This window comes from Citrus clementina, unplaced genomic scaffold, assembly GCF_000493195.1.
Source record: "Citrus clementina cultivar Clemenules unplaced genomic scaffold, Citrus_clementina_v1.0 scaffold_1, whole genome shotgun sequence".
NCBI lineage: Eukaryota > Viridiplantae > Streptophyta > Magnoliopsida > Sapindales > Rutaceae > Citrus > Citrus x clementina.
This window is the reverse complement of record NW_006263303.1, coordinates 28,415,211-28,484,468: the sequence shown is the minus strand read 5'-3', so window position 1 is coordinate 28,484,468 and position 69,258 is coordinate 28,415,211. Positions and strand designations below refer to the sequence as shown.

Here is a 69,258-nt window from a genome sequence, read left to right as displayed (position 1 = left end):
AACTGTGGGTCCTACAATTGGGTTGTTGAGTTCTAGCATGAATTATTAAAAAAAATGGGGAAAAAATTTCTTACACATGTAAATTGGAGTGGTTGGTCTGGTCTGGTCTGTAATCTCTATTTTCCCACTGATTCATGACAGCTCAGTTACAAATTCAGATTTTTTATTTTTTATAAGATTAATGATAATGACTTTGCAAGGAATTTATTCAAACTATTGATACAATATTAACTCTTTCTGTTGAGAAGGATATTAACCATAATTTACAAAAAGTAAATTTTTTTTAGGCACAATGTTCTTGAACCGTTTGATTATTTCTCAACATATTAGATCAATTTGCGAAAAAAATCAAAATAAAAGGATAAAAGCACTTTAATTGTCTAGTTGGGGAGAAAGTCTTAGGTGCCTTAAGTTATAGTTTCTAATTCTTTAATTTTATTATGTGTACATCTCAATTAAAGCTACAACAGTATATACATATGTTGGATCTCTAGAATCTGACAGGGTAATTTTTAAATTACCTAAAATTATAATGGGTTTAAAAATTAATTTCGACTATGATTAAAAAAAAAATTGTAGTGCATCCGTATACTTATATTTTGTGCCAACAGATAAATCTAATTCTGTCAAGTAATGTCATGGTACTGCATTACGACACGACACCAACAGACCTTCAATCAATAAGATTGCCTAAAAACTATGGCAAAATTCATTCGACTTGTCTTTTATAGATAATCAATCAAATAGATCATATTTTATACTAATTAGTCATCACCGCAATTTGCGATTCCAGGATGTTATAAATTTCTTCTTTTGAAAAAAAAAAAATTAATAAAGATCGATCAAACTTTAATTTCCCTTTATGTATATCTCTTAGTTTGAAAAGTTGACACCCTCACACACCCGCAAACTTGTATATTAAGTGCTTCCGAGCGCAATTAAAGAGCAGCAATATTTATCAACTCTCTTTCGATATGGCACCCAAAATCCTGCCTGTTTTGCTTTCTTTCACCCTCCTTCTCCTCCAGCTACACTCCTCTGCCGGGCAAAATGCTGTCAAAGCAGCTTACTGGTTCTCCGGCTCCAATTTTCCCGTGGCCGACATCGATTCCATCCTTTTCACTCACCTTTTCTGTGCTTTTGCTGATCTCGATTCTCAAAACTTCCAGGTAACCGTTTCATCCGAAAACCAAGCCATATTCTCATCCTTCACAAGAACCGTCCAGCAGAAAAACCCTGCAGTCAAAGCCCTCTTGTCAATCGGCGGCGGAAATGCAAGTAAAGAATCGTTTGCAGCAATGGCCAGCCAGGCAGCTTCCCGCAAGTCATTCATCGACTCTTCTATCAACCTCGCCAGGTCTCTAAATTTCCACGGTCTCGACATTGACTGGGAGTACCCGGACAACGCACAGATGTCAGACTTCGGAACCCTTCTCACTGAATGGCGTTCAGCCGTGGCCGCCGAGGCAAGATCCTCCGGGAAGCCAGCGTTGCTCCTCACCGCCGCGGTTTCTTACTCGGCAAACTATTTTGGCGCGATTAACCCTACTAGCGCAATATCAAACAGCTTGGATTGGACCAACGTGATGGCTTACGACTTCTTTTATAATGATGACCGAACCGGTTCAAGAATCACCGGACCGCCGGCTGCGTTATTCAGTCCTGACAGGAGCCAAGTTAGTGGAGATTCAGGAATCAGAGCCTGGATCCAGTCTGGCTTGTCTCCCAAGAAAATAGTGCTGGGGTTTCCATTTTTTGGCCATTCGTTGCAGCTTGCAAATGCTAATAATCACGGCTTTTGGGCTCCAACGAGTGGACTTGTGAATGGTGGGGTGATGTCATATAAGGAGATCAGGCAGTTTATAATGTCAACGAATGCAACGAAAGTATTCAATGCCACTGTTGTTTCGGATTATTGCTACAAGGGGACTACTTGGATCGGATATGATGATACGCAGAGTGTTAACACTAAGGTTAAATATGCCAAAGACAACGGACTTCTTGGTTATTTTGCTTGGCAAATTTCCCAAGATGATAATTGGATACTTTCTCGGGAAGGTTTGTATAAATTTGCATCATTTACATCATTTGTTTTGTTTTTCAAATTGAAAAATTACTATGTAATTTTTAATAATAGAAAACACATTCTCTCTTGCAGATATTTAAGCTTCTCAAGTGAAGTAGATTTACGAGGCTAATCAAAATATTGTCGTTTAGCCATACTTTTTTACTATAAATTGACGTCTGCTTTAGGAATAGTACACTATCCCGATTGTCATTATATGAAACAAAAATGAGTTGCCTGATATTTTAATAAGTGAAATTTCATTTGGATTTTAGAGTTTATATAAATGTTTTTCATTTTAATGGTGTTTGATTTTTGGCGTGGCAGCTTCGCGTACATGGGGGAGCATAGGGACTATCTTTACAGAATAGAGAAGAATAAAGATCACGACGGCTCTAGATATGGCTCGTGGTTGAGGCAAATAAGCAAGCTTACGTCTTGCTCTTTCTGTAGTTTAATTTATCTGAAATATTAATTTCCGAAATTTAAACACATTCCCGTTGTCGGATATTTTATCACTCTCACTCTCATCTCTTTGGCAACATCATCCGTATGTGGAAATTAACTTGGCCTGCGTGTGAATCGATAATTGGCCTTAATTTTTTATCGAAAATTTTCAAAACGATGAACGTCTCGCATCTTCGATCTAATAGATTTTGATCACATTCAGTTCTGAGAGAAAATTTAACAGAAATAATAATTTAATGGCCCCATGCATTTAAATTTGAAATTGTCTCGACCAAGGACTTTCTCTTCTCCAATTTATAAGACAAGAAGATTTTTCAATGCTGACTGTGACTAAACATCATGCTAACACGGTACATGCTTGTACCAGGAACAGAACCTTTGTCTCATACGACACACGTTAGACTTGGGAGCTTATCCAACCGCATGTCCAATCTGGCGTCGCAGAAACATTTAATGAGGTCCATGTGACAGTTATTTGAAATTTCTTACAAGATGTTGTTCGGGTCAAACTTTTAATTGGCTAGACTAATCTAACATCGGACGCAACACGTTAGCTTTTTGAATTAGTAATTCATATTTTCGAAAATATGTCATTTGGACAATAAAGAATGATATAAATGATTCAGTCATTCACAATTAATGTGTATATTTTCGCTTATTAAGTCAATGTTCTAAATCAAAATTTCAAAGGTATTTATTCGAGGCTGCACCTACGTTTGTCCCGTACCCCAGATTTTATCTAGGGATGGCAAAAGTTTCTACGGGAACGGGTATTTTTGGAGATTTTTTCCATTCGGAAAGGATATGGGGATAATTTCATACCTAATTTTTTATTCAGAGAGGGGACCGGGATGAGGTGGAATCCCCATCCCCTACCCATTTCTCCATTTTAATTTTTTAAAATTACTAGTAAATAAATAATAAAATTTAAATTATAAAATTATAAATATTGGTAAAAATAAAAAATATCAAAATATTTATATTATTAAACTTTTAGGCCTAATTAACTAATTAAAGTCCTAAATTTTTATTTAAGACATTAAAAAGACCGAGTAGATTCTAATAGCCAAACATTTTTTTTAATTTTAATATTCTTTAAATATTTTAAACTTAAATCTATTTTTTATTTATTTATAGATGTTATAATTACCCACAACGAATCACAATTTTAATATCTAATCTAATCTAATCTAATATTTGCTTTTGATTTGCTCCGATTTAACTATTGTGTTGTAAAGGGAATAGTCCACATTTATAAAGTGTCCACGCCACCATTGAAAAAGTTAATTTTGAATCTAAATTCGATTTTATTTGTAACAATTTTGTATTAAACTATTAATTTATTCATGATAGTTTGTAAAAGAAGTTTGTATCCCTTGCATGTTGCGTTACTTACTAATTTAATGTATGTGACTTTTGTAATAGATATTAATGTAAGATATATTTTGAACTTTACTTTTATTTGAATTTTTTATTTTAATATGATTAACTCAAAATCGAAAAAAAAATGTATTAGTTATTCGGGGATCGGGGATCGGGGACCCTCGGGGATCCCCTGTTATTATTTGGGGAGGAGATGGGGATTCTCTCAAGTAATTCTGACGGGGACGGGAAGGGGACGGGGACATACACAAAATATCGGGGATGGGTACGGATAGATCGGTCCCCTCCCCTCCCCTCCCCATTGCCATCCCTAATTTTATCCATCTTTTTCTTTGTATAATCGTTGGATTTGTTGGAGCGAAATCAACGGCCGATATATTGTTTATTCATTACTCCTGGTGGGCTTTACGTAGTGGGATGCTTTATTCAAAATTGCTACCAAGTGGATTGGTGATATGGGACAAAGAATTGTCAATTGTGAAGTGTTATTAAAATGACATAATTATGAAGCATCCAAAAAAAAAAAAAAACAACAACTACGTTTAAGTATATATCTGACCCTAGATTGTGGCAAAGATATATATTAACAATATGCCGCAATTGCATGCCCTTTAATGCCATGAAATTACTTAGCAATTTAATCCGGTTCGTAGAGAAAAGCTAATACTGCCAATCCTATGTGTCAAGAGTTTCGTTGAATAATAATTGGAAATACATACATACATACATACATACAATAGATATACTTATCAATAAGTATATCTATAATAATTGGAAATACATACATACATACAAATGCATACTACAATCTTCCATTAACTTATAAATCTTTGTATTATAAAACTATTAAAAAGTGGCTCCCAAAAAAAAATAATAATAAAAGAGTGACTAGATTCTTGTCACTTACATGCGATTATTAGAAATACGTGCGGTCAGTGATTTAACAATTTCAGAAACTGTGGCTAGGTTAATGTAAGCTCTCAAGAAGCATGAGTCAAATAAAATATAAAATATAATAAGGCCAAAGAAGATGTTAGTTTTTATTATCTACTCTCAACCATTGTGTTTTAGGGAGCGGTTTCTCCATTTTAGATATAAATTCTGCTCTCACAAGATATGTTGAGCTTGCTGCTTGATTTATAAATGTGGACGAGCAAAGATGATATTGACCTACTGGTTACAATTTTTTGGGTGACGTGGAATGCAAGAAACAACCGCTTGTTTAAAGGAAAAAGAGAGAGTCCTCAGCTGCTAGTAGCCAAGGCTGAAGCTACGATTGAGGCTTATAAAAAAACTTAATTATCAGCACCAGCATCCGTTGGCAACCAGCAAGCAGTGATTCGAAAGGCCTGGACACCCCCCCACCAAATGGTTACTTTAAAGTTAATGTTAATGCTGCCACTAATTCAGAAAAGCACATTTCAAGGCTAGGGGCTGTCATTAGATATGAGTCCGGGAATGTGATTGCAGCAACAATTAAGACCTCTAAATTCCATGGTGAAGTATCGTTTGCAGAGGTAGAAGCAATGGAAGGTGGATTTCAGATTGCAGAACATGCTCGGTTAAGGTTCTTGGTAGTGGAATCAGACTCTCAAGAGGTAGTTAAACTGGTGAACAACAGGCATGGCTGCAGATCCGAGATCTTCTGGGTTATATCAGAAGTATAGAACTTAAAGAAGAATTTTGAACATGTTTCTATTCATTATGCTCATAGATCTTGTATTGCTTTAGCCCATTCTTTAGCTAAGTTAGCTTTAGAGAGATGCGAAATTGTTGTATGGATGGATTCATACCCATCACAATTATTTTATATGTTTTCCTCTTTGCAATGAAGATACTTTCCATTAAAAAAAAAGATATAAATTCTGCTCTCTGTACTCAACTTATTGTTGCATTTGCAGTAAGCAATCCTTTAATTATAATTTTATTTCTATAACTATAGTATTTATATAAATGCATTATAATATTTATTTCTTAAACTTTTTTTCTTATAAAATGATAGATACGCCAAAGGTAATTAAGGAACTAAGAATTTCTAATTCACGCAAATTAATTCACATAATATAATAAGCCTGTAATTCAGCCCGGTGGCCTGATGGCGGAAAGGAATAAGATTTTGGACCAAAATATAATGCACCACAGAAGTCACACGCTTATACTCAATGAGTCAAAGCAAGTAATTAACTTAAGAATTTATGGACTAATTGAAAAAAAAAATTACATATAAAGGAAAAGAAAACACTTGGTTACCAACAACTAGCTCGACATAAAGGACAATAAAACTTGGTGGACAACAACTGATAAATGCAATTTTCATGGAAGACAGCAGAGCAGCAAGCAGTCTTTGCAAGTTCCACGCCACCAGAGATCTCCTTAAGACAGATTGAACATGACCAACCCCCAGAACCAGAGAATTGAAATAAATTTAGTATTGGCTTAGGTTTCACTTCAAATAGGCCCACAGGTTCCCAGAGCCAAATCGGGTAAGTTGGAATTCTCTTGCACACTCCTAAATACCTTCTTAAACTTTCTGTCAGGTCAGGATTTTCCCAAGACTTAATATTCTCAAGCAGAAATTTCTCGCCCCTTTCCGAGACAAAAACATCGTAATCCAAAATTCTACTTCCATCATCCTCAATATCATTAGGATCGGTGTTGTGAAAATTTTAATATACTCGCAAGCGCACGAATCTAGAAATAGAATAGTGGTAACAAGGTCGATCCCACAGGGATTGTTATAAATTAAAAAGTCTAATTTAAATTTAAAATTAATATTAATTCTAACCTAGTTGACTAAATTGAGTTTTAAGAGAAATTAAACTAATTAAACTAAGAAAACAATTAAAGCAAATGAGAATTCAATGAGATAAAAATTACCAAGGTTTCGGAATTCACCACTATTCAACTAGTAATTATCTAATTATTAATTAATCCCCAATTTTAGAGTGACAACTCGAAATCAATCTATGTCATCTCATGGATATAACAATTAAGCCCAAGTAATTAAATCTAATGTAGGTTCTTTTTCTGCTTAATAATATGACATCTAAGAATCTCATGTAAACATATTGAATAACAAAGAGTCAAAGTTTCCTAAGCACTCCATGTAAACAATTTAATGAAAGACATAAAATCAAAGATAATCATGTATAAACTTTATAGATCCAAGCATAGAATTAATCGAATATTAATCCTAACAATCAATAATGCATGACAGAATTGATGAAATTTTTTTATTAACATCCAATTAATCATGTGAAATAAAAACCATAATCATCAAAGAACATATATAGGAAATTAATTAAATAAAAAGAGATAATTATTTCATTGAATAGAGTTTCATCTTTACCCTCAGTATAAGAAAATTAGCTAAACATACTTGAATTGTGAGCAACACAAGAAATAAAATCAGCCATGGAAGCCGAAATATTGATACCGCCGATTGCTCTCTTCCAGTCCTTTTGTTTCTGTCCTCTGGCGGCTCCTCTCCCCCAACTTATAAAGCCCACTCACCAAGCCCTTTTAAAATTATTTCCTTACTAAACTTTGAAAGCAAAGCACATGTTAGACCACAAAAGCAAAACACCAATTAATGACTTCTTCTTTTAATGCCCAGCACATTGTCACGGGCTCTTGCTGCGCAAAACTATCACCCCGTGACAACATGCACTCCAAATTGCCAAATCTTTGCTTTCCAAATGCATGCCCACCGTTCATCTTTTGATGGGATTGACTTCCAATTTTAGTATTATTGACTTCCAAATTTGAACTTTCTCATGCCCTTTTTATCCTTAATCTTCAATTAATTCCCTATGCAATAAAATAATTCAATTAATTAAAAATAATAAATAAACATAACTAGCAATTATATTATTAAGGGTAAAATATGTATATAAACTATGCTCATCAATCGGCAAATAAATCCGCCTCATATTCCGATGTTGAAGCAAGCTCAACAATTCGGGCTCTATAAACATCTACAACTATAACAGTCATGGGAGGCCTCTTGAACGACTCTGACTCTGGTGGAAATCGATAATTCCAAGAAAGGTATTTAGATATCTGAGTTGCTAAAGAATCAACAGATTCTGGAAGAATGTAACCTGTGTTTAACAGTAAATCCTGAAGCATTGGTCGAAATGAATCCCGAGACTCTAAGTAATGGATATGAAAAGGGATGAATTTAAGAGGCCACGAAGGTTGCTCGATCCGATCGGATTTTCCCGGAACCTTTAAGCAGAAGTGGTTTTGGAAAGTGAAAGCTAAAACACCCATGCAGTCTGCAAATGCCCGCCGCGGTAGCTTTTCGTTCCATCTGAGAAATTGGATATTTGATGTGCGTACTTCTTCTCGGATAGTCACCATCGATATCTTCTCAGAATTACTATTGCTTGCTTGATGATCACAAGTTGATACGTTTAATTTTCTACATGTATACATACATATATATATTGTGGGTTCCGAGATTTAAATTTGCGTGGAACTAGAAAACCAATTCGAACTAGGAAAACCAATCCGTGATATGCAAGAACTTGTAGATGATCAAATTTGATTCAAAGTCAGCTAATAAATTTAAAGGAGAAAAAAAAAGTGACAAAAAGTGCATTAATTAAAACAATTCATCCAGAAAAAAATATACATCTGATTTTGTAGGAACCATCTAGTCGCCTTGAAAAATTGCATTAAACATTATACCAAGGTTGGGGAAAATTGCAGAAAACAGAAAAGAAGAAGATTACAAGCTTTCATCAGTTTGGAAAAATTGCAGCAACAGGCTGTTCATTCTCTTCGCGTACTGGCTGCACATTCCTCGCTTCAGGGACTGCCTCATCCACTGCTGGTGCTACTTCCGGAACCTTAAATGCGGGCAAATAGACTGCAGAGAAGAGAGAAAATAAATATTTTCCAATTGCTTTAATTTCTTTTGTACTAGATAAGAAGAAAATCAACTAACTCTAGTATGACAAATAAAAACACAGAATAAATGGAAACATAGATTTGGTATAAACACATTCAATGAATTATGGAATATCTACCAAAAAATAGTGGCAATGTTAATTGACTTCCATATGTTTACATATCTCATAAATTAAGGGAATATCGAGCAAAACTAGTGATAACGTTGCTCATTTGTTAAAAGACCAAAACTGCCTTTATAACATTAATAACAAAAAAGAAAGAAATAAAAAAATAAAAAAAATAAAAGAGCAAGAACAAGAACAAAGAACAAGATCAAGAAGCTGAGTTCCATTGGTTACCTGCTCGAGGAGGATGAATGATGCAGAGGGCAAGAACTGGGTCAGCAGCATTTGCACGAGGAGCATCCATCACGTACTCCTTCATTTGCATATTACATCTGAACCCCTCATCCCCACTGAATTTCAGATGACGACGTATCACGCCATTTTCAAAAGAGGAGGTTTTATACAACCCTCTATAAGTGTGAACCATAGCCCAGGAGCCGTTGCGAGCTTTTCGATCAAAATTGACGTTACCACTGCCAAGGCGTTTCAAGGGAGTAAAGAAGTAGAGGACTTGATCCGACCTGGTGTTGTAAGCCAACCTCGGTAAGACTCGTTCGGATGATACTCGTAGATATTAAGCTCTCGTATGGTGTTTGGCGGCACCGGGAAGTTCAAGAACTTGTTAGTCAGATACAGAGAGACTAACTCACGTTCCGTCGGCACAAAACGCACGCCAGCGGGAGCAATTGCCACCCATGGCGCTGCCGCTGGTGGTTGCATGTCGCCTTGACGTTCGTTCTCCAAATTGAAGTTGTTTGTGTTAATTTTTAGAACCAATTCCCAGAAAAAGATCCAAGCAAAAACGGATCAAGAATCAAAGAAAGAAAATACACCAGCCGATGAGCTTAACCAAAACGACACTGTTTGAAGGAAAAAACTCACACGCTTCTATTACTCAAACTGATTACACACGATCACACATCCAAAAAGAGATTACAAGCTTTCAGTTAAAGCAAGAATTACAGAAATTGGATGAGAAAACAAAGAGAAATCACTCTCACACCAGAGGCTGTTCATCAGCCCCTTTTACACTGAGGTTTCTGGAAATTTTCCAGAAACGCTCTTAACAACCATAACAGACTTTGCCACATCAGCAGAGTATTTGCAAATCGACCCCTATACTGAATGCAATCTGCACTATGGCCCGGTAACTCTCTTTCGTTTACAGTTTAGTCCCCAGATTTATAACACAATTCTTCACATTGTGATTAACGAGAAACTAAGGGAAAATCTAATAACATCAGAGAAAATATTTTGCAAAACAATTCATCAGTCTTTTTCAATTGAATTAAGAGTATACATGAGTTTATTACTAGTATTCAGAACATTCTGGATTTGTTAATACACGTGCAAAGAATGAGCAAAGATTACAAATGATTAGTAAGCGTTTCTAATGAAATAGCAGATTCTAAAACTAATTATAACAACCTCGTTGACTCAGCTGCCACATCAGCAGAGGTAGTTACTTAACTAACGTTATTATTCAACATCCCCTCTCAAGCTTAAGGTCGTGGAAAGACATTAAGCTTGCTGCGTAAGTAAGCAAATTGATCAAAGCACAATGGCTTGGTAAGAATATCTGCCACATGTTCTGAGCTAGAGACATGGGTAATGGAAAGCTGCTTCTGTGCAACATGCTCTCTGATAAAATGAACATCAAGTTTAGCATGCTTAGTCCGAGAGTGATAGTTGGGATTACTTGCTAGAGCCTCAGCACTCTTGTTATCACAAAACAGAAGAGGTACTTGGTCAACAGAGTGAAGTATCTTTCTTATTTTTGTAAGTATACATGAAAGTGCCATGTTGATGAATGAAAATGAGGTCAACAGAATGGATATCTTTAGCAGTAAGATTCCTAGTGCATTACAAACCTCGCAGATAGAAGCCTTTTACGAAATATCTGCTGCCCTCCACACGAAAATGGGCGTCCACCGACAATGCTGAGTTTCAAAGTAGGAAAGTCCAGATGCCGATAAGCTACATGCTCCTCTCCAATGTTTTAAATCAAAATTTCAAGGTATTTATTCAAGGCTGCACTTGCGTTTGTCACGTACCCCGGGTTTTATCCGTCTTTTTCTTTGTATAATCGTTGGATTTGTTGGAGCGAAATCAACGGCCGATATATTGTTTATTCACTACTCCTGGTGGGCTTTACGTAGTGGGATGCTTTATTCAAAATTGTTACCAAGTGGATTGGTGATATAGGACAAAGAATTGTCAATTGTGAAGTGTTATTAAATGACATAATTATGAAGCTTCCAAAAAAAAAAAAACCTACGTTTAAGTATATATCTGACCCTAGATTGTGGCAAATATATAAATTAACAATATGCCCCAATTGCATGCCCTTTAATGCCATGAAATTACTTAGCAATTTAATCCGGTTAGTAGAGAAAAGCTACTACTGCCAATCCTGTGTCAAGAGTTTCGTTGAATAATAATATGCTAAGTGCCAGTTTATTATCAATAAGTATATGCATAATAATTGGAAATACATACATACATACATATAAATGCATACTGCAATCTTCCATTAGCCTATAAATCTATTAAAAAGTGGCCCCCCAAAAAAAATAATAATAAAAGAGTGACTAGATTCTTGTCACTTACATGCGATTATTAGAAATACGTTCAGTCAGTGATTTAACAATTTCAGAAGCTGTGGCTAGGTTAATGTAAGCTCTCAAGAAGCATGAGTCAAATAAAATATAAAACATAATAAGGCCAAAGAAGATGTTAGTGTTTATTATCTACTCTCAACCATTGTGTTTCACAGAGCGGTTTCTCCATTTTAGATATAAATTATGCTCTCACAAGATATGTTGAGCTTGCTGCTTGATTTATATATGTGGAGGAGTAAAGATGATATTGAACTACTGGTTACAATTTTTTGGGTGACGTATGATTGAGGCTTATAAAAGAACTCAATTATCAGCACCAGCATCCGTTGGCAACCAGCAAGCAATGATTCGAAAGGCCTGGAACCCCCCCCCCCCCCCCCCCACCAAATGGTTACTTTAAAGTTAATGTTAATGCTACCACTAATTCAGAAAAGCACCTTTCAAGGCTAGGGGCTGTCATTAGAGATGAGTCCGGGAATGTGATTGCATCAACAATTAAGACCTCTAAATTCCATGGTGAAGTATTGTTTGCAGAGGCAGAAGCAATGGAATGGGGATTCCAGATTGCAGAACATGCTCGGTTAAGGTTCTTGGTGGTGGAATCAGACTCTCAAGAGGTAGTTAAACTGGTGAACAACAAGCATGGCTGCAGATCCGAAATCTTCTGGGTTATATCAGAAGTATAGAACTTAAAGAAGAATTTTGAACATGTTTCTATTCATTATGCTCATAGATCTTGTATTGCTTTAGCCCACTCTTTAGCTAAGTTAGCTTTAGAGAGATGCGAAACTGTTGTATGGATGGATTCATACCCATCACAATTATTTTATATGTTTTCCTCTTTGCAATGAAGATACTTTCCATTAAAAAAAAAGATATAAATTCTGCTCTCTGTACTCAACTTAGTGTTGCATTTGCAGTAAGCAATCCTTTAATTATAATATACGTTTAACTTACCAAACATGTTTAAATAAATATTATAAGCGACAAAATTTAGATTTGGTCACTAAAAGTATACATGATGAAAGTACACGTTTAGCTAACCAAACTTATTTAGGTTTAATGCTTGCACTCAAAGCAGGACTAGAGGTAATCAATCATTGATTACCTATACCCGCACTCACAATAGATGAGCCCATATTGCAAACTGCAGAGTCTAGAGTTTATAGCATAAAGGAATCAACATTGTAAAGTGGAACTCAAGTCTCCGTGGCCGCCAAAAATGAGGGAGGCACCATTATATTGTGTTATATTTCTCCGGCAGTTGCAATTCTAGAGACTCAGTTCTCTTATGCAGCGTTTATATTATGCCAGCAGCCCTTTGAACTGGATATATTCGGCTGATGTTTCTTTCTATTAGTATCGCTCGAATTTGAGTCAGTTTTTCGGCATCGGTCTAGACATTCCCATCAACGGTTTCATTTAAAAGAGCCCTTAAAGATGAAGCACTCTTCACAACTTTAAAGAAGTTAGTATAATCTATTTCGGTGTTGTTCGGAAAAAACTCTTGAATTCGCAATCGTCTCGGCATGATTTATGGTAGCTTACACAGGCAATGCATCGACTACGTTGCTGCTTTGGTATGGTGTTCTTGTGGGAAATGGAAAGAGTAACTGACAAATGGTTTTGCCAAACTTTAAATCACGGTCCGAGAGTGCAACGTATAACACGCTAATGTAGGACTTATGATAGCTTGAACGAGCAATGTACAACACCCTAACCCGAACAACAAAGTATATAGGTTAAAAGTATACGTTTAACTTACTAAACCTGTTTAAATCATGCCGCGACGATTGCGAATTCAAGAGTTTTTTCCGAACGACACTGAAATAGATTATACTAACGTTTTTAAAGTTGTAAAGAGTGCTTCATCTTTAAGGGCTCTTTTAAATGAAACCGTTGATGAGAGGGTCTAGACCGATGCAGAAAAGCTGACTCAAATTCGAGCGATACTAATAGAATGAAACATCAACCGAAAGTATCCAATTCAAAGGGCTGCTGGCATAATATAAACACTGCATAAGTGAATTAAGTCTATAGAATTGTAACTGCCAGAGAAATGTAGAACAAGCATAATGACGCCTCCCTCATTTTCGGCGGCCACGGTGACTCGAGATCTACTTTACAATGTTGATTCCTTTATGCTATAAACTCTAAACTCTGCGGTTTGCAATATGGGCTCATCTATTGTGGGTGTGGGTAGAGGTAATCAAGAATTGATTATCTCTAGTCCTGCTTTGAGTGCAAGCATTAAACCTAAACAAGTTTGGTTAGCTAAACGTGTACTTTCAATAGGTATACTTTTAATGATCAAATCTAAATTTTGTCGCTTATAATATTTATTTAAACAGGTTTGGTAAGTTAAACGTATACTTTTAGCCTATATACTTTATTGCCCGTTCAAGCTATCATAAATCCTACATTAGCGTGTTACATGTTGCACTCTCGGACCGTGATTTAAAGTTTGGCAAAGCCATTTGTCAGTCACCCTTTCTATTTCCCGCAAGAACACCATACTCAAGCAGCAACGTAGTCAATGCATTGCATGTGTAAGCTACCATAAATCATGTCGCGACGATTGCGAATTGAAGAGTTTTTTTCCGAACGACACCAAAATAGATTATACTAACTTCTTTAAAGTTGTGAAGAGTGCTTCATTTTTAAGGATTCTTTTAAATGAAACCGTTGATGGGAGGGTCTAGACCGATGCCTAAAAGCTGACTCAAATTCGAGCGATATTAATAGAAGGAAACATCAGCCGAAAATATCCAGTTCAAAGGGCTGCTAGCATAATATCAACGCTGCATAAAAGAATTGAGTCTCTAGAATTACAACTGCCGGAGAAATGTAGAACAAGCAGACATTACTCTTGTTGCCTTTGAACACAAGTTTGCATATGGGGTGTATATGGGCTCATCTATTGTGGGTGTGGGTAGAGGTAATCAAGGATTGATTATCTCTGGTCATGTTTTGAGTGCAAGCATTAAACCTAAACAAGTTTAGTTAACTAAACGTGTACTTTCAGCATGTATACTTTTAGTGGCCAAATCTAAATTTTGTCGCTTATAATATTTATTTAAACATGTTTGGTAAGTTAAACGTATACTTTTAGCCTATATACTTTGTTGTTGGATCGATAATTTTTTATCAGCCAAGGCTAATTAATAAATTTATTTTTAATATTTATATGAATGTCAGTGCATATAAAGAAGTGAAAAATCACATATATCAAGCAACAAAACATCAAAACTCTTAACAAAATACGTATATCTAATAAAAGATTAACAATGAAGCAACAAATAAACTCATAATATAAATTATTAAAATTGTACCTAAAAATTTTATTTTTGAAATCCTTTTAGTTTAATGATAGAGAATATGAAATGTTTTAATAATTTGATATAATTGAAAGAAAATGACAAAATTTGGTTATGAATGACATAACCATGAAAATATGAAAATTACTGGTAATTATTACTATATGTGATTTTTGCAAGTGCTTTTAATAATAGTGATGATGTTATAATATATTAACATATTTTTTTCAATTAGAATATTTTTTTAAAATAAGTTAAAGCCATAATAACAATTTAGCTCCCTAATGATTATAGCTTATTCAATAAACATATAATTTAATCATTTTATAAACTAGTCACTAATTTCAATTGAAAAATAAAATAAAATTGAGTTAAGGACATATTTGAAAACAAAATGGAAATTATGTTAGTTTGGCCATTGGGGTCAGCTAGGGTTGAGTAAGGTCAAATAAGTGAGTTGTAATTTTTTTTGGGAAAAGGACACAGAGACCCCCAACATTTGAATAAGGGACACAAAACTCCTTAATATTTCAAAAAAAACACTCAGACCCCCTTTGGTTAACAGAAACCGTTTCGTTAAATCATTACAAGGTTAATACCGTAATTACAGATTAATAACAAGTGAATTGACTAAAAACCCACACACACATGACACGCACAAACAAACCACACACACTGCTTCCAGACAAATCCTTTAACACACACACTCACGGTTTGCCTTACCGAAAACTGCTGGGGCTGCCGGAAGTTGTTGGAACTGCTCGCGCTACCAGAAGCTGTTGGAACTTTTGCTCGTGCGTTGATCGAGACCGCGTCTGGTTGTCGAAACTGCTCACGATCGAGGAAGCTGCTGGAACTTCTGCTCGTGCGTCGATCGAGACCGCGTCTGGTTGCCGGAATTGCTCGCGATCGAGGAAGCTTCTGGAACTGCTCGCGTTTGGCTACCGCTTGTGCTCGCGTTTGGCTGCTGCTTGTGCTCGCGTTTGGCTGCTGCTTGTGCTCGCGTTTGGTTGCTGCTCTTGCTTGTGGAATCTCGCGTGTGGCTGCTGCTTGTGCTCGCGTTTGGTTGCTGCTCTTGCTTGTGGAATCTCGCGTTTGGCTGTTGCTTGTGCTTGCATTTGGTTGCTACTCTTGCTTGTGGAATCCATGGTTCAATTCTCTTAAAACCTATTTTTTCTCTTTAATTTTCATTTTTTTTTACTAAATTAACTTCTCTAGCATGTTTGATGCATATGTGATTTATGTGCAAGAATATAAATAAATGATTACGAGATTTTTTTTTTTTGTTGTTTATGGTTGTTTGATGAACAGAGTTCTTAATTTGTCCGGTTTATTGGAGATTTTATTAATAATATAGGGATAAATTGGATAATGAACAATTATTTTTTAATATGTCATAAGGGTATAATGGTAATTGCACTTTAAAATTATAATTTCTATTAAAAGAAACGGTTTCTGTTAACCAATGGGGGACTGTGTGTCTTTTTTGAAACATTAGGGGATTTTGTGTCCCTTATTCAAATGTTGGGGGTCTCTGTGTCATTTTCCCTTTTTTTTTAATGAAGCTATTTGAACCCACAAATTTTCTCTTTACACCCACTTTTAATTTAAGCATTTTATTATCTAAACAATTTTTTGAAAAAATTACTTAAATGACCCTTTCTTTTTTTTTCTCTTCTTAATTTTACAAATTCCCATCAATTCATCTAGATATTTTTTTAGTTGCAAATAATTAAGAGGAACAAAATTCACCATTTAGAAATGAACATCAACAAATTTTTATTAGCCATAAAAGTTATTGAATATTAAAAAAATAAATTTTAATCATACAAAAGAGCTAATAAATATCAAGATAAAAATTTTTTATGTATAGAAAGTATCAAATATATGTCAAGGTGTACTAAGAAAAACCAAAAAATGAATTCAAAAGAAAGTGAAATTAAGTGTTTAGTTTGTAGAATGTAAGAATAAGGAGAAAATTTTCAATTACAAGGTAGAGAGAGAAAGTGATTGATGGAGGGTAATTTTGAGATTTTAAATTTCAAAATTTTAATGATTAATTAATTTTTTAAAATAAGTGCGAAGAGGAATTTAATGGATTCAAAATAGCTACATATATATTTTTTTGGTTGAATCACAATAAATCAGAGAAATTTTATTGAAATAAATTAAAGACAGATAACAAATCATATGATATTTTTATTGTAAGGCTATCTTAATACTTGCCTAACCCATTAAAGATATCACGTTACAACTGACTGAAAAAAAAATAATAATAATCTCAAAGGATATCAATATAATTTGCAAATTTTTTATTTCAACTTGCTCATTCCTCCGTCAGAGTGTTTGATTATTTGCAATGTTCTTTATACAAACTTTAAAAATAATTTTATGTAAATTGTAATTTTTCGGTTATTATTATTATCACTGGAAAAGCGATCTAAAAATGGTTTCTCAAAAGTCAAAATCGAGGATGTAACGTTTTTGAAGGACTCTTATCTCGGATTATTACGCAGGTAATATGGCATAAGGATTACTTATTTGTCTCAAATTCCTTTTCCCTATTCAACGCAAACATCTTTCAATTCTATGTATGCGCACAAGTTGAAAGCTTGATATTTAATTTTGCAACAATGGTGAGTTTCAAGGACGAGAAAGCAAGGGCCACAAGCACACGAGTCTTCAGGTGGAACGAAAAGATGCTTACGAGGTCAAAGCACTTGCTCCGTCTCGGACTTCTTACTCTAACAACTGAGAATTTCATCACCAAAAGATTCCCTGGAAAATCCGATGTTGTTGAAGAACCCCCGTGGGTTCGTAGAGTCATCCCTTTCCATCTTCATCACTTAGATTTCCGAGACTCCTTTCAGCCAATGCTTAAGGATTTGCTTCTATCAACTGATCAGTTTCCTCCAGAATCCGCTCATTTTTTATCGGGTCAAATATCTGGTTACCTCTTTTTTGTCACTACCGCTTTCCTTGTCGCTCAAAATCCCCGGACCCGGATATTGAAAGGCCCCCACTGAGTCCTCTGACAGTAACAGCCGTCCACGTTCAGAGAACAAGGCTTGTCGAGTTTGCTCCAGCTGATCATTATAATATCAACAATGTTAATGATTGTTTGATTCTTTATCCTGAGCCATTATCATCATCTGATGAATGTTACAGTGATTGTGAACCTGATATCTGGAAAGGGAAGACTGATACGAAATTGAATTACAGTCCTGACCTGATAGCTCTGGTAGATCTTATGAAACGCTATCTAGGTGTTCGGAACAAAATCCCAACACAACCGATTGTGATCGATGAACCTGTTGGTTTGGTTGAAGTGAAACCCGAACCTGGACTGGAGATGTTTGTGTTTCGGGGAGATGAAATGTTGGAGAATAAATCCTGTCAGATTTGTCTCCAGGGGATTTCGGATGGCATGGAGGCTGTGAGAGCCGCTTGCAAGCATATCTTTCATGGAATTTGTGTTTCTCAGTGGCTGTCAAAGGAGGATTCTTGTCCCGTGTGTAGATTTCTTTTGCTCAAGCTTGCTTAGTTTTCTTTTGAAGATTAGGGTTTTGATTTGGTGGGCGTAGTCCTATGTGTGTTCCGTAGAGTTGTGTGTTCCCGTTATACAGTTCGTCTAGTGAGAGCACTAATGCCTATCGAATTAATCAAACTTAATTTCGATTTGTTTCTTGATTCTCTCATGATGTTCTATTCTCATCATTCCCACATCACTACGCTATAGAATTTAAGTCATTTAATTTATGTCTTTGGATGTTATTCCGAGATTTTTGAGATAAGAATTTATTTTGAAATTAATTGAGATGCTGTACAATTTTTTGAGTCATTCAAATATACACTGCATGCTGCATTCAGTACTCCATTTAAAAAGGTTTATGGTATTAAAATCTTAAAAGATGGCAATTATCTAACCGCCCTTAATAAAGCAAGCACAAGATCATCGAGTACAACAATTTATTTTTAAAAATAATAATGCGTCGCGACGATTCAATACTTTAATATTGTCTTATACTCTTATTGTAATAGCATCACCAAAAGGTTCTTTAAATTAGATTTTATTATTTATTTGAAGAGTCATATTAATATTTAAGGCTCCAAAAAATACTCTAATTAAGATTTTTTAAACAAGAGATGATTCTCTACCTTTAAATTTAGAGAGTTAATTTCTCTCTCTTTAATTTATATTTTATTATTTTTTATTAGAGAAAGAGAGAGAAGTGCTTTAATTGCTATTGATTTTTCTCTTAAAAAAATAATTATTTGATTAAAATAATATTAATTTATTTCTATTTTAAGAGTCTTTTAGATAATAATTTTTTTTACTCTTTTATTTATCACATAAATAAATAAATAAATATTTTAAAAATAAAATTAATAAAAAATTTTAGAGATACTCTAAAACAATAATTGAGATTTTGTCATCTGCACTGGACTGGACTCGACTCTCCAAAAAAGACAAATTTGTCTATTTATATTAAATTACTTAATTAAATAAGCCGAGTGAAGGAGAGAAATAAACACACACAAAATATGAAATGACAAAAGTAGGCCTCTTGTAGGGTTTAATACTCCCTCTTGTACTCATCTTGTCCCTCTCTTTCGCAGAAGCCGAAACAGCGCTCTGCTTAAGCCTTTACCATTCACCACAAAATAAATCTAAACTCGGGGGTTTATCTATTAGTTCCAAATTCGTTAGCTTCGATAATAAAAATTGAATCTTTTTTAATTCAAAAATAAGATAAATGGAGAATTTGATGACCGGGGTGAAAGTCGAGGCGATTTCAGATTCTGGGTTGGGATCTTTCACGATGTCATTGCAAAGAAGGATCGAGTTTCATCCAGCCAGAAAGCCCTTTTCTGGGTTCAGTAATGGCGGTGGTGATGATGGTGGAGATTTCAAGCTCGAGACGCTAAACCCCAGCAGTAGTTCGGATCACACAAAGCCCGGGTCGGGTCATCAGGCTAAGAAAGTGGACGGCTCAGAGCTTTGGGACAATGGGTTGGATCCTGAACTCAGCTTTGGCACTACGTTTCGTAGAATTGTGAGTTGTTAGCTCCATAAAGCTTGGATTTTCCTTCTGCTGAAACTGTTGTTTCCTCTCTGTTATATAGTCATATTTGTTGATTTCTTTTTCTATTTTCGTTTGTTTAATTTGATATCTTGATGTTTAAGACGTGCTAAAAACTCTGTTTGGCTTGTGTTTTGTCTAATTTTGTTTGTTAAAACACTCAATGGATGAAAGTTCTCTATGATCTTGATTATTAGTATACGTTTTGATTACACTACAGTTTGGTTTCTGTTACTTAGTTGATCTCTTTACTTATGGAAGCTGAAATACCGTTTCGAATTCCGTGTTCTTGTTGAGAACATCCTTTTGGGATTTGATTCTGCTGTACTTTTGGTTGAAACTTGTCTAAATTGTTTACGAAGATATTATTGAGTTTTAAGTTGTAGTTGCTTGATCGTAGGACATTGAATTTACACTGAAGTTATCCAAAAGTAACTGTGATGATGGTGTGTATGACTTACAGGGTGCTGGTCTTGAAAATCTTGGAAATACTTGTTTTCTTAATTCAGTGTTGCAGTGTCTGACATATACAGAGCCTCTAGCAGCATACTTGCAGAGTGGCAAACATCAAAGTTCTTGTAAGTAGCTTTCTTCTGCTCCACTTCATTTCATCTATTACTCCTCTCAATATGCGCAATAAAATTATACAGACATGCATTTTTTACATCAAAATTGTATGTATAGGTGCATTTGAATTTGTTATGTTTGTGTCTTGAGAATGAATTTGGATTTGTTATTGAGCTCTTATGGATGTTTTGTAGCTCAATACTCTTCAAGGACCTAAAAGGTTCAGTGGTTTTGGTAATGTCTCAATGAAAAAGATTTTATTTGTAGATACAAACAATTAAGTGTATGAAGAAGGTTTATATGATCATGTTCAATAATGTAGCCATTCAACTCATCATTTGAACACATAGGAATAGTTCTGTTCGGTTGTTTATGTAATGTCACAATGAGTAAGCTTTTGATGTATTGATACAATCAATTAGAATAAAAGAAGGATTAGATGATTGTGATCTATAAGATAGCAATTGGACTTCTCCTTTTCGTGGGTGCCACCTTGTGTAGCCGGTAAAATCTCTTTGGGTTGAAAACAAGAGATTTGGGGTTTCAACCCACACAAATGGGTGGGAGGAGGATTTGGTTGCCATTAGGCAAATAATAATAATAATAATAATAATTTATTATTATTATTATTATTATCATTTAAAAAAAAAAAAGCTCCTCTTGGATATATAGTCATTCTGATTTGGTCGTTTATTTTTATTTTATTGTGCCTTTACTTATCCTATGCACTAATTGTAAATGATATAATTATTCTTTTCTGATCCTCTTTCATTGATTTATAAAGGTCATATTGCTGGGTTCTGCGCCTTATGTGCCATCCAGAAACATGTTAGTCGTGCTCTACAAGCAACTGGGAGAATATTAGCACCCAAGGATCTTGTCTCAAACTTGCGCTGTATCCTTACATATTTTTCATTCGGATATCTTGTTGTTATTAATTTTTTAAATGTTTTCTTTTTTGTCAATTCTTTGAATGAATTTTTCCCTTTTTTTCTTTTTGGATGTTAGTTTTCTTGTTGTGCATTTATTTGGGTGGGAAAGAATAATTCTCTTTGCCAGCTTGTAGATGATTTTGTTATCTTTTTCTAGATTGTTTCTTTCCTTTTTCATTGAACAAGGATGAGGTTACTGTTTCAGTTTTCTTATTTAAAAAATTACACTTTTTGGTTTTTCCCTTTTTTGGTTTAGGGTGTTGATGTGTTTACATAAGTTCAGTTTTGACAGTGATTTCTCTTTGACACCCTCTCTTGGATGCTGATGAGGTTGCTGTAGAAGTTATCTGTTTTTTCTTTTTTTAAATAAATTATGTTTGTTATTTTTGGAAATGGTATCTTTTCAATTTGTTGATTTCTGATAAGGATGCATGATTTCAGCTTGATAATTGTTTTTACTAATTTCAGTAAGCCATTGTCTTGTTATGTGCATCCTAGAATTTGAAGTCCTTGACAAGTAAATAGGCATATCTCGAAACTTCCGAAATTCTAGACAAGAGGATGCCCATGAGTATATGGTGAACTTGCTGGAATCAATGCATAAATGCTGCTTACCTTCAGGAGTGCCAAGTGAATCTGCAAATGCCTATGAGAAGAGTTTGGTACACAAGATCTTCGGTGGTCGTTTACGTAGTCAGGTAAAATATTCTTGCTTCTAGGTGGCATATTACTGGGCCTCAGTTTTGCTGTGGGAAGTGGCAGGAAAGTTAAATTTTCTCTGTCATGATATTGAGTGGATTCTTGTTGACCATGCAGGTCAAATGCACGCAATGCTCTTACTGTTCCAACAAATTTGATCCCTTTCTAGATTTAAGTCTTGAAATAGCCAAGGCAGATTCTGTCCTTAAAGCCCTCAACAACTTCACTGCTGCAGAACTGTTAGATGGAGGGGAGAAGGAGTATCATTGCCAACGATGCAAGCAGAAAGTTAGGGCTCTCAAGCAGCTCACGGTATACAAGGCACCTTATGTGCTCACCATACACTTAAAAAGATTTCGTGCACATGATCCGGGACAGAAGAATGACAAGAAAGTTCAGTTTGGTTCTACATTAGACATGAAACCTTTTGTCAGTGGATCCTATGTGAGTGCACTTTTTATTATTGTTGGCTGTTATTTATGTGTATAATTTGAAATTCTTGGCTATAAAAAATGAATTAACTTCAATCCATATTCAAGAAGCTTTGGCATTTGCTTTCTATTTCAAATTATTTTGATTGTTTGGTTTATATCTCATGTTATTTTTTCTTCTGCGATTTGACAATGTCAGTTGACAATTTTGGTTGAGTGGTAGATTGGAAAATGATGTGGGATAGAATTTGAAAATTTTAATTACACTGGGAAGAATTAGTTGAAAACTTTATGCCAAGGTGGTGGCTGAGGGAAAACAAAAGTGTTAAACCCTTAAGAGGTGGGTTCCACCAATCAGTAGGGGTATAACACAAATGACAAAGATAGCCTTGCATGTGTATTTATGTTTCACACAAGTGCCACCCTCCGGGGTGAATTTGAGTCGTCTAGTTGTCTTGTGGTCTGTTGCTTTGATTGTAAATATTTATTATGTGAAATTACATTTCTGATCATTTGTCTGGATTTCTTTTTTGTTAGTGATTGGTATTTCTTTTGCTTGCAGGAAGGAGATTTGAAGTATACACTTTATGGTGTTCTGGTGCACCATGGTTGGAGCACCCATTCCGGCCACTATTACTGCTTTGTTCGTACATCCAGTGGCATGTGGTACTCCCTTGATGACAATCGGGTATTGGTGGTCTCCCTCTGCCATTTTTAGTTTTGAAATGCTGGTTCATGCTCTTCTTTCTTATTTCTAGTTCTGGTAGATGAGGACTATGATTCTACTTTGATCGAAAGAACACCCACCCCTTCATCCTCTCTACATCTTTTGTGAAAGAAACAGAGCAGTGAAAGATGTTGGGTTAAATGAAGATTGTTTAATGTGTAAAAATGATTTGTTACTTGAACAAAGAACTTGCTTTAAGCATTAAACATTATTTAGTTTACATACTTTCAAACCTTCCCCTCAAAAGATTAGGCTGCTATTTAGAATAATTGAGTTCACTTTAAAATTTTCTTTCAATGGGGATATTACTGAAGATGTGAGTGCATGATTCTTTGCGGTCTCATGTTCTCCTTCAGTCTTCTAGGGTATGAAATTGTGGATTGATTGCCATAATTTCATTTAACAGGTTGTCCAAGTTAATGAGCGGTCCGTTCTAGAACAGAAGGCTTACATGTTGTTTTATGTTCGTGATCGAAAGAATATTGTTCCGAGAAAACCCACTGATGTTTTTCAGAAAGAAAATTTGAAAGCTAATGTCAATGGAAATAAAACATGTTCTATTGTGAGCCAACCACCAAAGGATCACCCACAAAGTTGTCCAACTCAGAATGGAGGACATGGTACTGACTCTTCTGCAGCTGCAAGGCATAAGGCTGCAGTAAATGGTGGGTTGTCAAAGGAAACTCATTTGAAGTCAGCATCTGTTCAGCCTGCTCGGGTATTAGTAGAATGCTCAGTGCCAAAAAAAGACACCTTGTCGGAGCCCTCTGCAAGAGCATCATTACCAAAGAATCCATTGGAAGGGCTATCTATTCCAAATGCAGATCAAGGGAAGAGCTCACAGCCTTCAGTGCTGTCCAATATCAGTAATGACTTCCCTCACAACACTGAGAATAATGCTATTGCTGCCACTGCCTATGTAAATTACTCCAAAGAGAGTGGGGGTTCTAAGAATGATATGGAAATCTCATTGGCTACATTGCCCAATTGTAATGAGACCCAAACCTTTGCAAGTAAACTTGTTAATGAGTCCTCACAAAAGGTAATTAAATGTTTCATCTTCAGCATGGATTTTGTGTCCTATTTCCTCACTTGGGTGGAATTTGAGGGTGGAATTTGAAGCCTTATTTCTAATGTGTAAGTCTGCTTATGCTTCCAGATTAATCTTGTTTCAAATGATTCCAACGATAAGAAACTGAAGGGAATTTCAAATATGCCTCTTTCTGGCAATTCTACTGATAAATGGTTGAAGAAGAGTGACCTCATGAAATTACCAAATGAGCCCAGATCTGAAAAACAGGTGAGTTTTTTACAAATTTCTGTTACCTTGATATCTTTTTATAAAACTTGTTTGGTATTGAATTGTTTCTCTTTCCATTCCCAGGTTGGAGACAATTATAATAATGGTGTTGCTTGTAATTCACCAAATGAGAAGGCTGAAGATAATTGTCAAGCAATGGGGCTTGAATCGGTAGAATTATCAACTGCCTCAGTGTTGAAAAATGAATCTTTACCTGTTAAGCCTTCTGATTGCGTACCCAAAAGGAAATTGAAGAAGCTTCCTAAGTGTCAGATTAAGAATATGGCTATTGGCTTAAAATTTTTCAGGACATCCTTGGGCCTGCGCATGAAGAAGCACAAAAAGAGCAAGCGTCGCACATTAGTCCCCAGAAGTTTCAGCAAAGAACTCTTGTCAGAGAGAGATTGTTCTCCATCATCTGTTGGGCCATCAAACTCTGATAATACCAGTAGAATTTCTAGAAGTTCCTTTCATTCTAGAAAGAAGTTAGCTAATGGTATTGCTCTGAAGAATGCCAAAACTAGTAACGGTGATTCCTCGATGAATGGTATAGACGGAGAGTTGAGAGAGAGAAATAATCTGAATGGTGCTGTGTTGGCAACAGACCAGCAATTACCAAAGTATTCTGATTCTGTCTCGGAAGCAAACCAGCAGGATGCAGTAGAACTTGGTGCTTTAAAAGATGGCAGAAAAGATGCACTGCTGGAAGGGATGAGTATGCTTACCCGAGGTCTGGAGGAAACAACTAGTGAGTGTACTTTGTCCTATTTCCAGTTGGTCATATATGTTACATCTAGACATGCAATGCTTTCATACTTGCTGTATGCATGTTAAATGAGCTCATATGTGTGGTGACGCGGAAAAAAAATGTCATCTAAACTGCAAAAAACGTGAACTACTGATTAAACTTCTTGGAGCTTGAATATTATTGTTGATCCGTTACCTACAAGCATAAACTTTGAAGGCTAAACTTTACAATGATATAAATAATAGTTGAGCTTGATTTTATGTCTTCTGTTTAATGATCAACATTAGTTTGACTGGCTTTCTTCATCGTGCTCATTCTTTACATCTGAGTTAGCAGCAAGAAAGTTAATAGTTTTCTCCTGGGAAGAGTATTAAGTTCGCTATGTTCAGCCCAAATTTTGTTTAGGAAAATAATCTCCCATTCAGTCAGACCCTATGGATGGCATGTTTACTGTCGCTTTTAAATATTTTATTTTATTTTTCTTTGACTTGACTTAATGTCATCCTTTCGCCTTACTTTGCTTATTACAGTTGCAAGGTGGGATGGGATTGACTTGCATCCTCATAATGTAGAATCTAATGGTACAGAGAGTGTCAGCATCGGCTATGTTCTAGATGACTGGTGAGTATTTAGTGTCCCATGTATTGCTGCTTACATTTTTCTTAGATTTAATTTTTACTATAGAAACCTTAGTGGTATATGGCTAGCTCTAATTACCATTTGCATTATGTAGTTTTAATCTGGTTTTTCCATCTTTTAAATTCTTCAGGGACGAAGAATATGATCAGGGCAAGAGAAAGAAGCTAAGGCAGAATAGGCACAGCTTCGGTGGGCCAAATCCCTTCCAAGAAATTGCAGCCAAGAAGACGCGATTGAAGAAGGCAAAGCTAAGCTATGCCAGTTCTGCAGATCAACCATTCAGGATATGAAGATATCAATTTGATGCCCTGACACTCCAAGACAAGTAATTTTGACCGGTAAGACCACTCTTATATGATATGTAGTGATTGTTTCTGTATTTAGGGGAGCCTTGGAAAAAAAAATCCAAAATTTTAGAATTTTTCTTATTTGTCCTAGTGAGATTTGTTTGTTGATTGGGGGAGAGGATTTTGGGAATAAGCTTTTTCTGAAACTTAAATTCTTTTTTTTTTCCCATTTCTCTCTTTCTAATTTGGGGAACCGGATGAACCAAGAGCTTAATGTGTATCCAAATGTAACTGCTTCCTGTTCACGAGGAAAGTACATGATTAATTAAGTATACAAGCTTAACAGCCAGGAGCCTTTTTTCTCCCCTTTATATTTTGTTGTTGCTGTTTGATGTAGTTGCAAATGTGATAACTGTTTTTCTTGTTTCCTCTCTCAGAGTGACTCACTACAAATAAAACCATAATACTAAAGAACCTAATATTTGAGTTCCCATATTATGCGTCGCTCGGTCATTATATATTAGATGATGAATGTAACTAAGTATTTATTATTCTGTTCTATCATCCATACAAGCGAGTTATACCACCATAAAAAATTTTACCAGTTGATTCAACTAACAATCTTATAAACACCACATCAGCAAAGCTGATGATTGTGGCAGCATCTTTCCTTTTTTTTTTTCTTTTTTTTTGATAAAAGCATCTTTCTCTTTTTTAATTCCACAAGCTGGGACTTGTTTCTGGCTTCAACCAGGACTCTTGCCATACAAGTTTTATGTAGTCAATTTGTGAGAAGTGTACATGCGAATGAATCCACTTGCTATTTTATAATCGTTCAGCACAGGTATTACCCAGACTCAGAGCGTGTCACCACTCCAATCTTGAGGTGTGCTGGTACAAATGCCTATGATGTGATTGTTGTTATCTTACATTTCGTTCCATTCTCGAGATATAATTGTTATCTTACCTTTTTTAAAACACGCTGCAACTATAGACAATGAATAGAAAATTAATAATCAAGAACTGGAAAAGGTATTTAGTGTGGGTGTTTTTATTTTTTAAATATGGACACATTGTTAAGCAATGTGGCGTAATAGTCAGAGAAAAATAACTTGTCTATATTAAAAATAATTAGGACACACGCATATTATATACTATGAAATTAATAATGAACAAGTACTGGGAATAATGGGTTACAATTGGATAGAGGCACAAGGCTTAAACTTAACTCAACTAAGGAATCTAAATTTAACCTCGATAAATTATTTAGGTTTAAAACATTCAAGATAACATAATATTTTATATGATTTTGAGATCTTTAATTCAAATTACTAAGGTTTTGTTTTGATATAACTTTTTAAATAGAGTATATTCAAGTAAAATTTTTACCAAAAAAAAATTAATTGTTTGGTTATCAATAAGAATTTTAATTAAAAGTTACAACATTATTTTGATAGACAATTTTTTAAAGTTATGTTATAAAAAGGAGATAGAAGTGGAAAATAAATAATGAGCATTTTAGACAATTGAAATTTTTTAAAATGTTCTCTAACCGCTATTCTTAAAAATTCAGAATTTAAATTTTTACTTGTAGAAGTCAAATAATTTATTTAAATAGCAAAAGTTCTACTGAAAAAACAATCAAATAACAACAAAAATTCTAAAAGAAAGTTTATGAATTAAATAAATACGTATGATTATTAGATAAGTCATATCAAGCAGACACTTAGTTGAATGATGATTATTTAAAGACCTACAATATTAGGGTACTATTATTATTATTATGATCATCGTCGTCGTCGTCATCACGATGTGTGTTTGTGTATACGTATACTTGTCGTAAAAATGTGAAATTAACTTCTATGGTGTCTCATTAATTTGGGAACTTCGGTTTTGCATATAGACTCGAAAATCAACTCAATAGGTAGCTTTTAACACAATTTTGGGATAACTGATTAACTTCTTTTTCCTTTTTTTCTTTTTTTTTCCATTGTGATTTTTTGGGGCCACATTGCTCGATTATAAACATAATTGTCTCAAATGCATAACAGCATTAATTCTACTTGCTCAGAACAATAATTACTCTCAATATGCAACTCTTTCCGTATCTTATGATTAACATCAAATTAGGTAGAGATTTGAAGCAATGGACAGTTTTTTCTTTTCCCCCTCTTTTCCATTAGCTTTATTAACCTCAATCAATTCCACTTCATAAGTTTACACATGATATAATTGATTTTGTGTAGTGAGGGTGGACACAAAAACAAAACTTACAAGAAACTAGAGATGCTTTCTCGAGTACGAGATTAAAAAAGTATATATTTAAATTAATTTTATTGATCATTTTGGCAAACAAAGCTTTGTTAAGATAGATGCAATCATGTGTCGACCATCAACTCTATAATGGATAAAATGTCTATAGTATGATGCACCCCAAATGAAAAAGAAACTACATAACCTCTTCATGATTAAAAAATTGGTAGTGATCGTGTTCATGGGCTTCAATCAGATCAATCTATTTTCTATTAAAGGGAGAAAAAGAAAATTATTATTTTTCTTTGGACAAGTTTGCATTGAAGCATAAGATGGCATGAGTATGTGGCATGACACATGTATATATATCATATATAATATATGTTTTATTTTAATTCTTGGGGGATCACACTTTATTATTAATGATGTCGGTTGATTCATAGTTACTCTACTTGCGCAATCAATGCAAATCATTAAGATTGCCTCTTCCTCCTCACTTTCTTTTGTTGTCGGATCTTGGCATGCTCAATTGCACTCCCTGCAACATCCATCAATGACCATATTCACCGAGGACAGTGTGCAATTACCATTTTCTCCTCGCTCAAATAGACTAACAGAATGTTTGATGTCCACGATTAATTCACATTTGAGATGCAATCCATTAAATATTTTTCACATTTTATACAAATTAAAGCAAAGTATGATCATTTTGCAGGATAATCTTTCGAAATTGTATAAGGGTATTGGAGATATTTCGCATATAATCCATACACAACTTGCAAATGCTGATCATATAAGACGTTCCCAAACTAGCAAATCATTTTTTAATGAGAAAAATGTTAGAAGATTAATCATTATATTAACAGTAGTATTGAGGAAGAACATAAACAAGTAAGGGGGTATGTGGGTCTAGACCAACTCAATTATCAACCCAATTTAGATTAACTCAATTCTAAATCATACCATGTGAACTTGTATGATCCTCCTTTTCACTACTAGATTTGATTGTCTTGGTTAATTGACATGATGAGACAAATATGAGAGAGACTTTTATGGTCTTTTTTTTTCTTTTTTTCTTTGCAAGTTATGTACACTAAAGAATTATTATATTAGTATTGGTCCATGAAAAAATAGTCTTTTTCGGTGGGGTTTAGTGCAATACTCTTTCGTCAATTTATAATTAGTTTATTGTTTAATTCATTAAGGGCGAAATAGGATTTTTAATTAAATAAATATAAATTATTTTAAAATAAAAATTTAAATAACAATTAAATAACATCCAATTTTCTGTATAAATTTAAAATTTAAGAATAACTTAATGAAGTAAAAATAGCACTAAAGAATTTGCAAAAAGTTAGATGAATTATACAGTAAAATAATGGTAAATTAACGAAAGGATGTTTAGGGTTCTTATTTAAAAAAGAGGGATGAGATGAAATATTATTTAAATAATTAGGATCAAATAAGATATTAAATCAAATCCTAAAAGTGAAAATAATTTTTACCCGTTGATCCACTACGATGTCAATTAGTTGGTGAAGAATTTGATTAACATATATATTAATTACCATAAGTAAATAATCTAATTCAAAAATTATAGTGATAAGAATTATGATTCCATTCTTAATACATTGGATGGTGCCATAGTATATATTGTTATTGGGACATAAAAGGAGGAGAAAATAACTAATTTTACTTCATTGACGCTCTCCTGAACCAAAGAACAATTGAGTTGAAGAAACTTTTTTTTTCCCTAGGGTTTTAAAGTCCAAGAAAAAAAAAAAAACTGCCCCACTTGAGCTATCGATCAAATCCACTCAGAAGAATTAAAGCTTAAATGGATATTACTCATTAATTGATGTGATAATTGATAATTGGTATCTTTGTAAGCATATCTCGCTAATTTTATGAATGAATCACGATATAAATGGTAATTTATTAAAATTAGGAAATAATTGGTATGATATGTGATATTCATAGCAGCCTTTTTTGTTAATAATTATTTTGGTTGGAAAATAAGAAAATATGAAAAATGAAACTACTTTTTTTCCCCAACCATATTATCAAACCAAAGCACAGGAAAATATCCGGTAGGACGAAATCGTCAAATTTTATTCCGGAGTTTCGAAAGAGACTTGTCTCAACTTTCGTCATGGAATAAAAGCACCCTCCCTTTTTTTCCACCTTTCCTTAGCACACTGGAAAAAAAAGGCTATTGCTTGCTCTATTATTACATGGGCCGGAAAGAAATGAAAACAACTTCCAATAAGAATTAGAAAAGGAAAATTTGATCAACACTTGATGAAGAATCATTGAATACACACCACCGAGCACTGATAAATTAATTATCCAACCCCCCATATTTATTCAGTATTCACTTTCTTCACATTTATGGAGCCAGCTTCTGACCACCCCAAACTGTCAGCTTGGCTTCCCGGGATACCCTCTCTCTCTCTCTCTTTCCGAGGCACTTAAAAAATATTTGTAAGCACTTTTTTTTTTTAATTTAATACTTGAAGAAACCAAATCTAAAAATAAAATGAAAATTCCGTAGAGGTTTTCATGTTCTGTACATAAACCAAAAAGTGCTCTTCACTTTGGGTATATTTGTTTTTGTTTTGTTGGCTTTCACACAACAACTCCAAAGCCAGACAAGTTCTGCTCGTGTTCTCTTTTTGAAGCAGCCCAAAAAACCTCATAAGCTTTGTTATTTGTAGTCCTTACAAAACCCATTCGAATTTTCTCTTTTTACCTTTTTTTTTTTTCCAGCACTTTTGTGGGTTTCTGGGCATTACGATCCCTATTTGGCAGGAAAAATGGTTTCTTCCATTTGATTTTTAGGCAAAAAGTAATCTTGAAACCTTGGTAGTTTTAGCTTTAATGGAGTTGCAGAAGATTGAAAGTATTTTCTGAAGAGGATTTTGGGTTCAAGTTTCTTTTTTTTTTTTCTTTTTTCAGTTTTTGTTTCTTAATTTTATGTCTTGCGCACAAATGGGTTTTGGTTTTTTTGGTTCTATTTTGATTCTTGCACTGTTCTTCAAGCCTTTAATTTGCCAACAACCCAATACAGATGGCTTCTTTGTGGCTGATTTCTTGAAGAAAATGAGCTCAAAATCTTTTCAAGCTTCTTACTTCTCTGCTTCTTTTTGCTCATGGCGAGGTGTTGTTTGTGATTCCAATAAACAGCATGTAACCGATTTCTTAGCCTCCAATTCAGGCCTTTCTGGTTCTGTTCCTGATACCACCATTGGGAAACTAAGCAAGCTTCAATCTTTAGATCTTAGCGAGAACAATATCACTGCTTTGCCTTCTGATTTGTGGAGTTTAGGCTCGCTCAAGAGTCTTAATCTCTCATACAATCGGATTTCTGGTTCTCTTCCTAGCAACATTGGCAATTTTGGCTTGCTTGAGGTATTTGATCTCTCTAACAACAATTTTTCTGGAGAAATCCCTGCAGCTATAAGTTCTCTTGTTAGTCTTAGAGTTCTTAAACTTGATGGCAACATGTTTCAATGGAGCATTCCACCAGGACTACTGAATTGTCAATCTTTGGTTACAGTTGATCTTTCCATGAATCAGCTGAATGGCTCTTTGCCTGATGGGTTTGGGGCCGCATTTCCTAAGCTCAAAAGCTTGAATCTTGCCGGAAATGAGATAAAGGGCCGGGATACCCATTTTGCAGGATTGAAATCCATTACTAACCTTAACATCTCAGGGAATTTGTTTCAGGGCTCAGTAATGGGTGTATTTTTGGAGTCGTTGGAGGTGATTGACTTGAGGAGGAATCAGTTTCAAGGGCACATTTCTCAGGTACAATTCAATTCTAGTTACAACTGGTCTCGTTTGGTTTATGTAGACTTATCTGAGAATCAGCTCAGTGGAGAGATTTTCCATAACTTCAGTCAAGCTCAGAATCTTAAACACCTTAGTTTAGCTTACAATAGATTTACCAGGCAGGAATTTCCTCAAATCGGGACGCTTTTGGGTTTAGAACATCTCAATTTGTCCAGAACTAGTCTCATTGGTGATATTCCTAGTGAAATCTTACAGTTGAGCAGTTTGCGTACACTTGATCTTTCCATGAACCATCTTACTGGCCAAATTCCTACGGTGAGTGCTAAAAATCTTGGAATCATTGATATGTCGCACAACAATTTGAGTGGGGAAATTCCTGCCTCCCTATTGGAAAAACTTCCTCAGATGGAAAGATTCAACTTCTCTTACAACAACTTAACCCTTTGTGCTTCTGAGTTATCGCCTGAAACTCTACAAACAGCCTTCTTTGGATCATCAAACGACTGCCCGATTGCCGCAAATCCTTCCTTCTTCAAAAGAAAAGCAGCTAATCACAAAGGGCTCAAGCTTGCTTTGGCTTTAACTCTCTCAATGTTCTGCTTGCTTGCTGGCTTGCTGTGTCTAGCCTTTGGTTGTAGAAGGAAACCCAAAAGGTGGGTTGTAAAGCAAACCTCCTATAAAGAGGAGCAAAATGTTTCAGGCCCCTTTTCTTTCCAGACTGATTCAACTACTTGGGTAGCGGATGTTAAGCATGCAAATTCTGTCCAGGTAGTAATTTTTGAGAAACCATTGTTGAATATCACATTTGCAGACCTCTTATCTGCAACGTCAAATTTTGATCGAGGCACACTTTTGGCTGAAGGGAAATTTGGACCCGTGTACAGAGGATTTCTACCTGGTGGAATTCATGTGGCTGTGAAAGTTTTGGTCCATGGATCAACATTAACAGATCAAGAAGCTGCAAGAGAGCTTGAGTATCTTGGTCGAATTAAACACCCAAATCTTGTTCCATTGACTGGATACTGTATAGCTGGGGATCAAAGGATTGCTATTTATGACTACATGGAAAATGGGAACCTGCAAAATTTGCTTCATGACTTGCCACTTGGGGTTCAAACTACAGAGGATTGGAGCACAGATACATGGGAAGAAGATGGTACTAATAGTATACAAAATGTAGGTTCTGAAGGGTTATTAACAACTTGGAGATTCCGACATAAAATAGCACTCGGCACTGCACGAGCACTGGCGTTTCTTCACCATGGATGCTCGCCACCAATAATTCACAGGGATATTAAAGCTAGCAGTGTTTATCTGGATATGAATTTGGAGCCTAGATTATCTGATTTTGGATTGGCTAAGATATTTGGAAATGGTTTAGACGAAGAAATTGCTCGTGGGTCACCAGGATACATTCCCCCAGAATTTGCTCAGCCTGACTCCGACTTCCCAACACCAAAGTCTGATGTATATTGCTATGGTGTGGTTCTGTTGGAGCTAATTACAGGAAAGAAACCACTTGGCGATGATTATCCTGAGGAGAAAGAAGGAAATTTGGTGAGCTGGGTTAGGGGATTGGTAAGAAACAACAAAGGATCAAGAGCTATTGATCCAAAGATTCGTGATACGGGGCCTGAAAAACAAATGGAAGAAGCTCTGAAGATTGGATATCTGTGCACGGCCGATCTTCCTTTGAAGCGTCCCAGCATGCAGCAGATAGTTGGCCTTCTTAAAGACATTTGAGTCCACAGCTTGACAATGAAGAACAGAGTGATAAGACTACGTAAAAGTTGTATTCTGATGTTATAATTTTTTTTTACCCCTAATGTTTTCTTTTCCTGTTATCAGATCTTTCTATGCTGCCATGGGATGAATGTATAGTGGTTGTCCAGAAGTTATGGTTTTTCGTTTGGGACCTTGATGTATTTCTTTTCATCTCTCCATTGCTGGTGGCATAAAAGTTTAATTTATATGCATACAGAAGTTTGATCCTAGAAACTTGAAATATTCTCCTACCAATTTTCATCATCTCTTGGGAGTAACTTGGTACTTCCTTTCATGCAAATACAGCCAAACGAAGGCGATGCGGCTTCAACTAACACCAGAGTAATGAAATGAAACCTTTTTAAGTGTATTCTATCGATAAGATATGAGAGCAAAAGTCTCAACTGATGTATTTACAATTCATTTGGGAGCAGTGAGGATTAATAACAGAAAAATTTTAAACACTTGTCATTATTTTTTTAGATAAGTACATAAAATCTGTCCTACCTAAGGCCTCTCTCCGTTGAGGAGCTTGTGGCATGATCTCCCACCTCGTATGCTTTTGTATGAGATCATGTAAAAGAGTGTTTCTTCTGCGGGCAAAGGTGCCATAACGTGCATAAATGCAAATGTATTATTGTGCTATCAGTTAACGTTATAAAAAATATTATCACGTTCTATGTTATAAAAAATTTGATTGATTGCTTCATGCATGCATGATAATATGACCCAGACATGCAAGCCACATATATAATCTTTGAGATAAGCAAGTCTTTACAGCAATAACACCAAATATTAGACAAAATAATTTGATAACGAATAATGATTATGAAGGAAGAGAGGGAGAAAGAGAATCTTAATATACTAATATAACTCAATATGACTTAATACTAATTATATATATATAATACATGCTTACATACATAAATTAACACTGTGAACATGTTCATGAAGATGCGCATATGCTTACCTCATCATTAGCTGATAGTGACCCAAATAATAACATAAGTAGCTAGCAATTTAGCAAAGATCTGCTCTCGTTTATGGTAATTTTCGAGGTTGGTGGCTTAAATATTGAATTAGAGAATATGTGAAATTTTTGTCATATTTTGCACTGTAATGTATGTTCAAAATTATTCTTAAATGTTTGTAGAAGATCATCAATTGAAAAAATTGGATACAAGATCATATGCACCTTTTATTCATTTTCTTTTTAAATATGGTCTTGTTAATAATTGCTTTTCCTTTTTTTTCAGCTTTTTTTTAGTGAAGGTCAATGTCCTGCATAATGCAGAAGTCTCCACTGAACCCACTCAGTTTCTAGTATCATTAGCATCATGAGCTCAATTGTATCTGTTGAGTTTTTTTCCTTTTTTTTTTTTCTCTCATACTAATGTTAAACAAAGACAGCAATTAGTGGGAATAATTGTTTTCAATCATAATCATGATAGACCAGTGGTAAAAAGACTCGAGAGTCCGTGACTTAGGAAAAAGAAAAGAAAAGAAAAGAAAAGAAGAAGAAGAAGAAGAAGAAGAAGAAAAGATTATGGCCATTATTAGCAAATTTTAACTAATTTATTGATTACTTGATAGGGAGACAGTAGCATCATTTGAATGCTAAACTTTTGGGATTTGATCACTGCTCACTTCAATCACTTTTGACTCATTTAATTAAGATTTATATTTGTAATTAAAATAAATATGCATCAGCTCCAGTGTGGGAATAATCATATTTGTGGCTCCCCCCCCCCCCCCCCCTCTCCGGTGTGGGAATAATCATAAAAATGGGTGGCATCGTGCAGCCAAAAAAAAAACAACAAAGCATGCGTGCCGTTTCTACAGGGAAAGTGGCAGGGCTTGGCAAATGGTAATGATGCAGAGGCTGCTGCAGCCAGAGTCATATTGAAAACCAGTGATGTAATGTAAAGTATCCCAATTGCTTGATTTACACACAATTTTTTTTTAAATACTATTATACACGATTATAAGTATTATAATTAATATTTATAAATATATTTTATAATTGAAATCTTCTTCATGGTATGTATTTTTTTGAAGCGTTGTCCAAATTCTTTAAATTCTCTCAAATATTCGAAGGCTGTTCACTCCACTCACATTTCGTGAGGAATGGACTGATTCTATTCAATTATTTAATAATTAAGTGATGATTATAAATAAGCTCCATAAATACTTTTATGGAAGCTCAAACCTTACACTTATTATTGTAAGTGTAAGGGTTCTCTCACTGAACCAAAGTTCAATTGTTAATTTACTCACAAATTTAGTTTCGCAATTTTGGGATGGAAATCAAGTCAAGTGCATCAGTAATAAAATAGCTAGCCTTAAATTTCATGGGCAGCTAGAGCTCATTGCTTTATTTGGGCCACATCATGTGATTTGAGAAGAATATGGAGCATCCATATTCCATAGTCCATACACTGATACAGCGGTCCTGGAGTTACACCTGTACATTTAGAAATATTATATAATAATAATGCTCGTGCTCTCACAAATATTTGCGACGGGGTTTTAGTCATGCAACAACCCATCAAAAACTTTCACAGTATCCAAAGATTCACAAGTATGGAGCTACACCCCTCGATTATCCGATAAATTTGATACGACTATTAAAAATTAATTATAAATGAAATTCTACAGTAAATTATTTTAATATTATTATTCTATCATTTATGTTATATTTCTTATTTATAATATTTTGTATATCATGTCTCTATTAGCATAAATTCTAAGGTTAATTCTTGGATTAATGGATTGAAATATTAATAAAATTTGCGAGGACATACTAATAACAGCTTAATATTGAAAGTAATTGGCGTGAAATATATATTTTATTTTACTAATTATAATTATTTTGATATTTTATTTATATTTATAAGCTATTTTATTTATTATTTTATACATTAGTTTAATTCTATTTATTATAAAAGTATCGACTACTATCAAACAATGTTGTATTATAATAAAAAGGGATCCACTACACTATTTCTGAAATTAAAAGATTTTATATGACCATTTATAATAAATAAAGACTGAGAATATAAGTAGCTTCTTCCCATATTTTTATTTATTTTGTTTAATTATTGTAAACTATTGGATGAAAAATCTAACTATTCATATGGGATTTTTATACCAACCGACCAGTGTCAAAGAGCCACCCATAAACATAACATAAATCGACAAAAAGATATTGCTAGATTTGATAATTTTAAAGTGTGAAAAGCTCATTCGTAGAAAGCTCTTAATATAAATATTTTAGTTTATTTATCAGGGTAAAAGACTATTTAATCATTATATTTTAAGATTAGTATCTATTTAATCTTTGTATTTTTAAAAATATCTCGAAATATTCCTACCGTTAAAGTATTGATATCCTTATTGTTACTTTTTATTTATTTTGACTTACTTTTACAATATTAATCTTTTATAATAATTTTTTTTGTTTAGACATTAATAAAAAGAAAATAATTAAATTACCAATTTAACCCTAAAAAATTAAAAAAAATTATATTAAATTTTTTGCAAACACCATTTGCACACTTGGTAGTTTACATATAATTTTTGACAATTAAAAATTAATATAATTTTTTTTATTTTTAAGATTAAATTGGTAATTTAATTATTTTTTTATTAATATCCAAAAAAATAATTATAAAATAGTAATATTATAAAAGTGAGTTAAAAGAAATAAAAAATAACGATAAGAGTATTATTACTTTAATGACAGAGATATTTTAAGATATTTTTAAAAATATAAAAATTAAATAGATACTAATTAAAAGATAAAGATTAAATACACTTTTATCTTATTTATCACTTGAAATGACAACTAAAAATTTTTCTTCGATAAGATGTTGACTATGGGTTATTGGTAATAGATATCATTGTCATTGCAAAGAGCAAGAACTAATATAATGGATAATGACTAATATAATCGCCATCCCATGCATCTTTTACGACAGCATTGGATTCGGATCCATCTTTTTCTTTGATTATGGTAATGGTGCCTTTCAGTAGACAAACAATGTGAACCGTGAAAATTGATAGCCTTTTTCGGACAAGAATCTTTGCTGCAAAACAATTAATGCTATTGCCACTCGGCCTTACTCGGCCAAAGGCAGACCGGTTGCTCTCTTATTAACAGCAGTTTAATATTATATAATTGAATATAATCAATTTGTATTATTTATACATCTCTCTCGAATATTTATGAAAATTATTTATTTGAGCGAGTGATTTATAAAATTTAATGTAATAATTATTATTAGTTATCTAATTGCATGATGTAAATATATGATGATTGATGAAATATTAGTTCTAAAAAAAAATTAATGCCATTATCCAATTAAGTTCAAATATGTAATTTACAATTAAATCTTAAAATAATATCATGGTAATTAAGAAAAAGTCAATAAATTATAAAAATTCTATAAGGGAACTTTTTTTTAATTTTTTTGGCCCTTCCACTATTTCCTTTTTTTATGTTTTAGATTCCCTCTTGGCCTCTCCTTTTTTTTTTTAAATTTTGATTTGAGGTCTCATTGGAAGCAATTAACAAATTATTTATGTGAAATTATTAATATCAGATTATATCGAATCAGAGAAGTTAAAGGAGACATGAAACGTATAGGAGTGTAAATACAAATATTTATACACAAGTTGAGCTCTTACAAATTACAAAATTAGAAAAAATGAAAATGGTTTAAAAGGGATTAAAACTCCAAATGTTTATCCAATATCTTAATCACAAGATTATTATTCACTAATTAAAAAGATTATTGAACTAAGTGTGCATTTGAGATTGAGGTGTTGTAACTTTTAAGTTACAACTGCTGTGGAAAAAAAAATTGTGACTATGAAACAAAAATTAATAATATGTAGTAAATATAAATTTTAAATAATAATTTTGATAAAATTATTAAACATATAATAATTTTTTATTATACAAGTAAAAAATTGTATTAACATATCTTTTAAGGTACAACAGTTAGTGTTTACTAAACACTTTAATATTGTACCTATCCAATCTCAATCCCAAACGCACTCAAAATCGACTCCACCGGACCGCGACTCCTTAACTGGGGTGGTGTTCCCCTCTTTGTCGAGGCTTTCAGAGCTGAGAAGTGGCCGCTTGCAATGTACTATTAAAAATAAAACACATGATAAATAATTAACATTCTATTTCATATTTTTATACAAAGAAAAATCAGATGCAGTCCAGATGAAATGGGAACTAAACTCAAACCAGTATCCAACGGCCAGGATTCAATCACACCTTAAACATGGTTAAAAAAATACGAACCTTTCAAGGTTTCTGGCGATTAAAATAATAAAAGAAATTAAGTAAAAGTAGTAATTAATATTTGGATCCCTATTTTCCCCATAAAATTACAAATAAGAATATAGTTTTTATTTTTCATAGGAGTCTCAATTGTTTTCAATTTTACCACAGGCCCTGCTCATATAAGTCATATCTGTCCATTATTATTCTTCTTTCTCGAGGAAAAGATAATTAAACTATCTTCGCAAGGATTTTTATTTTTATTTTTTTTCAATTAGATTATCACATAATTTAACTCATCACAGCCCAAACATATAAAATATAAGTTATTTATCTTTTAAGTTGATTTGAAATACATTCGGTTATAAATATCTTATTTCAATTTAAAATTTTTTTTGACCAATTATAATATCTCTTCTGAGATGAATGAAAATTACGAGATCACATGTAATAATGTGGCTTGATTGGGTTTGTTCCCCAGTTCGAGTCACAGAGAAGTCGCCTTTATTGAGAGAATATGTGCCTCTCGGTTCGAGCGGAGACTTCTAGTCTGGGTTGTGGTACGGGCTTAAAAGTACCTCCCACAGTTGGGGCCCTCTCCAGGATACTTCGTGGTCAAAATCCAAAAAAAAAAATGTAGTCCACAAGGACCTGTGTGAGATAACATGAAAATCACGACCTTAATTATGTATATTCAAAGTCTTAAAGAGGTCAATGTTATTTATCGATCCATGATCATGAACAAAATAAATAAATAAATAAAAGCATATGTACGTCCTACAAGTCTGCTGCTTCGTTTTTTTAATAATTTATTGACACAAACACAGACAGAAGCAGAAGGAGAAGAAGAAGAAGAAGAAGAAGAAGAAAGAAAAAAACTATGTCGGACGAGGAGCACCACTTCGAATCGAAGGCTGATGCCGGTGCATCGAAGACTTTCCCTCAGCAAGCTGGAACCATCCGCAAGAATGGTTATATTGTCATCAAAAATCGTCCTTGCAAGGTCTTTTCTCTTTTTAAATAAAAATTCTCTTTTTTTTTCTTCTGATTTTTTTGGGGTGTCAAGTTTTGGTTTTTCTTTTGTTTGTAATGAATTTGAATCTGGGTATTCGTTGGTCAGATCTTTGATGGGTTGTTTTTTGTTTTTATCACAATTGAATGTATATGTATGTCAATGGGGTTTTATTTTATTCATTTTATATGCTATTTAGTGAATTTATTGGCGCTTGTGAAATTTTGAGTAGTGAATTTTATTGGCGCTTGCGAAATATTGAGTTTCAATTGTGGATGTTGATGGAATCCTCATATTTGCTTTGTCGGTTTGATTTTGGAGTTTTTTTTTTTAATTCAGTTTGATTTTGGAGATTAGATTTTATAAAACATGTAGATTACGATTGTAGTTTGGTAGCTTATATGGGTGAATTTGAAGCTTAATGGTGACACGTAGTGTTTTTAAATCACAAATGTTCATGATCTGATTGTAGTATACGAGGGTGCTTGAGGGAAACGTGTCAAAAGAAATGCGGTAAAATGACCTTGTATCTTTGAGAGAAGGGTTGCTATGCAATCATTTTATTAGTACAGTATAGTAATTGTCTAACATATAAAAGGAGATTTTATATAAAATTGTTCCTCTTTGCCTTTTGCCTGACTGTGTTGGATTATATCGTCTCTAATAGTACAGTTTTACAATTCCCTGACAGCCACAAGTATTCAAGTTTCCATCTTTTTCCCTTCACTCTAAACAGGTTGTTGAAGTTTCCACTTCAAAGACTGGCAAGCATGGACATGCCAAGTGCCACTTTGTGGGAATTGATATATTTAATGGAAAGAAGCTTGAAGATATTGTGCCTTCCTCCCACAATTGTGATGTAATGCAAAGCCTTTTCTTTCTTGTTTATCTTTTCTGTGGGTTCTATCTTAGAGTTTTTATTTTTATTTTTATTTTTTTTCCCAAAGCCAAAAAGTTGATGGTTTGCTCTGTATTTGCAATTGTCTTCACAGGCTCCCCATGTTACTCGCACTGACTATCAGCTGATTGATATATCCGAAGATGGTTTTGTAAGTTATCCTATCACTTGATAGCAAATTATGGCATAAGGGATAGACTGTCATTTGTTGATTCATGAATTTGAAATGTTTACTTTGCTTTATCTTCTATTAGTACAGACCTGGACCCCCAAATTTATCCATGTGTCCCCACCTCAAGAGTTGTATAATCCTCATTATACATGTTGATTCGTGCCTTTTCTTCCTGTTAACACTGCTTTCAATTTTACTTGCAAATATTGTTTTCATCATATGTGCAATATATTTGTCAATTTGGATTTGGTGTTTGCATGGATGAACTATGTAGATGCACCATAGATGGAATATAACATTTATTGTGGTATGTAGAAAAGTAGTAAGCTACTATGATTAGATGTTATTACCCCCGACTTTGCAGCCCATGAAATTTGTTTATGGGAAGAGTGTAAAATGACTTGTATAATTCGAACTGTCGCTTTAATTCTGTGAATCAAACATTTCCCAAGAGGCACTGCAAATAAAATTTCCCATAAATAAATATAAAAAAGAAGATATTGCTTAATCACTTACCTTGCTATGTGTCATGCCAATCTTATTAACTGATTGGAGTTGATTTCTTTGTAGGTGAGCCTTTTAACTGAAACCGGAAACACCAAGGATGATCTGAGGCTTCCTACCGATGAAAATCTGCTTAGCCAGGTATGTCGTGAAGTGCTGTATGTGTTGCTTAAAACTTTTTGGAGCATGCTTTACATACATAGGTTGTTCATCTGATATCTTTCCTGGCAATTTATGCTTACTCTTTAACTGCATGTAGATTAAAGATGGGTTTGCTGAAGGAAAAGACCTTGTGGTGACCGTTATGTCGTCAATGGGAGAGGAGCAGATCTGTGCCCTTAAGGACATTGGTCCTAAGAATTAACTATAATCCCATGGCATTAGCTTTGGCTGATAGCAGGAGAACTCTTTCTTATGTTGCCAACATGGAGACTATCTACCATCCATGTCCACAACAAACTTCCATTAAGATAGTATTTTGGCTGTGTATTAAAATATCGTCGTGCTTGTGATAAAGGAAGTGGAAAGAAAGCAGGTGTCGTCAATCTCCTGTTGAACGAAATTTATGTTGACAGCATCTCGGACTTATATATATTTTACTATTTTATTAAATCCTTGTCTATTATGTTTTGAGTTTGCAGAACTAATTTTGGGATTTCGCTTTCTCCTTTATTCTCTTATAATAATTAGCCTCATTTCCGTATCCCAATTTAGAATGTTTTGCTTTGGATGCGCGTGTTTTGTTGCCCAAAGCTTGTGTCATAAAACAGTAGCGAGTCTGAAAGGGCGATAAACAGCATAGGTAATTTTGTCATTTTGTGCTGCTTGCCGGCTTACAATGCGCAAGGCTTTGGTTTGAAAAGCTATGTATACTATTTGCAAAGGCCAATTGTGGTGAATATATAACTACCCTAAACATGAAGCTCAACGATTTTCCAAACAGGCAACATAAGATTTATAATTTCTGGGAAAAATGTAGTTACATACATATTTTAATGAGTTATCAAGTCTTTATATGTGATGCCTTGAAAAGTATCTTCAAAACCTCAATAATAAGCCATCAAGAAGAATCTTTGGGAGTAGAAGAATTTCCATAGATGTAGGAACCAAAACCCCAGAACGTAACAATCAGTGATAGGATCTTGAATCCGCTCATTGGATCATGTAACAATATAACAGCGGCAATGCTTGTGATGGGTACTCTTATTGCATTGAGGATGCCTGCCAGCACAGTGGAAGCCAAAAAAAGCACGGCAGTGCCTCCTAACACCCCCAGCTGGAAAGTAATTGCGCCCCATATGAGAACCAGGTAATACGAAGCTACACCACCTTTGAAAGTTTTGGCCTCGGATTTCATACCTTGAAAATCCTTACTCACGACGACTCCTATAGTTGTAAATGCAAAGGCAAACAAAGAAACCATGACTTGTTGCTCCAATACAACATGGAAGGACCTTCTGCCTACTAATTTCACGAAAACTAGCTCAGAAAGGGCAAAGATGAGACCATGGAGTGCAGATCCTAGGATATCCCAAACAAAACCCATGATGTATTGTCTGTCAGTAATGTTGCCGTATCTATCAGAATCTGAATCCAGTGCAATTATAGTCATAGCAGCTGTTATTATCACGACAGCATTTATCATTGCAGCATTCAGTTTATTCTTCACTAGAAAATAACCAAATAGGGTGGAAAAAACTAGCGATGATGATGCCAAAAGAGCAGCAGTTGATGCCGGAAGATAGGCATAGGCGTATGCATACATGAGATTATCCGCAGCACTTAGAAAACCCAGGACAATATAAGCTAGAGTGAGTTTTAAGTCAAGACGAGTGGGAAAGGTTTTAAATACGAAATATGTAGGCAGCAAGATCAAAGCAGTCAAAGGCCACCCAGCAACTGCAACCCATGAAATGATCCACTTGCTTGTGCCCCCATTGGCATAATAGACCCGAGATAGAAGGCTCGAAGCAGGAAATGCTACAAGCATTGCTGCACTGCTCAACACTAGAAGAATCCAATGGGAGATTGGTTTTCTTTTGTATGATTCCCAAGCCAAGGTCTTTGAATTGGAAATCCGGTCCCATAATGAAACAGAAGGCATTGGTGACACCTCGTCCATTATTTCCCCTAACATCAGATATCAGTATTCATAAGACAATAATAAAAAACAACCCAAAGATCAAAATCATTCATAAAAAAAGGATGCATTGATATTGGTCTATTCTAGCCAGACACATCTGCAACACTCTTATCTTAAGCAGATCAACGTATGCACCATACACCTTTCCTCGGTTTGTAAAGATTATCGAACTACGAATGATTTATGGCACCGTTTACATTCAGTTAATATGATCTATTGACAGCTGAACAGTAATCTAACAATTTTGAGTCCAACTGAAAAAAAAAAGAAAAAAAAAAGCGGCAAGCATTTTCCTACGAGTTAAGTGAGCTTTTCAAATCAGGGCAAAAGATATCACATAAAGCACTTAAAGACAAGTTATCTCCTATAAAATTAGAGCTAATTAACCATAAATCCATATCACAAAATCTAGATACGGACGGAGAACACTGTGCAGATCACATATCCAACCATGAGAATTGACAAATAGGGTAATGATAACTAATCAATCATCAGTCGTCTCTGAGCAACGCACAACATAATTAACATAATCAAACGAGCTTCCTGTTATCAAAAATAGTCCCGTCTCATAATCCTCTAAGTCCCTTCTCACGGTCACGGAGATCATCAAACTCAAAGATTACCCAAATGATTTGACAAAAAGAATCAAAATACTCAATAAAAATCTACAAAATAAATAAAGAGAGTACAGAAACAATTAATCTCTCGATTCAGTAATTCTAATGCCAATTAGTCAACAAATTTCATTACTTTAGCTACAACGATTGCATAATTCACAAGCTTAACTCCAAAATACAACTTTGACTTGGCTGCCAATATATACATACAAACATGATTCTTTTATTTTCCTAACACTTCCTCAGCAACCAAACAGAGAAAAAATGTTTTTGCTTTGAAGTATTCACAGTTTCAAACAAAATATAGTTAAAATTGAATCAAAGTGACAGTAAGCTTACTCTCTTTTTTTTTTTTTTTTTAATGAAAACTAACCTCCTTCGAGCAGAGGCTGCATCTTCAGTGCGAGAGTCAGCAGCCACAGCAAAAGAAATGAAAATAATTTGGAGAGCTAACAGATATGACAAAAAAAATATATATCGACTGAGGTTCCACGTCACCGTTTTGGCTGCCCATGCAAATTGTGTACTGTATACTTTTATTTATTTATTGTTATTTTATTTTTTGAAAGGTGGGTGGTAGGCAACCCAAATTAATATAATAAAAAAGAGATTAATTAAAAAATAATAATAATTTTTAAATTATATAAGTTTATAATAATTTAATACTACTACCAACCTCTTCATGTCACATTAATTTATATATATATTTACTATGCCGGGTTGTTGTAACTGCATCATTACTAATTAATTATTATTATTGTTCCTAGTGTATATTCACCTAAATAAAATCATTTTTCTATTAACATTATACGATAATTTTTAATGCATTTGAATTAATTGAAATAATTTGTTATAGGAACTCTTGATAGCAAATTATTACTTTCTTTTTTTTTTTGTCTTATACATGTTTTTTTTTTTTTTTTTGAGAATTTATACATGTTTTATATGTGATTAAAAACCAAAGTCAAATCTGGTGGGACCCAAGGTCTTCTCAACAGGGAATGTTGAATAATCGTAGGTGGTGGCGTGGTGCCATCACCATCATGGTGATGCAACGTAATTGGAATAATGAGCGATGATCTGATTTGCTTTGCTGTGATCTCAGCCGTCTATTTCTTTTTCCATTTTTTTTTTAAATTTGTAGATTGTGTGAGTAAAAAATTATATAATTATATAATTAAGTGATTGTGCGGAGCCGGAGGGAAAGAACAGTCTTGATAAAAAGGGTCTACTGAGTTCCAACTTTCAACCCCCGTGTTTTAAATCGATGGTCTCTCTTAAACTTATAACAATTTTAAGTACGTAAGTTATGATAAGTTTGATCTACTTTCCACATAAAGAAAATGATTTGTCACTTTACTTATGAATTGTGGATTTCATTCTAGGAAACTTCAAAATAAATAGGGTGTACTTAAAAGTGTCCAAAAGCAATAAATTAAATTGAAAAAAAAAAAAAAAAGACATTCTTTTCTTATTTAAATTGGTCAGAATCTAAGCATAAAAATTAAATAAAAATCAGCACAAAATTTATGTCCGAGTCAAACTACCAAGTAAGAAAGGGCCACGTGCGCAATTAAAGAAACCGTCAAGTCCAGGATACCCAAAACGGCCCGTCCCGGCAACCAAAAGTAACGGAGAAATAAACGGTGTTTGTTACACATAAACCACCTGAGGCTGAGGTCAATTCAAGTCAAAGACACATATGCCCTCCTGGCCTCCTCTACCGCTCGCTCTCGCTCTTCGCTTTAAACGAAGATGTGTTAAATGTTAATAACATACAGATCCCTTTACCTCATTAAAATAACTAATAAATATTATTGTTATTTATTTTCATACACGCCATAAAATTAGGTTCTACTAAAAATCTGTTAATATTTAATAAATCAAATAATCAATTATTTAACTGTTATAATTCCAAAAAAAATAGTAAAGACTTAAGTTTCTGAATAATATGATTTTAAAAAATAATAATGTTAAAATAAAAACAAATTTAATCTGTTAAAAAGGTATCCGAGGAAGAGAGTGAAATTGTGAAAGTCACACTCACGCGTATGATTATATGTTTTTGTGAGGGTGCTGTCAGCCCTCGGGTGAACTGGTGTTTTTCCTAAATTTAGACTATAATATATATATATATATTAGTGAATATGTAAATTATAGGGACCCAAATGTTATTGCTCCAAAGGAGAATCTCTGTCCATGAAACAAACCGCAAACCGGTTGGCGGTTTAATTTAAGCCGAAAAGTTTGGTTTTGTTTCGTGTAAGTTTCGGTCTCAGCAGTGTAGACAGTATAAAGTCGAACAACACTTTACTCTCTGAAAACAGAGAGAGTATTTTGATTTGATTTTCGGGCATGGCTGAAAGCGAGAGCTTCGAAGCTCGTAAACGACATGAAAACCCTCAAAACGACGAGTTTGAAGAAGAAGAGGAAGAGGAGGATGAGGAAATATTAGACGACGAAGAAGAAGATGAGGGAGCGAGTCAACTCACTGAGCCACACCAACTGCAACTCACCGAGAATAATAAACACCATAAAGGTAGTTTCTTTCTTTCTTTCGCTTTTTTTATTTTTCATTTTTATTTTAGTTTTGAGAGTGATACGGATGATCCGGCAGGTTTACAAGTGAATTCTGGAGTGGAATCCAATGAAGGAACTAAACTGAAGGTGGGAAACTGAAGCTGAGTTGTTTATTTTTGAGTTAACTGCTTAAATAGTGATTTGCTCAGTTGAATAGATAGTTTAGTCGGTGCTTGTGGGATTCTTTGTAGCTTATACTGCGTTGAGAAATGGTTTCAACTTATTAGTTTCATGTTTTTCCAAGAAACGGAAGAATAAAGATTTAAACTTGAAGTGGAGTAAGTACTGGCTGCGGAATTTAATGTTTATTTAGTGCTCGTTTGAGGTTGGGGTTTAGGGTTTAACTAAACCTCAGATTAGGCTTATGGAAACCATATTTAGGGTTTAACTACTCTCATACCTTGATAGTTTTCTCTTTTTGTTGGCTACACGTTTCTCCTGTTTAATCATGTTAGAGTATGTGCCTGGTTACTCTATGTACAGGGTTCTTCTGTCTTGTGCTTTTGTTTTTTTTTGTTTTTGGCATTGATGTTTGTATGTGCTTTCATATTCTTTTGAATTCAGCACATTTTATTACTCTATTGGTACTATGTATTTTGGAAGTGAGAAAAGAAAATGGGCATATGCTAACTAACTAATGCTTTTTTCGGAGAAACCTATTTTTAAATGCGTGTGAGGCGTGCACCTCTCATCCTATTCTGAGCGAGCTGAATGTTATTATAAATGTTGGCTCTAAGTCATAACTGCATAAGCCATGCCATGGATTGGTCATGAGGCACACTCATCATCCTCCACATGCCATGTTTAGCATTGATTTAGATGCATCTTCAATAATTTAGGTAAAGTATATATAAATGGAAACTCCAACTATGTTTACAAGCCAATCCGGTGGCTTGTGCATTGATTTTTTTCCCGATCTTATTATTCTTTTCATCAGTTATTTCCTGTTTCATCCTTATTAGGAGCAGGTTGAGGTGTCTCAACATGAAGGTTCGGGAAGTATAGCGGTCCAGGCTGCTGAATCTCAGACACAATATCAACTTCAGCCATCCATATGCCCAACATCCTTATCTGAGCTATCACCTACTTCTGTTACAGAACCTATATCATCTGCTCCAAGTCCAACTTTAACAGGACAAAACCTGTCACTTGTAAAGGTTGATACTGCATCTGTGCCAGAAGCAAACTTGCAAAACTCTTCTGAGCTGAAAAATGTATCTGTTGTTCATATTGTGAAGACACCTGTTTCTGATGGTTACAATTGGCGGAAATATGGTCAAAAACAAGTTAAGAGTCCTAAAGGTTCTCGAAGCTACTACAAGTGCACATATTCTGATTGTTGTGCTAAAAAGATTGAATGTTCTGATCACTCAGGTCATGTTATAGAGATTGTTAATAAAGGCATGCACAGTCATGATCCACCTAGAAAGAATAACTGTGTGAGGGAAAGTAGGCTCATATCATCTGTTGGACCTGTTATAGGGAATAACATTACAGAACAGTCCCTCAGGATGCTTAACGATTCAGTTCCATCAACATCTTCAAAAGATTCTGTACGAGACTCAAATTTAGTTCCTGAAAGAAAACGGCCAAACTTAAGTAGCTTTGCTGGGGATGGCGAAGTCTCGGTTAAGGAGGAGCATCCGAGTGAACCAGAGCCAAAGCGAAGGCAAGTTTCCTCTGGAATTAGTTTTTGTTACTGTTTTAATATGGACTGGGAAGATGATATCTGTGATAATCTGGTTTTGATGGTTCTTCATTTGTTTCATTGAACAGAGTGAAGAAAGACAACCTAGCAAATTCAAGCCCTCTCTTAAAACCAGGCAAAAAACCTAAATTTGTCGTGCATGCAGCAGGTGATGTGGGGATTTCAGGTGATGGATACAGATGGCGCAAGTATGGACAGAAAATGGTGAAGGGAAATCCGAATCCAAGGTGCATGGTTATTCCTTCATTTCCCTTTGTTGCTTTTCTAGTTTTGGTGTTTCTTAGTCTATTAAATCGTTATGCTACTCTGTAGTCAATGTTTATTTAGCTGCCGTCTTATTTTTTTCCTTAAGTTGATTCTTAAAATAACTTTGATTATAGTAATTGGTATCTTAGAATGAAAAATGTCAGTCAAAACATGAGAGAAGGAAAAATCTCATGCAGTGCTCTTTTGGGAGTTCTGACTATTTCAGATGCGACACCTAGGTTCATGGATCTTGCTAAGGACTTTTAATTCTCTTAATGGCAGTGCTATGTGTCATTTTATTTTGAAAGGCAGGCCTCCTACTCTACCACACTCGGTTTTCAACATTCTTGTGGATTATGGCCAATACTGGATTTATAGGACAATGAGAAGAAGCGTCCTTGTAATAGAATTCAACAAATGTAGAAAATTTCTGAAATCTAATAATTGAGATATTTTTGAAAAAGTTGTCGTGCATATAGTATGACATTTTGGAGAAAGTCATTATGCACCTAGTAATGCCTTTTATTGACATCATGTTGTGATCTTCCTTAAAATCTTAAAAGTTTTCTGGCAGATAAAATCTTAAAATTTTCCTGGCAAGGTGTAATCCCAGCAACCTTGCTAGTACATATGTTATGCCTTTTTGCCCTCCTAGTTCCTAATCGCTTCCTCCTGTAATAAAATCTAGCGGCAAAAGATGTGAAAACAGTTGGAACCACAAGTTATCATTAGAAACTATGGGGATCATGGATGTAAATCATGTTAAGATTTGCCTTTTGCTTAAAAGTTATGACAACCTTGGACCATTTTATGAATTTTCTCCAAAAAGATACCCAGCTGCATTTGCTTTACTGCTTTGGGTTCACATGCACCTGTCAAACAAAAGATACGGTGGAGCTAGGACAGTTATTGTATTCGGTCTACCCAATGCTAGATGCAGAGGCACATAATAGATCGATACGAACATCATGAGCTGTCCCGCAATAAAACCAGTTGTTGCTGATACCTACCTGCCTAATATTAATTAACATGGTTGCCTTGGGTGAATGGCTGTGAGCCTCACCATTTTTTTCTTTCTTGTAATTCAAGTTGTCATTTTCTATTTAAATGGATACTGTCCTTAATTTTCCTCTGATATATTGCTTCAATAAAATTTTTAGGAACTATTATAGATGCACTTCTGCTGGATGCCCTGTCCGTAAGCACATTGAGACAGCTGTAGATAACACAAGTGCTGTCATTATAACCTACAAAGGAGTACATGACCATGACATGCCCGTGCCTAAGAAGCGACACGGCCCTCCAAGCGCTCCTCTAGTGGCTGCTGCTGCTCCTGCTTCCATGAACAATTTGCAATTGAAGAAAACGGATGCAGTCCAAAACCAAACGACTTCAACCCAGTGGTCAGTCAGAACAGAAGGTGAATTGGCTGGTGCGGCCATGGATCTTGGAGGTGAGAAGGCAATGGAATCAGCTCGAACTCTTCTGAGCATCGGGTTTGAAATAAAGCCTTGCTGAATGTTCCTTACCAATTTTAGGTATCATAGGAAGATTATTAGTGAGCTTTTTTATGCATGAAAATCGTAAAATTCTTTCAGGCTTGAGTTTCATTTCTCTGTTTGTATCTTTTTTTGTGTTTATTACCAATGTAGTCTTTTGGTGATCCATGTATAGTCGGTATTGTACTTTGACTTAGTGATAGTACTGGAAACAATGTAGACTGCACCTTTAATTGGGTATTGTTCTTTAGGCAAGGAGCAATTTTACAATGATAGTTCTTATGATCCAGGATTTGGGATTCGAATTTGTGAAGCTTTTTTCCGTTGTAAATCTCTCCGATTTTTTACTAGATAGCTTGAAATGCAAGTTTTAAATTGACTTTACCGTAAGCTTTCAGCAGGGTGCGAAAGTACATTTCTGGTTCATTGAGCTCCATTTCTTTAGTGCTTTTAAGATCTGGTACTGATAGGAATAACTTTGCCCATCTAGTGAAGTGCGGTTGATTTGTCAATTCAAGAAATTGAATTTGAGAATCTAATGCTTCAACGATTCAGTAAACTTGGCAAAATTCTGTTCTTGCATCTCCAGAACAACACTATTAAAATTTGCTTGTAGAGTTTGGAGTCTGCTAAGGCAAAGCTTTCTAAGACGGTAATCCGCTAGCAGCGCACAATATTCCATGATCCATCTATTGTTCTTATCTTGGTGAGATTGGACAAGAGAGAAAGCATAGGTTAACAATATCTTGCGAAAGCGTCAAGGGGTCCCAACATTAGAATTAGAATATTAGTTTATTAGATGGGAGTTTTGGGCCCGACAGTATAACAAAAAAAGTCTCGACATTTGCAGTCCTTCCCCGTTCTTTGGTAACACAGAAACATAGTGCCCCTAATCCATCATTGTCAACTATTTAAAGCAAAATGGACTGGATCAGTAGTTCTAGCCGTCCAGAGAGGTCATGTTTCTGATGGCGACAAAAGGAATAGCAAAACTTTTGTTAATCTGTTTTTGTTGTTAAGAGTTTGGTTTTGAAACGATAAATCTAATTGCTAATTTTCTCAACTGTACAAAAAATTGTACATCAATTTGGCAGGCCATTTCTGACGGGCCTCATTTTCATCACAATCACCAGTTAATGTAATTCACATTTAGTAAACTACAATCTACAAATTCATGATGCAGAGGAATTCATGAAATTTTTATACACAAATCCACCTTCATTACTACCCAAAAGTAAAGAGTTGCAGTGAACTTCAGTCAATAATGACTGACACAGGATCTCCATCTTGCCACAAAACAGGTCTTTTGTGGTTCATTCTGAAGACAAACTTAATGCATCAATAGCCATGGATAATTGGGAAATAGTACCATCTGTCTTCTTGTTCTCATCATTATCAGGGATGCCATTTTCTTCTTTCACTTCAGCCGCATTTATACATTCCTGGAATCTGAAGCAACTGGTGAGATGGTCGTTCGTCACTCCTGCCACCTGCATGAATGAATATATGATGGTTGGGCCCACACTCCGGAATCCCCTTCTCACAAGATCTTTGCTGATTACATCAGCTTTGGGGGTTTTCACTGGAACTTGACGAGGGTATCGGAATCTGCTTACTATAGGCTTGTGGCTCACAAAGCTCCAAATGTAATTGTTGAACGACCCAAACTCATCTATGACCTGGCATCACCAAACCTGCTAAAAGTTAGTTGCAAACATAATCATAGCAACCATGGATTGTGCAATTATGGCACTTACTTCAGTAACAAAGGTTAGTGGCTAATGACTGGAAAGCCATCAAGTCAGATGAATGACCTGGGACTTACCAAGCAAGCAAGCTGGCATCTTGGAAGCGACGGAATAATTAGGTCGCATGAGTAATTCTTGAAATAAGACAAACAACTCAACATCAAACCGTATGAATGGAAGTATTATGCTTTGTCCTATAAGAGTCGTACTAATTGTTGAGGATCAGAACCACCGTTCAACTACTTGTCACCTAACAGGGTAACCTACCTGATCAAATGATCATAAAACCAACCATTTTATTTCATTTAATTACTTGTATATAACAAAGCAAAAACATTTTACATGATCCCCAAAGAAAGTAAGGGAAAACGACAAAAGGGAATATTGGACCAAGCAAAGGTTTTCTGCATCAGGAGATCAATGGATTAAATACTCCTACTTCAAGAAATGGAAAATTATGCTCAGAGATACCATCTGTAAGATGTATTTAACCTTTTAACTTTTACAAGACAGTAACTCTAAAGTAATCAATTCATGTTGCGCACACCACCGCCCCCCGCCCCCCCAATGCATGCCACCCCATCCAAAATATCTTGTTCCCTTATCCCCTACAATCTAATAAAATTACTGATCATAGTATATTTGCACATTTAACTTCTCAGTAGTGAAAGTAAAAATCTACCTTGGAAATTTGCCGTGCATTCTCAATAATAGCACGCAGCTTAAGTTCAGATAATAGAGAGCTTGCAGCACTTCCAGCCGCTAGTAACTTTTTCTCATTCAACTTTGAGACAGCAATGGGGTCAAAGCCCACAAAAACTTCCCTGCATTAGAGCAATTGTGAAAAGATAGAAAACAAGAAATCCATAAGATTGATACAAGCAAAGGTTAAGAGGCCGAATATAATAGCATATACTTCAGCAATGAGTATGTTAATAAACAAAAAAACAAAAGGAATGGGATTTTCATACGACGAATACCTAAAAATGTGTCTTTTGCTCAGGATGGCAGGCCACGTCAGTTCAGATAAAGCACCCGAAAGTACAAGAAGCTCAAACAATTTCCTGTATGCAGAGAAGCATTTAGATCAAAGTCATTGTTAAAAGGAAGCGGGACACTTGTTGAGTGGTAACAAAAATAGTGATTGCATACTTGTCATCATGGACTGGAACTCCCCATTCTTCATCATGGAAAGCAGCATAACATGGATCTGATTTTAGCAAATAAAATCAGTCAGCATTTAGCACTTAATAAAGGCATATGAGCAAATGTCATAATGGGCCCTTATGAAAAGCGTGAACCAGTAATGTCTGTGTGACTATATAATGCATGACCTACAAGGAAGATGTTATGCTAAGTAGCCAGAAACAAAGCAAAGATATTAAATAGCACATGTGATAAGGTTTGTCCCAAATAGTAATATTATTTTGGTGTTTTACATTGATGGGATTTAAAAAGCCCGGAAACAAATGTCCTAGTGAGCCTTATGAAGAATATATTGTCACAACCAACTTCACCATAATAAAACCAAAACAAACTACTCTAAAATCAAAGAAGCAAGAACGAACCAGTATTTGGCGTCACCCATGCACACCTTTTCTTGGTCTGTGAACCATCAGGTGGAGGAGAATCCAACCCGCCATCAGAAACAACACTCCTAGGCTTCGAAGGAAATGGCTTCCTCCTAATCCCTACACTATTTGAGCGTGTCAACCTCCCAATAGATGCTCGACTATGAAATGAATCCGTAGAGGCATCAGATGAACATGAAGCATTCAGTGATAAATTAGACTGCAATAACTGCTCATGACGGCGAAGAATTGAAGGAACACTAAGGGAATGTGATTTAGGAGACAACTTAGAGGCAGGAGGAGTAGCAGCTTTAGACGAAGGTGAGAGGGTTTTCTTCTCCTCTGCTGCATTAACCTCTACAGGTGATTTTTCAATCTTTCTTGATGGCTTCGAGGCAGGTTTCCATGCACTCAACGATCCCGTTTTGTTCCCAGCAGGTCCTAGGACCGGCCTGGTCTCTGATTCTGCCACATTCATTGATCTCACCCTCGTGGCACCCGACATTTCGCAATAACTTTAATCAAATAAAAAGTTCAAAAGATCTCAGTTATGTTGGCCTCAAAATCTCACAAAACTTTCCAGTTTTCTCCAATCGATACTCAAAATTACACAACCAACAGGTAAATTCAGCTGATGGGCCACTCAAATTACCAAAGTTGCACAACAAATCACCAATACCATCCAAAACCCACTAACAGAATTCAATAAAACCCTCATTTTATCATTAACAAAGCCAATTATCCACATCGAGTGAACGACATTCCACAACGCAGATCTCACCTATTCACCTTCAAACTAACTCAAATTTACGCTTCTACAACTACCACGATTCTCCAAACCCATCTCTGAAAAGCCCCTAAAACCCTCATTTCTCTCATTATCAAACTTCAATCAGCTCAAAAACCCTAAAAAAAAAAAAATCAAAATCAGTACACCTTGTGAACAATGCTAGCGTCCGCATTCACCCCAAAAAATTTTAAAAAAAAAAACTGCTAAATTTTTAATTTTCTTTAAAAATTTGAGTTCTAATACTATATTCAAAGAAGCACATTCAAAATGAGCCTCGGCAAAGGATTCCATTTTGCATCCTTAAAAGCGGGAGAGAAATTGTGAAAGTTTGTACCTCAAAAGAAAAGTGCGGGGTTTTTGAAACTGTGTCGTTTCGGGGACTTCCACATGGGGAGGATTCAAAAAATCTGACACAATCATTTATATATCCTAAAAAGCTTTTTATCTTGTTTGATTGTTCCCCGAGAAAATCAAAGGAAAATTAAAAATGGGTTGATCGGAGAATGAGGAGAGAATGTTGGGCTTCCTTCGATCTATCAAAGATTTGAGTAGAATGAGGAGAGAATGTTGGGCTTCCTTCGATCTATCAAAGATTTGAGTTTTCTCTCTCAAGAAATCTTTTAGAGAGCGGAAGGAGTGAAGAGCAAATGAGCGACAGAGAGAGAAAAGTTAAAGATTGGGATTTCACTTTCTTTATTGTTCTCTGACTGACGGACCCCGTTTCCAGCCACTACCTCACCGGCTGTGCCGGTTACCTCCTCGGGTCAAAAATAATTTTGTGAAATAAGTCATTTAGTCAGGTTAACTTTATCATATCATTTAGTTTTAGGATAAATTTTATTTTTGAAGCAAAACCTCAACGAAGGCAAGAAAACTTTTTAAATTAAATAAAAACACATCTAATTAAAGGATACGATCAACCTTATCCCTTAATAAAAAACCTATTACAAAAGCAAATTAGAAAAGACAATAAATGTCATTAAAAATAAATAAAATCTAATTCAACCTTCATTCTACTTCAAAATTAATATTGGTGGAATATAATGATGAAAGTCTTTTATAAAAATAAGAGATATAATCTCTTATCTTTCTTAAGATTTGAACTTAAACAACCATTTAAATTAAATCACACATAAATCACTTTTGAACTTAGATAATCAGTTGAATTAAATCATACCTAAATCACTTATTTCGACATCTAAATTTTAGCGTGGTGGATTGAGGGCATGAGGTGGAGTATCTAAGATTCAAATAGTTTTCCTTTCCACAAATGTAGATGAATTAAATATAGTAAATTTTTAAGACTTCAGTTCAGTGCTGGGTTAATCTTTGTACTAAAGTCTGCATTTTTTTTTTCTTTTTCAAAAGTACATTTTGTTTACAAAAATAGGTTATATATGTTGTGAAACACGATCCAGGGCACATTTCTAGCAGATCACGTTCCGTGGGAACTTCGACCTCACCGCATTCCTTTCCTTCGTGTAACGTGGGACAAGCAACAAAGACCGATCTTACTCAATCGAAAAGAGTCAAGCGCCCGGGGTGTCCACAAGTAAAGGGGTCCGATCGCTGCCCACACAGACAACCAACATGTTGAAGAGGCATGGCACCGAGGCGTTAAGTCAAACAAAAGGTCAAAGCACGTCTCAAACTGCCAAGGAGGAAACGTTCATTGGTTCGAAGATTTCATGAGACAGCTTTTTCGCACTACCAGGCACCAGCCCATGAATATATTATAGTCTGTAAATGCCCATATCAATTTACTTCGAATAATTTCATTCTCCTAACTCAGTTTAGGACATTCATTCAAGTTCGTAACTTGTTTCTGCATTTATCATTTGTAGATGATACTTTGGAATTTAAGAATCTGCTCCAGTGAAACGAGAAGAAAATCGACTCCCACAATATACCCAGAACCTCCAACTCAAATTGAATATGAACATGACAATTAAACCCTCGACCTTCTTTCCACTATGAGACGAAGAGATCAGATTCGATCAACTAAATCAAAGCACAGTAGTAGTAGAATAAAAAAGTTTGGAAAGAAAGAAAAGTAGGCAAGGCCGCAAGGCAAAGGCACAGCATAAATTAACAAAAGCACAAGAAAGAAGGTTCGCGGAATGGCCCAAGCAAAGACGGTCGTTCCTCAAATGAAAAAGGTAAAGGGTCTGCACCAATAGCTGGCATCCACCTATTGGTCCAAAGGCATAGAATAGAGCATTGAAAAATAAAATAGGTTTAGCCACTATAAATCACAAATGGTACTGGGGTATAGTTCCAAGATTTTCAATACTGTCTATAATTAAAACTAAATTCCCCAGCAAAAACTTAAAATTTATACTATTTCAAATAACTGTTCCCCAAAAAGGCCAACAATCAAATCACAGACACGGAGGATGAAATTTTTTTTTTTTTTTTTTTGAGGAAAAAACTCAGCTTCTATAGATTAAACTTCGACAGTAACAACAAGATTTGGACTGGAAAATCATTTGTCCAAATTTCAGGGTTTTCAAAATCTAAGGCCACCTTAGCTAATGAATGAGCCATTACATTGCAGTTCCTAGGAACGTGTTGGATAGAGAAATAATTCTGATTCTGTAACTTTGCCTGGATTTGACACGGAGGATGAAATTTAAGGCAACATCGACAGCAAAAAAAAAATATATATGTATATATATAAGACAACGTGTAGAGAAGTCAATCATCATAAATTCATGTGTTAAGCAAATTCTTACTGCGCGTATATTAAGAGAAAAGAGCAGACAGCAAAGAGAAGGGGGAAAACCAAGTAGCAAAAGTAGTAGAGTCATCAGGACTAAGTGGAAATTAAAATCACAGAATCAGAACAGAAGCTCATCGAGCATTGGGTGCAATCTTCATGCTACCCACACATCCAGTATATTTCTGAAAAAGAAGGCAGACGCGACACTATATTGTTTTCCAGAATTGGTAAAAAGACAGTTGAGACTTAGAGAGCAAATCGAGTCTATCCAAACACCTAATCATAACTGGTAAAAAGACAGTTGAGACTTAGAGAGCCAATGGAGTCAATCCAAACGCTATATTGTTTCACAGAATCAGAACAGAAGCTCATCAAGCATTGGGTGCAATCTTCATGTTACTCAAATATCCAGTATATTTCTGAAAAAGAAGGCGGACATGACACTATATTGTTTTACAGAATTGGTAGAAAGACAGTTGAGACTTAGAGAGCCAATTGAGTCTATCCAAACACCTAATCATAACTGCCAAAGAACACTGTAAGCATGCAAGTCCAGCTTTGTTGCGCGAGTTACTGTCTTTATCCGATTCAATAAGCTAGAAGCAACCACAATCATATCTTCCAAGCTACTCATGGATGAATGACGACCTACAACATTCGGAAATGACACCTACAAGTGTGCAAAACAAGCCAAATATCAGCAAGTATTGAGAGCAGTCACGATGCGACCAACATTTGATAAAATTGGTAAAGGACGATATTCTCATCCGAAGCATTTTTATTAACTGGGGTTTAACAGTTGAATAAAATGGATAGATAAACCCAAAGAGAAGAGGAAAAAAAATGAAACACATACCCCAATAAACCCCTGCCCTGCCATGGTCGTGGTGTCACTGCTAAATTGATGAGTCCACCTTGCCTCATAATTACCACAGGTACTGCATTTCCCTGATTTTTCCGACCTTCAGCCGCAAGCCTTTCTAGCAAGTTATCACCTGCTTCCACAGTCCCAAATTTCAAGACCTGATCTCCAAGCTGTAAACCATCTTCTGCTGCTGGAGATGCATCAGTAATCTCATCAATTACTGCAAAAGGTCTTCTTATGATCACATCAACATCCATGGCAGCAGGAGAATTTCTCGGGACAGCATTATTAAAGGATGCAGATTGAACAGTGCTGAGAATTGATGGGTTTTGATTATTTGACCCGCCATCATCACCTGCAAGATAAGGCAAAAATATGAAATCATTTTGCTGTGTTCAAAATGACTTTCTTTATGTGAATCCCAATACAAGCTAGAGTTCTTGACAGCTCAAAACAAATAAGAAGGAAGAATCAATTTTAGCAATAAATAGTATATCAATCACTAATAGTATATAGTACAATAGTAATGGGAGACAACTATACAAGTTGCCTAGCAGAAATGACTCTGAAAATCCGAATATCGTCTGCCATATAACAACTATGTGTGCCAAAAAAAAAAAAGCATGCTTTGTCATCATTCCCGACACAAGGTACATAAAGGAAACAGCCATATGAAACATAAACACAAAAGATACACACTTATATTCTGCATTGAAATGAAGACCGAGCTAGATAAATATTTAAATTATCCATATCTAAAGTAAGGCAATGCAAAACATATTTGTTTCAATCTTTCAGAAATGAACAAAACTGAACAAGGTTGTAAAAATGTTGTACCCACAAGCCCAACAAAGGAGATGTGAAACATGAAACTTGAAAAAATGAGATTAGGTTTCCCAAGTAGAGATCAAAAGAGGGACAAAAGGCGAAGAGCCTTCATTTTTTTTTCATCCTTAGAACTAAATAACATGTATTTTATAGAGGGATCAATCAGCCCGCTGAATGTACATAAACAAGAAGGGACACCTTCCCAGCCAGAAGGGTACAGTGCAAGTTTTTTTTTTTAAATTTCTAAAAAAGAACTACATTGTTTTGTATCAAGTGGTATGACCATCATAGGGAATGAACAACAGAAAAGAAACTCAACAAAGTGTCCAAGAGTTAAAATAAATTAACTAAACAAAAGAGAGACTTTAATAGAGATACACAGTTGAATATATCTAATTACAGCCTCAAACCTGAATCCTTGGCAGATGTTGGAACTGGAACGAGCCTTGCAGAATGCAAAAGCTGTATATTTTCATTTATTTTCTCTGTAATCTCCTTATGATCATTCCGCAGCTCTACATTCAAAATAAACAAATAAATAAAAATATGTGGGTATTGACTGAATGAAAAACACAGTGATTAAATTTTATTAGTTTGTGCTTACAAAAAATTTTTGTGCCTCCTTAAATCGACCGCTACATAAAATCATAAAATGTTCACAATATAAAAACTTATAAAAAAAATATATAGGTACCGGCAAGACGACGCCGTTCTGATCGCACAAGATGAATATCAATATCCGTGCGAGGAAAACCCTATAAAGGGAGCAACTTTCGTCACCGAATACTAATAGTGATTAACAGTATAATAATTGAGTAAGTGAGTACCTCAGAGTCAACGAGATTGCCGGAGAGACCAGGGCCGTTGGATTGGCAGAGGCGGTCGATGATGGCGTTCATATCGGCTTCCAAGGCGCTTCGCTTCTCCATTAAACTCATAATCTCTGCTTTCAAATTTGTTCCCACCATTTTTGCTTTCAATGATTAAAAAAAAAAAAATTCCGCCTTGTCAGACTGAGAATTCAAAGCTTCAATGTCTTGAGTTGAGAGGGAAGAAAATAGACTCTTCGAACTTTGATCTGGATTTGGATAGATAGGTAAATTGAGTAGGGGTATACATGAAACATCATTTAGGTCCCTAGTAAAATTCATAATACTTCTCAATTAGTGAATTACATTTTACATTTGTCTACAATAGGTCCCTGGCCCGCTAAAGTGGGGCCCAGTTATGTTACAACAATAGTACGGTACCACTGTTGATTTCAGCCATTAAATCTTACTAATACTACTATATAACTATAAATCCAATGACTGATTGCAACTGTGGTACCATACCATTATTGCAATATAGTTTTGCCCGCTAAAATGACCTTGAAATTACAATAAACTTTTTTTTTTCTAGGCACCACTCGTACACTCAGGGCTCATTTGGTATATCGGATTAGATTGGACGGAATCAAATCAAATTAGATTAGATAACGTTGGATTATATATAATATTATATTACGTTTGGTACAATGTTGAATTGGACTATAAATAATCATATCTCATGTTTAGTATGTCAAAGGATTGATTAATAACTAATAATATGTCTTATATATTAATTTATCAAAATTATCTTAAATTTATTTTAAAAAGACATGGAATATAATCTAACCGAAATCAATAATTATTGGTAAATTTGTTAAAAGATACAAAATCTTCCCTTAATTTTTTTTTTGTATTTAACATGTTATAGTTTTTTAACTTATAAGTTACTAAATAATATAATTATAAACATAATAAGAATATTATCAACAAATATAATAAGAATATCAATCCATAAATGAAAAAAAAATTACATAACAATGTCACGAGCTGTATATATGAAAATATTACATATCATTAACATCGAAAGAGTGTTCTGGCATATATACTATCATTGGATGATGACATACCCAACAAAAAAAATCATTTTGTTGGATAAAATTTTCGGCTTTTTTTTTGTTATCCTATGACTAAGTGTTATCTTATCACACGCCCCCTTGTGATAAAATTTTGACACTGTATTGAATTAAATGGTGGGGTCCAATATTTTTATCCCACAATTATTTTTTGATAACAAACACTGCATTAGGGTTATTTTATCTTAAAATTATCCAATCCCATCATTTTATCCTTGAACCAAACACACCCTCAAGGTTTGAGGCACCTAGAGTGTATGAGTTTGAGTCCTACAATGGTTGAGACTCAATTTTAATTGTTTCTTTATAATTAGAGATAAAATAAATATTCTTTTGATGTTATGCGAGTGTAGAAATTGTCTTCTCTTAATTACGGGTGGACTAGATATTCTCAGTACTATATGATGATAGATATTTAGATTGTGAAATAATATAATTACTTTAAGGATAGTTTCGATAGATTTTTTATTATAAGTATCAATAGAATTTTGATTATACTATATTAATATATTAAAAGAAAAAAAAAATTATATTTTTCTCGCTCAATCACGCAATATGTGAATGTACACGTACATAGTCAACCATTTGATCAATCATCTGCCAAAGTTAAAATATCATCAATTCTATGTATCTGGTGATGTTGATGCTACTCGATCATCGAACTCAAAAGTTGAATCCAATGTCTTGGGAACGCCGGGTTTCGCAAAATGCAATTAAGGGAGGCTTAAATTATACGCAAAACAATCCCTCGTACATCTTCAATCCGGTTGTTCTACGGGGGACTGAAGATAATAATGCTTAAATTATTCCGGTTACTTCATTTTCAGATGAAAATCAAAAGACGGGTATTTTCGTTGTTGACTTCTTGTTGTAGTTTTCAAGAAGCGTCGCCTCCTAATAAAGCAACTACTACGAGTATCAGTTAATTAATATATGGCAAATTAGGTTTACAAATAGACAACCTCCACTCTACTTGTCCAACAAGTTTCAATCTATAAACCCATGCATGGTTTCCTATGAATAAAAAAATCAAAGCAAGATATTAAATAAATTGTAAAAAAAAAAAAACTTATTCACACCCTAATTACATAAGCGAGTTTTTGCATAAATCACTAAATATGAGGTACCAACCAACTCAATTAAAGAATTGTTGGTTTGTTAATTATTATTTTTTTCATAACAGTTATATTATGTAAAATGTGACCAGAGAAGTCTATTGATAATTTGAATCGGAATCTATTAACAAATATTACATCATTTGTTGGCTTTCCATTGTTATTAATTATTATAACTTGAAATAGGATAATTCTTATTTAGTCAGGTAGGACCTTATTAATTGGATTGAGCGCACGGAAAAGGCCAACCGCTAATTAATGGCATAAAGAATCCTAGGAAGACCAACCATAGAAGAAGATAATCACAAGTCACACCAACTACTACATAAAGAAATAAATCAAATCAAATACATAATGAAATACAAAAATGAATTTTTATCAATAATAAAAGTCAAGAGTGTATAATGAAAACTATATGTTATGCTGATATAACTAGATCTTTAAAATTATGTAGTGTTTACTTTAAATAGGGAATCCTAAGTAGTGGGAATATTGGGATTTAGAGTGTGAGTAGGTTATTTACTTAAATTAGAATGAGAGTGTAGAATAAAATTTGGAATCTCATTTATATGTTTACTTTGTCTTGTATAGGGAGTTAATTATTTTAAATTATAATTTTATCCTTTATTCAAGGATTGTAGTTTTTAACTACAAAGTGAATAAAAAATATATTTGTAAAATAAAATATTTATTTTATTATTAATTTTTATTATATAAATTTATTATTATTCTTAATTATGCAAATCACAAATTTTCATTAATTTTAATTTTAATTATGTAAATTAAAAATTATTGATAAGAGCAACACATTAAACAATATTACTAATAATATCATACAAAATTAATATTTTATTAGAATAAACTATTTATTATTATTAATTATTAACATTAAATAAATATAATACTATTAAAATTAAATAATATATATTAATATTATTAATTCTTTGTGAACATAGTAATATTATTTTTAAACAATTTTAACTTAGATTAAATAGATTATTATTTTTAACTAAATATAATAATATTATTTAGATAATATTATTATTTTTAAGTAATTGTAAAATTAATTTATTTTAATAAATATAATTATATTATATTTAGTAAAGAAAGAATAAAAAAGGAAGATGCGGGGTGGACTTCTCTTGTGGGGGTAGAAATTTCACTCCACACTCAAAAAACGAGTGGAGGCTACAGAGCAAGATTCCTACTTTCCTCCTTAAATATGTAAGTACACACAACATTAGTTTCTTCCGTATGTATATATGTATACGTGTGTGTGTGTGTGCGCGTGTGTAGCTCATGTTGCTACCTAATGCGACAACTAACTGATTTAGATATATGTAACTGTCGTGGAAGAGGGGATTTGATTATTGGAGACGTTTAAATAGGATATATAAGGGATCGATTATTTTAATTATAACTCAATTACGCATACTTCACAAGTCAAGTGGATGCATATCACATAATTGATGACGATGCGTATAATAAAATAACTATCCCTAACTGAGAAATTGTAGAAGTTAAAGGGTCCAAATGATATTTCGGCAATAGCGGAGAATCGGGTGCAACCGGTACGCGAACGCAGCATCACAATGCGTGCTCGTTAATGTTAGACAATAAACAGAGGAAGAGATAATGATATGCTATGCTCACTTGTACACTAGTAAGTATATCCATCTATAAATACAGAGGCTCACACTCACACTGACAGATATGTCCGCCATTGTCGTATCTTTGACGACTTGCCTCTCTTGGTCTTCTTCACCATCATCGTCTTCTTTGTTATTCTCGAAATTAGGATTAGGATCTGCAGCTGCTTTTAGACGTTATTGTGCGCCGTCACCACCACCACCCTTGTTGTTTTGTAGAGGAAAGCTCAGGATGGCTCACTCTATTGCTCGTGCCACTCTTGGCCTCACTAAGCCTGCTCAAATCGACCCTCTCAAGGTCCCCTCTTTTCTCTCTCTCTTCCTCTTGTTCTTTTACGTGATAGTTAATGTTAGTGGCTTTGTGATTAGATCTGTTTTTAATTTATGCCTCAAAATTGTTGTTCATAGGTTTTTTCCTTTTTAACAAATATTTCTATGATTTGATTGGTCGAGTTTATATCTATATATTTATAAAAAGATAATAATGATCTAGCGGGTGCTACATGGTACTGTCTGGTTGCTCACTTGAGATTGATTTGAAATACTGATTATGTTCTGTTGACAACGTTTTGGAAGATCTCTTTTGCCGCAAAAGAGGTTGATGTGGTGGAATGGAAAGGTGATATACTTGCAGTGGGTGTCACAGAGAAAGACATGGGCAAGGATGATAATTCAAAATTCCAGAACTCAATTTTGAAAAAGCTAGATGCCCAATTGGGCGGTCTTTTATCTGAAGCTTCTTCTGAGGAGGATTTCACTGGAAAAGCTGGCCAGTCAACTGTTATTAGACTCCCTGGCATTGGCTCCAAAAGGGTAGGCTTGATTGGTCTAGGCCAGTCAGCTTCAAGGGCCGGGGACTTTCGCAGTCTTGGAGAGTCTGTTGCTGCGGCTGCAAAGGCTGCTCAAGCCAGCAACGTTGCTGTTGTGCTTGCCTCTTCTGACGGTCTCTCAGATGAATCAAAGCTTACTGCTGCTTCGGCAGTGGCATCTGGTACTTATTTTAGGAGTTTCCTGACTTTTTAACTTACATATGCAGTATAATTGCATAAAGAAGTGGAATTGATTTTTGGTGGAATGATTTAAATTTTGATAGGAACTGTTTTGGGGACATTTGAAGATAATCGGTATAGGTCTGAGTCAAAGAAACCTGTATCACTCAAGTCTGTGGACATTATTGGACTTGGAACAGGACCTGAATTAGAAAAGAAGCTGAAGTACGCTGAACATGTTTCTTCAGCTGTGATTTTTGGCAGGGAGCTTGTGAATTCCCCTGCCAATGTGCTTACCCCTGGTTCGTATGTGCTATATTTTTTCTTTTTCATGATAAATTTAATCTTGTTTCTTGCAGTTAATCTGTGCTGTGGTCAGTTATAAATGTGTTGTCCTTGTGATTGATCAAGTAGTTTGACTGGCTTATCTTGTTTTTGTCAATTGGCATTTTGATGGCCGATAGTTTTTTTTTTTGTTTCAAACAGTTGGAGATAATTCTTTGAATTAATTTGTATGGATTGAATTCTATGCTACAGCGGTACTGGCGGAGGAGGCTTCAAAGGTTGCTTCCATGTACAGTGATGTCCTCTCTGCCACTATTTTGGACATTGAGAAATGTAAAGAGTTGAAAATGGGGTCCTATTTGGGTGTTGCTGCAGCTTCTGCGAATCTTCCTCATTTCATCCATTTGTGCTACAAACCTCCAGGTGGATCTGCTAAAATCAAGTTGGCGTTGGTTGGAAAGGGATTGACTTTTGACAGGTAATTATTATGTATGTAGTTTAATACAATGACTACCTGAAAGATAAGAGAAAATGAGATTGGGTAGGGAGTGGGGAAGGAGAATTAGATGTCAGTTCCTTTGAATATTTCAACATCCGACACTGCTATGAATATAATAATGTATTTCTTGAAAGCAAATCATACTATTGTTTCTCTCACTATGTCCCTGCCACTGATGTCCACTGCTGTTGCTTTTTCCATTATCTTGGTCAATATGGAGAGTTACAATTGGTATCCACCTTCAGTTTTATCAGCACTCTCTATATTTAGGTCCTTATATATCTATTTTTTGTGTTATTAGTGGTGGCTACAACATCAAGACTGGGCCTGGCTGTTTAATTGAGAACATGAAATATGACATGGGAGGTGCAGCTGCCGTTCTAGGTGCAGCAAAAGCCATTGGTCAAATAAAACCTCCTGGAGTAGAGGTAAGTTGATCATGTTCTTGGTCCCTTTTTTTTCCTGTGTCCTTTATGCTATCTTCAAGTGACAAAATACAATATGGTAAGCCTTTCTGACTCTGTGAATGTTGTTGCACATGCAGGTTCATTTCATTGTTGCAGCTTGTGAGAACATGATAAGTGGGACAGGTATGAGGCCTGGAGATATTATTACAGCTGCAAATGGAAAGACAATTGAGGTACATCTCTGTCATACGAGTGCACAGTCCTAAGGTTGAGAGCAAGCTCTTACAACTATAATATATAAATCCGTAGGATTTAATTTTTACAGTATAAGATTGGGTCACATATCTGTTTTTTGACCATGCTGAATAGCTATGATTTGTTAGTAAATTCAAACAGATTGGACTATTCAGTACTCTGTTGCTGTTTATCAAATTACCATCAAGAAAATAAGCAGTTCATTATCATTCAAACCACATCATGGTTGTGCTTGATACACTGTACATTAATGAGAAACAAAGTTCTAGTAAATTTCTTATTTTTATGTTCTTGTTGAAACCTTTATACAAGTATTGACCAACTTCATCATGGTGGTGAACCAAATATGTTTTGTTATCTTTATTGCAGGTCAATAATACTGATGCTGAAGGCAGACTTACACTTGCAGATGCTTTAATTTATGCTTGTAATCAGGGCGTAGACAAGGTAATGCAAATTCACACAATTGTGATAATAAATTCTGTCCTTTAGGTCCCGAATACCACGAACCTTTTCCAGCTGCTAAACTATTTCATACAAATGCCCCTCTAATTAGAAGAAATGTGAAATATATTTTGCCTCCTTGCTTTCGGTGGTAATGTACTGATCAGATATCTGCCGATTGTGCTTATATTATGGGTGCTAATTGCATCCAAATCATCTGAAAAACTGTCATATTCTCATATGGGATTGTTAGAACATGTTTGCATGATATAAACATGATTTTGTTTCATATTTCACTTTAAGACTCTGGTAAAGACTTGTTTGTTAAAGGATGTGGTCTTACTGCATACTCGTTGGACATGCTTTTATTTGTTTTTCGTGAGATTGTTGGTTACCACATTGAATGTTTAAGAGCAAAAGTGGTTAGTTTCTGGAAAAATATATAATTCATATTGAAATTGAGCATAAAATTTCGACTTCAATCATGTACAAAAGCACGTCCAACTTAGTTTTCTTTTCTTTTTATTTTTTTTAATTTTTGGTGCTTAAATTAGCATCTTGAAGCTATAGTTGCATTATATGTTACTGAGCTTCTAAAATTTACTATAAATATCTGAGTTCACGCTCTTCCAAGATTTTTTGTTGTTATTTTTAAATAAGAAATTCCATTGCGTTGTTTTTTTTTTTTCATTCCAACAGTTTGAATTTCTAATAGCATGTTTACTTGTTCTGCAGGTCATTGATCTGGCCACACTAACAGGAGCCTGTGTAGTTGCTCTTGGACCCTCAGTTGCAGGTTTACAAATGTCCTTCATTTTCGTTTTATTTATTTATTTCTTGAATGAGTGTATCTTCTGAAATCAAGTCCCTACAATTTCTTTCCCTCCTTTTGGCACGGCATATAAATTAGCTTTGATAGTATAGGACCTTGCTTTTCTATTTTCTTTCTGGGGTGGACTCCCCTGGGGAAAGAGATGGTGGGTTACATTTTCATTCTCAAATCCCATTTAAATTGCCGGTCTTGCTATTTGAATCTTCAATTGTCCTCTGAAATTTATGTGAACTTTCTCCTTGTAAGGTGCCTTTACACCAAGTGATGACCTGGCAAATGAGGTTATGGCAGCTTCACAAGTCAGTGGAGAGAAAATTTGGAGGATGCCATTGGAGGAAAGTTATTGGGAGATGATGAAATCTGGAGTGGCTGACATGGTTAACACTGGTGGTCGGCAAGGTGGTGCTATCACTGCAGCTCTGTTCTTGAAACAGGTAATGCAATCAAGCAAATCTACAGTCTCTCTTATAGCAATTCTTCCAACATAACACTTGTGCATACTTGCTTTCTCCTCTGACCTTAGTAAACAAACTTTAACAGATCATTTTCCTTTTCTGTTTTCACAATTCTGGTTGGTTTCATTTTGAGAACCCTACACACAGTAGGACAAAGGACATCCTCTTAATGGCTTCTTACGCTTTGTCTCGCTTTCAAAAAACAGAGTCCTTTGAATTCAGAAGCATGCTGCACACATCTGAAATTTGAACTTTGCTTTTGCAGTATGTTGATGAGAAGGTTCAGTGGATGCATATTGACATTGCTGGTCCTGTCTGGAGCGAGAAGATGCGCTCTGCTACAGGATTTGGTATTTCAACGATGGTGGAGTGGGTTCTGAAGAACTCATGTTAGATACAAGCTTAAACGTACACTCGAATGGATCCATATACATATCAACAAAGTTTGAAAAGTGGGATGAAAGGAGAAATGCTAAGGAGGAATCTTTCGGGAGTTTTCGGGTTAGGGCTAGGTGTTATTTACGAATAAAATATGTTGAGTGATGAGCTTATGCACAGTTTCGTTATAAGCTTTGTCTCAAATGATCGGATTTTCTGCTGAAAGTTTTTTATCTCCTTTATTTTTCTTGATCAGATTATGCGTTTGATGTCAGTAATTTTGAAGTGTCGCGTAGTCTATGCTATGTCTCATCGAGTTTTTCGTTACACGGTCAATTTTTTTTTTTTTTTTTATAATACATATTTTACCAGTTTGGCTACTCTGCAGTGATTATCCAATAACATGTTTCAATTGTTGATTCGAATGATGATTAAGAGCATCACCAAAAGAATATTTAAATAAAATTTTATTATTTATTTAAAGAGTTAAACTAACATTTAGGTAGTGTTTACTTTTTGGATTGGATTGGGAATCTTGAGGACTGGAAATTCTAGGATTGGGAGTGTGGAGTGGGAGTGAGAGTAGGTTGTTTACTTACACTGGAATGGAAGCATGGAATGGAGATCAGAATTTAATTTATGTGTTTACTTTGTCTTAGATTGGGAGTAAATAATTTTAAATTATAATTTTATTTTTATTTA

General features: G+C 34.7%; 9 protein-coding genes across 12 annotated transcripts; 6 read left to right on the top strand and 3 right to left on the bottom strand.

Moving 5' to 3' along the window:
• Window positions 1–857: 857 nt before the first annotated feature.
• LOC18054071 (chitotriosidase-1) lies at window positions 858–2,557 on the top strand. The gene is made up of 2 exons (XM_006453568.2): window positions 858–2,058; window positions 2,393–2,557. The coding sequence occupies exons 1-2, from the start codon at window positions 975–977 to the stop codon at window positions 2,434–2,436; spliced, it is 1,128 nt and encodes a 375-aa protein (XP_006453631.1). The 5' UTR covers window positions 858–974; the 3' UTR covers window positions 2,437–2,557.
• Window positions 2,558–19,430: 16,873 nt separating this feature from the next.
• Window positions 19,431–26,668, top strand: LOC18054068 (ubiquitin carboxyl-terminal hydrolase 23). The gene is made up of 11 exons (XM_006453565.2): window positions 19,431–19,935; window positions 20,426–20,540; window positions 21,314–21,424; window positions 21,987–22,159; window positions 22,278–22,604; window positions 23,154–23,279; window positions 23,725–24,360; window positions 24,478–24,618; window positions 24,703–25,366; window positions 25,897–25,987; window positions 26,136–26,668. Exons 1-11 carry the CDS (start codon window positions 19,636–19,638, stop codon window positions 26,293–26,295), a joined length of 2,844 nt encoding a protein of 947 aa, XP_006453628.1. The 5' UTR covers window positions 19,431–19,635; the 3' UTR covers window positions 26,296–26,668.
• Window positions 26,669–30,752: 4,084 nt separating this feature from the next.
• LOC18054067 (probable LRR receptor-like serine/threonine-protein kinase At2g24230) lies at window positions 30,753–34,338 on the top strand. The gene has a single exon (XM_006453564.2). The coding sequence runs from the start codon at window positions 31,522–31,524 to the stop codon at window positions 34,081–34,083; it is 2,562 nt and encodes an 853-aa protein (XP_006453627.1). The 5' UTR covers window positions 30,753–31,521; the 3' UTR covers window positions 34,084–34,338.
• A 5,833-nt stretch (window positions 34,339–40,171) lies between these two features.
• Window positions 40,172–42,619, top strand: LOC18054066 (eukaryotic translation initiation factor 5A). The gene is made up of 5 exons (XM_006453563.2): window positions 40,172–40,406; window positions 41,152–41,274; window positions 41,408–41,464; window positions 42,056–42,130; window positions 42,249–42,619. The coding sequence occupies exons 1-5, from the start codon at window positions 40,284–40,286 to the stop codon at window positions 42,351–42,353; spliced, it is 483 nt and encodes a 160-aa protein (XP_006453626.1). The 5' UTR covers window positions 40,172–40,283; the 3' UTR covers window positions 42,354–42,619.
• Window positions 42,302–45,180, bottom strand: LOC18054065 (probable purine permease 5). Its single transcript, XM_006453562.2, has 2 exons — window positions 45,123–45,180; window positions 42,302–44,119 (listed from the first exon to the last, which is right to left on the bottom strand). Exons 1-2 carry the CDS (start codon window positions 45,142–45,144, stop codon window positions 43,050–43,052), a joined length of 1,092 nt encoding a protein of 363 aa, XP_006453625.2. The 5' UTR covers window positions 45,145–45,180; the 3' UTR covers window positions 42,302–43,049.
• A 1,785-nt stretch (window positions 45,181–46,965) lies between these two features.
• Window positions 46,966–51,067, top strand: LOC18054064 (probable WRKY transcription factor 32). Of its 3 annotated transcripts, none has more exons than XM_024178573.1 (5): window positions 46,966–47,288; window positions 47,367–47,416; window positions 48,292–48,998; window positions 49,106–49,264; window positions 50,456–51,067. In XM_024178573.1, the coding sequence occupies exons 1-5, from the start codon at window positions 47,105–47,107 to the stop codon at window positions 50,799–50,801; spliced, it is 1,446 nt and encodes a 481-aa protein (XP_024034341.1). In that variant the 5' UTR covers window positions 46,966–47,104; the 3' UTR covers window positions 50,802–51,067. The 3 variants fall into 3 exon arrangements, with proteins under 3 accessions (XP_024034341.1, XP_006453623.1, XP_006453624.1); XM_006453560.2 differs by having other exon boundaries at window positions 46,967–47,288; window positions 48,298–48,998; window positions 50,444–51,067; XM_006453561.2 differs by having other exon boundaries at window positions 46,967–47,288; window positions 50,444–51,067.
• A 782-nt stretch (window positions 51,068–51,849) lies between these two features.
• On the bottom strand, window positions 51,850–55,590 carry LOC18054063. Of its 2 annotated transcripts, XM_024178270.1 has the most exons (7): window positions 55,226–55,590; window positions 54,099–55,007; window positions 53,683–53,740; window positions 53,511–53,594; window positions 53,213–53,354; window positions 52,608–52,664; window positions 51,850–52,461 (listed from the first exon to the last, which is right to left on the bottom strand). In XM_024178270.1, the coding sequence occupies exons 2-7, from the start codon at window positions 54,604–54,606 to the stop codon at window positions 52,096–52,098; spliced, it is 1,215 nt and encodes a 404-aa protein (XP_024034038.1). In that variant the 5' UTR covers window positions 54,607–55,007; window positions 55,226–55,590; the 3' UTR covers window positions 51,850–52,095. The 2 variants fall into 2 exon arrangements, with proteins under 2 accessions (XP_024034038.1, XP_006453622.1); XM_006453559.2 differs by lacking the exon at window positions 52,608–52,664 and having other exon boundaries at window positions 51,861–52,461; window positions 55,226–55,589.
• Window positions 55,591–57,803: 2,213 nt separating this feature from the next.
• Window positions 57,804–60,427, bottom strand: LOC18054062 (26S proteasome non-ATPase regulatory subunit 9). The gene is made up of 5 exons (XM_006453553.2): window positions 60,134–60,427; window positions 60,001–60,061; window positions 59,717–59,821; window positions 58,470–58,833; window positions 57,804–58,283 (listed from the first exon to the last, which is right to left on the bottom strand). Exons 1-5 carry the CDS (start codon window positions 60,272–60,274, stop codon window positions 58,262–58,264), a joined length of 693 nt encoding a protein of 230 aa, XP_006453616.1. The 5' UTR covers window positions 60,275–60,427; the 3' UTR covers window positions 57,804–58,261.
• Window positions 60,428–64,076: 3,649 nt separating this feature from the next.
• LOC18053830 (leucine aminopeptidase 1) lies at window positions 64,077–68,873 on the top strand. Its single transcript, XM_006453551.2, has 10 exons — window positions 64,077–64,310; window positions 64,589–65,003; window positions 65,106–65,303; window positions 65,539–65,764; window positions 66,087–66,213; window positions 66,330–66,425; window positions 66,817–66,894; window positions 67,627–67,687; window positions 67,970–68,157; window positions 68,444–68,873. The coding sequence occupies exons 1-10, from the start codon at window positions 64,077–64,079 to the stop codon at window positions 68,570–68,572; spliced, it is 1,752 nt and encodes a 583-aa protein (XP_006453614.1). The 3' UTR covers window positions 68,573–68,873.
• Window positions 68,874–69,258: the final 385 nt, after the last annotated feature.

What these genes read in the sequence shown, in the direction of transcription:
- LOC18054071 (XM_006453568.2), top strand. Translation starts at nt 975, where the DNA reads ATGGCACCCAAAATCCTGCCTGTTTTGCTTTCTTTCACCCTCCTTCTC. An exon ending in TTGGATACTTTCTCGGGAAG is followed by an intron (nt 2,059 to 2,392) that starts GTTTGTATAAAT and finishes TTGGCGTGGCAG; the next exon opens with CTTCGCGTACATGGGGGAGC.
- LOC18054068 (XM_006453565.2), top strand. Translation starts at nt 19,636, where the DNA reads ATGGAGAATTTGATGACCGGGGTGAAAGTCGAGGCGATTTCAGATTCT. An exon ending in ACTCCCTTGATGACAATCGG is followed by an intron (nt 23,280 to 23,724) that starts GTATTGGTGGTC and finishes TTCATTTAACAG; the next exon opens with GTTGTCCAAGTTAATGAGCG. An exon ending in AGCCCAGATCTGAAAAACAG is followed by an intron (nt 24,619 to 24,702) that starts GTGAGTTTTTTA and finishes TTCCATTCCCAG; the next exon opens with GTTGGAGACAATTATAATAA.
- LOC18054067 (XM_006453564.2), top strand. Translation starts at nt 31,522, where the DNA reads ATGTCTTGCGCACAAATGGGTTTTGGTTTTTTTGGTTCTATTTTGATT.
- LOC18054066 (XM_006453563.2), top strand. Translation starts at nt 40,284, where the DNA reads ATGTCGGACGAGGAGCACCACTTCGAATCGAAGGCTGATGCCGGTGCA. An exon ending in TCAAAAATCGTCCTTGCAAG is followed by an intron (nt 40,407 to 41,151) that starts GTCTTTTCTCTT and finishes CACTCTAAACAG; the next exon opens with GTTGTTGAAGTTTCCACTTC. An exon ending in ATGAAAATCTGCTTAGCCAG is followed by an intron (nt 42,131 to 42,248) that starts GTATGTCGTGAA and finishes AACTGCATGTAG; the next exon opens with ATTAAAGATGGGTTTGCTGA.
- LOC18054065 (XM_006453562.2), bottom strand. Translation starts at nt 45,144, where the DNA reads ATGCAGCCTCTGCTCGAAGGAG. An exon ending in GCAGCCTCTGCTCGAAGGAG is followed by an intron (nt 44,120 to 45,122) that starts GTTAGTTTTCAT and finishes ATCTGATGTTAG; the next exon opens with GGGAAATAATGGACGAGGTG.
- LOC18054064 (XM_006453561.2), top strand. Translation starts at nt 47,105, where the DNA reads ATGGCTGAAAGCGAGAGCTTCGAAGCTCGTAAACGACATGAAAACCCT. An exon ending in ATGAAGGAACTAAACTGAAG is followed by an intron (nt 47,417 to 48,291) that starts GTGGGAAACTGA and finishes CATCCTTATTAG; the next exon opens with GAGCAGGTTGAGGTGTCTCA. An exon ending in GAACCAGAGCCAAAGCGAAG is followed by an intron (nt 48,999 to 49,105) that starts GCAAGTTTCCTC and finishes TTCATTGAACAG; the next exon opens with AGTGAAGAAAGACAACCTAG.
- LOC18054063 (XM_024178270.1), bottom strand. Translation starts at nt 54,606, where the DNA reads ATGTCGGGTGCCACGAGGGTGAGATCAATGAATGTGGCAGAATCAGAG. An exon ending in AGCAAAAGACACATTTTTAG is followed by an intron (nt 53,355 to 53,510) that starts GTATTCGTCGTA and finishes GCTCTAATGCAG; the next exon opens with GGAAGTTTTTGTGGGCTTTG. An exon ending in ATGCACGGCAAATTTCCAAG is followed by an intron (nt 52,665 to 53,212) that starts GTAGATTTTTAC and finishes TCTTATTTCAAG; the next exon opens with AATTACTCATGCGACCTAAT.
- LOC18054062 (XM_006453553.2), bottom strand. Translation starts at nt 60,274, where the DNA reads ATGGTGGGAACAAATTTGAAAGCAGAGATTATGAGTTTAATGGAGAAG. An exon ending in GCAATCTCGTTGACTCTGAG is followed by an intron (nt 60,062 to 60,133) that starts GTACTCACTTAC and finishes CTCCCTTTATAG; the next exon opens with GGTTTTCCTCGCACGGATAT. An exon ending in AACATCTGCCAAGGATTCAG is followed by an intron (nt 58,834 to 59,716) that starts GTTTGAGGCTGT and finishes CTTATCTTGCAG; the next exon opens with GTGATGATGGCGGGTCAAAT.
- LOC18053830 (XM_006453551.2), top strand. Translation starts at nt 64,077, where the DNA reads ATGTCCGCCATTGTCGTATCTTTGACGACTTGCCTCTCTTGGTCTTCT. An exon ending in TGCCAATGTGCTTACCCCTG is followed by an intron (nt 65,304 to 65,538) that starts GTTCGTATGTGC and finishes TCTATGCTACAG; the next exon opens with CGGTACTGGCGGAGGAGGCT. An exon ending in CAGCTCTGTTCTTGAAACAG is followed by an intron (nt 68,158 to 68,443) that starts GTAATGCAATCA and finishes TTGCTTTTGCAG; the next exon opens with TATGTTGATGAGAAGGTTCA.